General features: G+C 33.3%; 5 protein-coding genes and 1 long non-coding RNA gene across 10 annotated transcripts; 5 read left to right on the top strand and 1 right to left on the bottom strand.

The window, feature by feature from the left end:
* The first annotated feature begins 25,776 nt into the window (after positions 1 to 25,776).
* Positions 25,777 to 30,956, top strand: LOC112290469 (uncharacterized). Of its 2 annotated transcripts, none has more exons than XM_024536734.3 (6): positions 25,777 to 26,237; positions 26,637 to 28,132; positions 28,255 to 28,483; positions 28,727 to 28,915; positions 29,084 to 30,030; positions 30,194 to 30,956. In XM_024536734.3, the coding sequence occupies exons 2-5, from the start codon at positions 26,721 to 26,723 to the stop codon at positions 29,162 to 29,164; spliced, it is 1,911 nt and encodes a 636-aa protein (XP_024392502.1). In that variant the 5' UTR covers positions 25,777 to 26,237; positions 26,637 to 26,720; the 3' UTR covers positions 29,165 to 30,030; positions 30,194 to 30,956. The 2 variants fall into 2 exon arrangements, with proteins under 2 accessions (XP_024392502.1, XP_090111298.1); XM_090255172.1 differs by having other exon boundaries at positions 25,937 to 26,237; positions 26,707 to 28,132.
* Positions 30,957 to 32,899: 1,943 nt separating this feature from the next.
* On the bottom strand, positions 32,900 to 38,862 carry LOC112290717 (uncharacterized). Of its 2 annotated transcripts, none has more exons than XM_090255170.1 (8): positions 38,298 to 38,862; positions 37,467 to 37,533; positions 37,054 to 37,337; positions 36,538 to 36,758; positions 36,087 to 36,357; positions 34,165 to 35,950; positions 33,614 to 33,999; positions 32,900 to 33,457 (listed from the first exon to the last, which is right to left on the bottom strand). In XM_090255170.1, the coding sequence occupies exons 1-8, from the start codon at positions 38,388 to 38,390 to the stop codon at positions 33,404 to 33,406; spliced, it is 3,162 nt and encodes a 1,053-aa protein (XP_090111296.1). In that variant the 5' UTR covers positions 38,391 to 38,862; the 3' UTR covers positions 32,900 to 33,403. The 2 variants fall into 2 exon arrangements, with proteins under 2 accessions (XP_090111296.1, XP_090111297.1); XM_090255171.1 differs by having other exon boundaries at positions 38,270 to 38,411.
* Positions 38,863 to 44,872: 6,010 nt separating this feature from the next.
* Positions 44,873 to 50,061, top strand: LOC112290323 (glycerophosphodiester phosphodiesterase GDPD1, chloroplastic). 3 transcript variants are annotated; one of them, XM_090255169.1, is made up of 10 exons: positions 44,873 to 45,829; positions 46,860 to 46,997; positions 47,322 to 47,503; positions 47,628 to 47,774; positions 47,933 to 48,004; positions 48,296 to 48,496; positions 48,658 to 48,753; positions 48,898 to 48,985; positions 49,188 to 49,296; positions 49,486 to 50,061. In XM_090255169.1, exons 2-10 carry the CDS (start codon positions 46,865 to 46,867, stop codon positions 49,658 to 49,660), a joined length of 1,203 nt encoding a protein of 400 aa, XP_090111295.1. In that variant the 5' UTR covers positions 44,873 to 45,829; positions 46,860 to 46,864; the 3' UTR covers positions 49,661 to 50,061. The 3 variants fall into 3 exon arrangements, with proteins under 3 accessions (XP_090111295.1, XP_073394157.1, XP_073394153.1); XM_073538056.2 differs by lacking the exon at positions 44,873 to 45,829 and adding an exon at positions 46,177 to 46,318; XM_073538052.2 differs by lacking the exon at positions 44,873 to 45,829 and adding an exon at positions 46,353 to 46,493.
* LOC149987898 (uncharacterized) lies at positions 45,057 to 45,685 on the top strand. The gene is made up of 2 exons (XR_016505957.1): positions 45,057 to 45,283; positions 45,453 to 45,685. It is a non-coding gene; the product is annotated as an uncharacterized LOC149987898 (long non-coding RNA).
* Positions 50,062 to 51,525: 1,464 nt separating the features above from the next.
* Positions 51,526 to 53,386, top strand: LOC112290230 (uncharacterized). Its single transcript, XM_024536312.3, has 3 exons — positions 51,526 to 51,884; positions 52,234 to 52,560; positions 52,935 to 53,386. Exons 1-3 carry the CDS (start codon positions 51,695 to 51,697, stop codon positions 53,258 to 53,260), a joined length of 843 nt encoding a protein of 280 aa, XP_024392080.1. The 5' UTR covers positions 51,526 to 51,694; the 3' UTR covers positions 53,261 to 53,386.
* Positions 53,387 to 57,159: 3,773 nt separating this feature from the next.
* Positions 57,160 to 58,332, top strand: LOC112290624 (co-chaperone protein p23-2). The gene has a single exon (XM_024537102.2). The coding sequence runs from the start codon at positions 57,485 to 57,487 to the stop codon at positions 58,100 to 58,102; it is 618 nt and encodes a 205-aa protein (XP_024392870.1). The 5' UTR covers positions 57,160 to 57,484; the 3' UTR covers positions 58,103 to 58,332.
* The last annotated feature ends 13,757 nt before the right edge of the window (positions 58,333 to 72,089 follow it).

The raw sequence follows: 72,089 nt of genomic DNA, 5'->3' as shown, positions 1-72,089 counted from the left end.
CTTGATCTTTTTAATCTTTCTAATGCTATTTGCACATCTTCCGATCTTTGCTCTAATTGTTGAATTCTAATAGCTAGAAGTTCTTTTCTTATCAATCCATCTTTCCATGGTAGCACACTCCAAGTAGGTATTTTTTTTTTAATTGGCATAATTGGTTTTTGACCTGTCATAAGCTCAATAGGCATATATCCCGTTATTGAGCTATGAGTTGTTTGATCAGCCCATAATGCAAATAACAAAAGTTGTGGCCATTCTCTAACCCTCCCATTACAAGCTTTAACTAATGCTTTCACAATCGATGGGTGACCACACTCACTTTTTGCATTTCCTTTAGGATTATAAGCACTAATCAGTGATAGTTTAATTCCACATCTTTCAAAGAATTCACGAGCTTCTTGTGTATTTAATTCTCCACGATCTGCATTGATTTTTCCTACACATTTGTAGCATCAAATAACATCTTTTAGCAAAAATCTACAAATTTCTTCCATAGATTTTGTTCTCAATGCCCTTCCTTCTACTTGATTTGATAAATCTTCACGAGCTAAGACCAAATATCTCATTTTCCATAATCCAATTGGCATAATAACCAAATCAACAACCCAGTTAAAATGAATTGCTAGAAGATATGTAAGATGAAGACCATCTCGATGTCGTATATTAGAATACGTTTGACAAATTTCACATGACTCTACAAATAAGAGCACATCTCGATACATATTTTTCTACCAATATCATTCCTTAAGCTTAGCAAAAGTAGTCCAAATTCCTCTTTGTCATGCCCATAAACTATCATGAAACCTCTTTAATAATTTTTATTTTTCTTCCATATTACTTATGACCATTTGTGGCATTCCAATTCCTTTCTTTCGTCTCTTCCATAAGAATCCTTCTTGAAGCAAAAATCTATATGTCTTTTTTCTTATTTATTTAAATTTTTCTGTAGACCAATTTTCTTACTTAGTCAAGGTATTCAAGTAATGACCGATATTCAATAATTCTCCTTCATAATATTCTTGAAGAAATAGCTTGTCTTCTTTGTGAAGATTTGATACTAAATAAAATTTTGATCCAACATCATCAATGTCTTCAACTATTTTGTCTTCTCTTTCATATCTTATTTTAGATAGCATGTCTGCTACTAAATTATCTTTTCCAGTAACATGCTTAAATTCTGGATTTAATGACTTAATATAAGTAATCCATCTTAATATTGTAATATCCGGCATTGAACAATTAGTAATCATTCCAAGTAATGGCAAGCAATCCGTTTCAATTACTACTGGTGCACCAATCAAATAATGCCTTTCAGCTTTCATAGCCGAAACAACTCTTCAAAATTCTCTTTTGACTTACGAATATGTATGTTGACGAGTACTTAAAACTTTAGCTCCAAATTGAACTGCAAATCTATTTCCACTTAAATCATCTTGACCCACAGCCCATCCAATAGCAATAGGACTGGTATTCACAGTAAGAATTACTTATCTATTATAGTCATAATCAGTTTTTCTTAAAATTGGAGGTGTCACCAATAACACCTTTAGCTTTTGTATTGCTTCAATATGCTTTCTTTCCTATTTAAATTGATAAACTTTATGTAATAATTCATACAATGGATCCGATACATGAGCATAATGAGGAATCCATATTCGATAAAATACACAAGCTCCTAAAAACCTACATACTTCTGTTAAAGAGTCACATGAATCCTTCATCCTTCCAATTGCATCAACTTTGCTTGAATCTAGCTTTCTTCTATAAAACCCACACAAATGCCCAACAATAAGAACTTTCTGCACTCCAAATGTAGATTTTGCTCCTGAAAGTATAAGATGAACCTCTTCAAGTCAAGTTAAAATCTTTTCACAATCTTGTATATGATCAACATATTTGCGACACCCCTTCTCATCTAAAGTTTCATCTTTTTTCCCTTCTTTACATCCTTTGATAGGAACATCATCTAAAAAAGGCATAGTTTTTTTAAGAATGAAGTCTCTTAGTACCTTGTTCATCTCATTCATCATATGTGCAACTGAGTTAGTAGTACCTTGTGGGAGAGTACACATTTTAAGTAATCCAAGTGGTGTTCTCATTGTTGTTAGATCTCTAATCCCATGCGCAAGTTGAAATTGATCATAACCCAAATATAAATCACCCATTGAATAAATTTCCCTTCCCGCTGTCGTATTACGTGCTTTCTTGCTCGAGAACGTGCCGGGCGTCTGGCTGTAGAAGGTAGTATGGAGATTCGCCAATATTCAAGCAGTCTATCGGTTTTTGACTGTTGGAATATAAACGACTGCAAGAATACACTGTAAATCTATACGGATGTCCTTCGACTGCTCGCCGAACTCCTTTTTGCCCCAGCCGGTAGGTCTCTAGACGTTACAGAGAACCCCGAACAACCCAAACTGCTAATCTTCGATACCGCTTTATACTCACGATCTTGTATCCACTGACTGTCTTGTTAGATTAACCCGATAAATTTTATTCACTCCGCATACTCAATCTTATAGATACCCTTTTAATTTTTCATCACAGATGTAACTCGATTTCACAAAACAGTCAAGAGTAATCAAACTCACTTCATTAAAAATCCCGATTCACCATTACAACACTGACTTCAGCAACGATTGCCTCTGTCTTCCCAAAACCCTATGAAGAAAAAAAATCTAATTCTCTGTCTTTTCTTCCCCGACCCGAGGCATGAAGCTCGCTCTCTTGATCCTTCAAAAACCCCCCCAAAAAACTCTTCTCTCCCAAACCTTTCTTAACCTTAATTCTGAATTTCTTCAATCTTCCGTCTTAGATCCAAAATTGGCTCCCGCCGTCAGAGCTTGGATCTGAAATTGGCTCTCGCTGTCAAAGCTTTCTCCTCCGTTTTTACCTTTAAGAGATCCTTTTACCGAAAGGACGTTCCCGGAATGGCACAAAGGACAGAACAGCCTGATACGGAATCGGAGCCGCGTAATCGGGACCACATTGAGTTGCTTGACCAATTCAGGTCTCATGTTGGGTAAGAGTCCAGTAGTAAGACTCGAATGTTCCCGTAATTGGATCAAATTGGTCCTTCACGTCAGATTGGCTGAGGCCCGTAGTAAGACCTGGATTTTCCCGTAATTAGATTGCATTGGGTTGCCCGACCAATTCAGGTCTCATATTGGGTAAGAGGACCTGGATTGGATGTCTTGAAACTGGATCCAATTGGCTCTTTGAACTAGGCTCATCCATCGTTGAATTGGTCCCTTCCCTTTCTGCTGACTCCCGTTATTGGAATCGACCGGAGCATTTCAGTATGCTCCAGCTGACTGTAACGGGGTGACTGAACCTGGCCACTCAGTATTTGTACTGGAGTTGGTCGTTGCTCCCAATATTCGAGGTAACTGAACATTAATAAAAGTCCCTTTTCTTTATATTTTCACAGTATACTCGTGTTACAACACGACACCGCAAATGCTTCTGTAAACTTGTCTACTAAAGGTCCTATACCTGCATTTCTTATAGTTACTACATTCATTGGCTGCATATCTTGAATAAAACGTAACAATCCATTTTTCTTAGGCACCTTAAATCAACAACTAGAATATGGAGCAAAAGAAGCCTCCAAAATTTTCATTTGCATCTTTTCTTTCAATAATTCCACCAATTTAGATAAATGTGTCCTCGATACAAGAATTGGCCTTAAGTTCCAAGGACCATGAGGTACTGTAAAGATAACCATAGGAGCAACAATATTAGGATCTACACATTTTATTTCACGAGACCCAAAGGTAAATGATTTACCTCGTTTTGTAAGCATTTTTTTAAAATATTCAATTTTTGTTGGAAATAAAGAACCATCACATCCAAACTTCAATTCTTCAAGAGTCTCTTTTATAAACTGATGTCTAATCTTCTTTGGATCTCTTAAACTCTCTTCTTTTGATGCTTCTTCTATTTGTTTCTTAGAAACTTTTGGTAAAGGTCCGGCAACAGGTTTTACCTTTTTATCTATTGTTTTATATTTTGTCTCTACAATAACTTCTAGTACTCAAAAAGATTTAAGTATACTATAAACCTCCCTCAAATGAATTTCCACAATCTTATCATTATTTTCTAATCGAAGAGACGCTATTAATTCCAAAGAATCTTCCAATCCATTTTCTTCATAAACACCTAAAATCCTCTCATCATCTTCTAATGTCCCTAACTTGCATAATTCCCTTTCAAAACTATATAATCTTTTTCTTTCTTTTCTTTTAAAACCATCAATTTTTTAATACATAATATTTCCATTCTCAAAAATATCAATAAAACTCGCATCAAAGGCACCTTCATCTCATGAGAGTACATCTTCTTTTGTACCTCCATAATCCCACTTTATAGTGGTACTTCTCCAAAATCCTTAAATCCTTCAACAACCCTTGACAATGGTTTCTCCCTCAACCTATCTTGATTCCGTTCATGATTAGGAGGTACTGTTAGAAATTATACAACTTTCCTTCCATCTTCACTACGTATCCTTGCATAAGCACAACCATCGTCAAGTACTTTTATTTCCATCCGTGTTGCCGTAATATAAGATTATCCTAAAATCAATAGATAAGACATTGTATCTTATACAAAGAAATGTTGTTTTGTTACAACATCTCCAATCCGAAATTTGACATCTTGACAAGCTCCATATAATTCACCTCGTGTGTTATTAGCTGCTCATATTGCCCATCCATATTCCATATCAATTGGCCATTTTTGCTTCTTATAAAGATTCTTAGACATAAGATTTATTTCAGAACCATGGTCAATTAAAGCAACAATTGGTTCTTCTATATCTCCTATTTTCACTCATACTTCAATAGTTGCCCTTGCCCAATGTTTTCAAGTATAATGGCTTAAAGCTTCCATTTCCTTATCACTCTAATCTTTGAAACGTATTCATTGATTATATCCATTCTTTTCATTTGTTGATTGCTTATAACCATTATCAACCTCTTCTTCATCTTTATATAATCCTGCATCAATAGCATGATTCATTCCAGCTTCGCCCATTAATTGCCTCTTTTGCTTAATGTTGTCAATGATAACATCATGAAACTCCTTCTTTGCCATTCTCAAAATTTCTTTCAATGTGAATTCCACCTTAGCATTTAATATACGTTCTTCTAATACTTCTTTTAAATTTGTTGTCACTTCAATATCAGAAAGTAGCTTATAAGCAATTGATTTACCCTTATTTTTTGTCTTTTTTTTTTTTTTTTTTTTCTAATGATGCCAAAGTATCCTTTATAATCAATTCTTGTGAAGCCGCCTCACAAGCCTTCTCTCCTCGAGTTTACCTCTTAGAAGAATTTCCTTCTCTTGTATCATCAAAATTTCCTCGTCTCTTTTCTTCCATCAAAGCTTCATGTTGGCTCTTAGCAATATATGCATGAACTGAAAGAAACTCAACAGGATCTTCCCAACCTATTGCACCTCGTATTGTAGCTACAATCCTCAATAACGCTTCCTGTGGCATTTTTTCTTTTTGCATTGTGGAAATAGCAGAAGCCCAAAAATCACTACTTTCTATACTTCCACCAAAGTCATCATCTACTCTAGTGCCATACCTTGCACTTTCACATGTTTCTATTCCATGTTCTATTAAATAATCTTGAATCAATGCTCTCATACCTCCTTTGCCAAAATTGGTTTGAAGGAGAACCTTTGTATCCTTTAATGTAATCTTTCCATCTTTCTAATAAATAACTCTTTATTATACCATATTATTAAATTCACTACAATCCTTCCTAATATGTGAAACGTCATCACATCAGATACATCTTTGTACATACCCTTGTTTTGAAACATTCTTCAAATTATTTATCGAAGTATTTTCTTGAAGTCTTGCCAATTTGATTTGAAGATCTCGCAGTCCGCATATAATTTCTTCAATTTCCATCTCTCCTTTGTTCAATAAAGTTATTGAAGGTTGAACAGTAGACATTGTTGGTTGTGTTGTATGTACTAAAATTTTAGATGCTTGTACTGCTTTTGGAATATTACTCCTATCCTTCCTCCTTTCTCTTTTTGCAAGCAAACCCACGACATTTTCAATATTTTTCCACTTTGTTGTCAATCCTTCATCTTCTTATTTGTCTTCAAGAAGCAACTCAAATTTCTCTTGCAATTCTCTATCAGTAGCTTGAAGAAATAATTGAACCTTATTTGGCTCTAATGTCAATTTTTCTACCTTCGATAATTAAGAATACTGCCTCTCAAATTCCCTTAGTAGCTTTGTTGCTTGTAAATTCTTATTAGGCCGCTCAATGCATTCTAGAAATAGTTTCTTAATAACACAATCAGTGTCTTCCAAGAAATATTCATCTTTTAATGTATGTGAAAAAATTTCTAATGAATTTCCATAATGCTCCATAATTGATGTAATATGCTCTCTTATTTTCGGTATCGTGGCAAGTCCAAATAATTCAACCATCTTCTTCTCAAAAACCCAATTTAATTCCATTTTCCAAACAAAACATCTTAAATACCTTGAAATATCCCTTCCATCAAATTGATCAATTTTATTGACCATTGCTTGCAATGCTTTGGTTGCTAAAGCTTCTTTGCAATCATTGCTTTGATGTTACTGCATAGATAATGATAAGGCTTGAAACATACCAGCAATGGACGAATCCATGTACATACCTTCTCCTTTAGAAGAAGCTCTACTTGAAGCTCCTTCAAATTTTTTATTCTCATTCTCAATAAAATAAAAATAAAAATAAACGAATCTCAGTACCTCCCACCTCAAGCGTTTTATGCTCGATTCACCACTTATGTCATATTACATACTATCTAGATTGAGAATGCACCAGGTGTCTGGATGTAGAAGATAAAATGATGTTTTACAAGTATCCAAGTAGTCTACTGGATTTCAACTATCTAAACACAAACTATTTCGGATTTCAATATAAAAGCTTAATCCCAATACAAAGTACTTAGAACACTATTTTTAATAGCTTCTGGATATTATAAGTACAAATTCTTTTGTTATTCTTTATTTTTTATTTTTATTTTTATTTTATTTATTTATTTTATTTTTATTTTTATTTTTATTTATTATTATTATTATTATTTTTAAAATCCTAATCCTAGGCAATGAACCTCGACAAGCTGTAATTTTCAATTTGATCGTCTGATTGTTGTGAGACTTCTACCACTACTGTCTTTATAAGTCTTCTAAATGCTCAAGAAGTTCAATCCAATCCAACTTACAGATTGCAAGAACACCGTAAATCCACGCTGAAATCCCTTGACTACCACCTAGAATGTTGATGACGAACTTTAATTTGCAATTTCTCCTTCTCTGACTGTTAATTCTCATTCAAACTTTGTATGCAGCTCTGCCTTTAAGTCCTCGACTTACCGTGTCAAAATTCACCTTATTTCGGCCAATAGATCTCAGATATTACAAAAATCCTAAATAACTCTAAAATGCCAATTTCTGATACCTCTTTATACTAATGATCAAATATCTTCTATCCATACCATAAGATTAACACAAATTTTTGCATGCACTTAATATACTCAACCATCTAGACACCTCTAAAATTTCAACCACAGATGTCTCTCCAATTTTGCAAAATAGTCAAGAGTACTAGCCTTTACTTTATTGCAAAAATCCAATTCACCAATACAAACACTGACTTTGAGCAATGATTACAAAGTCCTCCCAAACCCTATGAAATCCAATTCTATACCTTTCGAAGGAACTTGAAGCAACTCTCTGACCTCAAAACCCCGATCTCCGAATGTCCCTTTCTTTTTTGTCTCCTCTCTTTTAACTCCATGAGGTCTCCTATTCTTCTGCCTTGGACTCCGAATTGGAACAACAGACCCGCTTCCATGGAATTCCCGTCTCTAAGAGGATCTTTTCATGGAAAGGACGTTTCTTCAAAACGGCATACAGAACGGAACAGCTTGAAATGGAACCAAAGCCTCCGTATTTGGGACCTCATTGGGTTGTCCAAACGAGTCAAGTCTCATATTGAGTAAGAGGCCTATACCAGGACCTGGATTGGATGTCCCCGTAATTGAGTTAAATTGGCTCTTTATATCAGACTCACCCAAATATTGAATTGGTCCTTTCTCTTTTTGTCAACTCCTGGTAAGAACGGCTCGGATTCATTCCATCCGATTTATTGGAGAATCTTGAAAATCTCGATTTATCTCCTCAATTTTTCCTTGGCTTTGGATCTGTTGATCTCAATTATTGAAATTGGATAAAGCATTATATTGCTGATAAGTATGCCTCGACTGCTTGCTATTTCCACACACTGGTGCGTAATTATCATTGGCTCTGGGATTGGGACATTCACTAGCATAATGACCAATCTGTCTGCAACAAAAACAGCAAAGTAGTCTTCTTGCACCTCCATTAGGCATATTAGGTGTCTCCATCGGTATATACATACTAGGCTAATTCCATGTAGGGTTAAAAAATGATCCTGGTTGTCCCATTGGTACGGATGGTACTTGGTTTGATGATGCCGGTGGAGCATACGTTGTTGTCACGTTCGGTGGTAAAGCTTGCAATGGAGTGACATTAATTGGTCCCTGAATATTGGCACTGGAATTGACCACTGTTTCTAACATCGAAGATGACTAAATATTAATAAATCTTTTCCGTTTATATTTTCACCATATAGTCGTGTTGCAACATGACAGCATATTGATTGCATATTTGTATTTGATTTAGATTTCATATTTTATGATTGATTTGTAGTTCTCAATTTGTTTAATAAGATTTTTCTACTTATCTTTTTAATTAATTAAATTAATTAATTCCAATTAGACTTTAAAGTTATAAGTAAAATAAAAATCCTTTAACTTAACATTCTTATCAAATCCAATCTTGATAATGATTTTAAAAGAAAATAAAAACCTTTATTGTAAGATTTTTCTTGACTAAAATGACTAATCTTTTAGTGAATTTTTTAGGAATTTTCCATATATAATTGCATTCTTTGATTCTCTCTTTATGGTATGAAAAACAACTTGACTTAATAGTATTAATATTTTACATGTTTTTTTTAAGAGTGTATTGATCATGTACTTATATTTGATTTAAATTATATATTTTATTATTGATATATGGCACTTAATATGTTACATATAAATTTCATAAACATACGTATTTTTTTAGATTAAAAAGACTAGATAAAAATTTTAAAAAAAAGTAATTAAATTTACTAATATCTTATAGAAAAACTTCTTAAAAGCTCATTAGATAGTAATTTAATTTTTTATGTGTTTATAAGTAATTGATAGGTAAAAACTTGGCCAATAAATTGGCCACATGTTGTTTACATTAATAACTTGTGGAATAAATTAACCATGTGGTCTACATATAAGAAACTTGACTTACAAGTTATATAAGTTTCTACAAATTGGACACATGTCAAAAGTCTTATAAAACATTACCATGTAGCTTCTAGTTAAATATTACATATGGATATAAGAGTGAAGACTTTTTCTTTCTTGTTATTATTTTTTTTTATTCTTAATCTTGTTTCAAGAGTTTTTATTCTTCTTGTCTTTGATAATAGTCATTCTAGTTTTAATATTATACTAACTTTAAATGAATATCCACTCTTATGAAGTGACATAAGAGTATATTAAAGTTTTATTTTTTTGTAATTCATATCTTTGATAATTTGATAAGAGTGCTAATGTACTATTGTTTTTAGAAGTAAGTGAATTATCTTACTTCTCTTATTTTATTTTCAAGGTTGCAAATTATCTATCATTAAACTAGTATTTTTTATTTTTTAATATTAATTTTTTTTGTAGAAATTTTTATTTGATATTAGAGGTTGTGATTTACCTTCTTCTAATTTTACTTATAGATTGATCAAAGTCATATGTCATAGAAATAGGAGAAAAAATTGAAGATGCTACACTTAATAAAAATAATAATAGAATTTTAACTATTGTAGATCTTCATGAGCTTGTCAACATTATCAAAATAGAAATTTCATGTATAATCAATAGCAACTATAGAAGCACTATTTCCATGCCTATGGAAGAAGTCAACAATGATGTCCAAAGTTTATGCCAAAAAGTTTCATATTTAAGAAAAGCATGTAGATCAATCTCACAATTTAATTCCTAAAGTCTTGCTACTAAAAGTAGAAAAGATGTAACAATTAGTATGCTTAAGAATTTTGATGAAAGAAGATTAAAATTTTGAGAATTTCTATAATAAGTTAATTTAAATCAAATATTATAACTTTCCTAATATCTTGATGGATTTACAAAAAATTGGATATATAAATACTCTCCTATCTAAGAGTGTTTTTATGTAGTTTGCATCTTTGATGAAAAATAATTCAAAACTATTTTATAATTTAAATTCGTTCTTGAGATTATTTACAATCATATTAGTGAAAAATTATCAAATAAAGGTAGCAAAGACAAAACTCCTATCTTCACAAGAAAGATCACAATCAACTACTATATTTGCTACTATAATCTAAAGCCTTACTAGCAATATTGATTGCAATGATAAAATATTTATTGGTCAATTTTGATATGGATTAAAAGATAATTTCAAAAATTTATTATTGATAAAGCCAAAAGTAGACTTATGAAAAGAATTTATTTGCTCAAACCATTGCATGCAATAATTAATTTTTTGAAAGACATCATTGTATTATAATATAGCTTTTAGGTGAAAGAAAAAAAGAATGATTAAATTATAGAAGAGCCAAAATCAAAATATTATAGCAAATTATTTTAAAAACATATATAATAAATAATGAAGTAATAAAAATTAATATGTACTAATATTACTTTTATGTAAAAAAAAATACTTTTATTTACTCTCTAGAACCATAAATAAGAAAAATTAAAATGAGTAAGCAAAATTATTAATATAGGCATGTTTAGAAAGTAATTAAAAATTTTTTTTAGCAAAAACTACCTTAAAAAATCAAGAATTGGTAATTCAAGAGGATCAAATATGAATCAAGGTCGAAATCAGATCTCAAGGTATAAAATTAGACATCTATGAGAATTTTGGAATTTTTTTGTTGATTGAAGAAAACAAATTGAGAAGAAAATATAGAAAGATTTTTTGGACATTAAATTTGAGTAATTTGAATTTGTATTGACTTTATAAAGGTTTCATAAAGTCAAAATTATTTTGTGGTGGCTTTGAGATTTAAAAAAATATATAGAGCTTATATTTTAGAAAATTTTATGAATTTGATAAATGATCTATAGATTAATAAAAAAAAAAAAAAAAAAAAAAAAAATATATGATTAGAGTTGTATTAAATTTTCATTGTAAGTTTGAACTTGATCTAATAGTTTATTTAAAGATTATTAAAATTCAAAGATATTAATATTTTAAAAATTAGAGTTTAAAAGATCAACATGGATTTATATTTATAGCAATCCACTAATTAGATTGAATTAAAAAAATTCACAATAGTAATTGACTTGATTTTGAATAAGAGCAAAAAACTTTGAAAGCTATTGAATGATGAAAGTAAGAGATATATATATTAGGAAATTAGCATCAAGGTTCGAAAGAGGTTGGCCAATGCCTAAGAGGACTTTAGGGTTTATTTTATATTTGATAATTTTGATCTTCTTTAAAAAAAAATACTTGTTATTAACTTAGTAATTTAAATGTGTACAAATTTTGAGTTAAAATATATAATTAGATTATTATTTATTGAGATTTTAATTTTCTATAGAATTGATAAAGAGTTTGTTTAAGGTTTAAGATTTGATTAGGATTTCATTAAAATTTGGTTTGGGATTTAGAATTTGATTAAGATTTTATTAAGGTTTAATTTAGGATTTGATATAAAATCTAAGATTTCATTAAGATTTGATTTAAGATTTAGAATTTAATTAGAATTTAATTTAAAATTTATTATTTTTGATTTTATTAGGATTTATATAAGATTTGCTTTAAAAAATTATTTAAAAGATTTTTTAAGCTTTGTATTTTAATATTTCTTTATAATTTATTTTTAATTTTTTAAATTTTTTTATTAAATTCTACATAATTTCTTTATGTTTCTTTTACAATTTTTTTAAGACTTATTTTAAATTTAATAAAATTTTGATTAGGATTATTAAGCTTTAATTGGAATTTATTTGAAATTCTATTAGAGTTACTAGGACCTTGTTGTTGCAATTAAATTTTTATTTTTTTGGTTGCAGATAAAGGTTAATTGGAATTTATTTAGGATTCTATTAAAGTTATTAGGACCTTGTTGTTACAACCAAGTACCAAATACATTCTCAAGGAAGAATTTATATAATATGACAATGCCAAGAATAAAGTTTTAAGTAGAAAGGAACAAGTCAAGTCATAATAATGATTCTTAAGTTTTCAAAAACTTATTCATTAAGATCAAAACCTATATAAATTAATATGATATATATTTAAATCTCTCATTAAGCAAAAAAAAGAATCAACATTATCAAAAAAGACTATGCTTTAATTGTAGATAACACAAGCATACTACTTAATATTTTTCAAAAAAGCAACACAATCAAAAAATGAAGAGTAAGGTTTCCAAAGAGTATAATGTCTTTAAAAAAAATTGTTCAATTACAATAGGAACTATGTTTCCAAAATCTTATACAACATCTAATAAAATATAAATTCTTTCTTCAAATTTCTTAACTTGCTTAATAATAGATGTTTGTTTCAAATCAAAAAATTACAAAGTTTGTGCCTTATTAGACTTAGGAGCCTCACTTTTTTTTATAGACAAAGACTTAATTGAAAAACAAGAAATATCTTAAGTGAAGAAAAATAAGCCTATATGTGAAGAAGTTATAGATGGTCATTCATGATCTTTACGAGATATCCATCAAACTACTCTCTTACATATCAATTAATGGTAATAATAACTTAATAATATTTAATAAAATTAGATCTTCCTCTAATTCAATTATTTTAGGTTTATTGTGGATAGAGAAGTATAACTCTTAAGTAGATTAGATTTCTTATAACCTTATTTTTATCATAGCATAATCTAGAATTTTTCTATTCAAGTAAAAAATCAAAAGTCAAATACAACTAATCTCTTATATATAAGTGCAAAAGCTTTTATACATGTTGCAAAAAAAAATCACCTTTTGTCACTTTAACTAAATTTATTTTTGATAATAAAAAGATTTAAAGTAGCATTCAAATGCAATGGTAAGATTATCAAGATATATATATTTTTTTAAATGAAGATATTCTTCTAAAGCATTATCTTTATGATTGCTCAGTTGATCTTCAAAAAGAAGCTCAATTACTATTTGAACCAATCTAGAGCTTATCACATTCAAGATAGACATTGACAAGAATTTGATTAAAAACTTCAAATGCCATTGAAAATCTCCTAGAAGAGCTTCTATCTTATTTGTGAAGAAAATCAATAAATCACTACAAATATATGTGGATTATTAAAAATTCAATAAGTTCACGATCAAAAATAGATATCTTTTATTTTTTATATTAAAATTTCTTCATCAATTAGATCAAGCAAAAACCTATACAAAATAGATCTACAAAAATTATATGATTTGCTACATATATAAAAAAATTAAAATTAAATAAATAAATAAATAATTATATTTTATATTAGATGTGGCCATTTTAAATATAATTTTATATTTTTTAGACTCACAATTTTATCAACTATTTATTAACATCTAGTTCATAATATTTATTAAGAATTTCAGATGAATTTATTATTTGTTATCTAGAAAATATTCTAAACTACTCTAAGAACACAAAATAGCATGAATTTTAAATTTATTGTATTTTTAAAAAAATTAAAGATGCAAGTCTATTTGCCTTCATAGAAAAGTAAGTATTTCACATAATTTAAGATGACTACTTAAAATATATTATTTCAAATGATGATCTTTTGATAGATGCTTAGAAACTTAGGACTATTATAGATTAAAAGTTTTATGAATAATAAGAGATTTCTAATTTTTTTTGAGATTTTCCATTTATTATTAAATCTTTATTAAGAATTTTTTTCAAGTTAAAGCTTCACTTGTGTATTTGACTTGTAAATAAAAATTTGAGTAGAATAAAAATATTAAAATAACATTTGAATATCTAAAAATAGATTTTATTTTTTTACCAATCTAATATTATATTAATTTTTTTAAGGCGTTTTTTTTTATAAAAATAAATACATTGAACTTTACCTTTGATGTAATATTGTTATAAATGAGGGAGAATGACAAACTTTATTCAATAATTTTTTTATCAAGATAATAAAAAATAATCAAGTCTAATTATAAGATTCAAAATAAAGAGTTGCTTGAAATTTTAGATTTATTTCAAGAATGGCGCTATTAATTAGAAATTACTTCTACTCAAATGACTGTTAATATAGATTACAAGAATCTTAAGTATTTTATACCAACTTATCCTTTGCATCTATGTTAGGCTTATCAAAGCATATCTTTGACAAGATTTAAATGTAAGATTATTTATTGACCAAGAAAATAATAGGATTTATCATACACCTTTTTAGATATTTTTATCTTGTACCAAAAGAAAAAATTGCAGCTTTTGATCAACAACAAATGATTCTTTTGAAGTTAAAGCTATTTCATCTTTGAGCAATAAAATCAACATTGACTATCAATTCAATATTTTTTAAGGAAGTTCAATCAAGTATGTCTTCAAATTTTCTAAATTATAATATTAAAAAAAATCCTTCAAAATATCATGATATTTCTAAGTTTGAAGTTAAAAAATAATCTCTTCTATTTTGCGAGGCACTTATACTTTTCAAAAGGTAAAGCATGACTCTGTATTCTTCAAACTCGTCATGGTTTTTCAATGCATAATATTTTGGATATAATAAGATCTTAGGATTAATATCCAAAGATTTTTAGTGGCATCAAATATGGAAAGAAATTAAAAACTTTATACAATCATGTAATGTTTGTTCTAAAATAAAAATTCCTTGACAATGACTTCATATACTTTTTCAACTACTACCTATATTAAAACAACCATGGTCTTTTATTTTTATAGATTTTATTATTAACCTTCCAATTTCAAGTTCATATGACTTTATATTTGTGATAATAAATTATTTTACAAAGATGATATATTTTTTATTATGTACAAAAACTATTATACAAAAATAAACAAGTATACTTTTTTTTAATAATACTTATTGCTATTATAAATTACCAAAGGATATTATATTGGATAGAAGAATTCAAATTTTATGAAAGTTTATAAATATATATATATTGAAGGTAAACGTGATTTTTTTGACTTTTCATCCTAAAATTAATTGACAAAAAAAAAAATGAATTAAGTTTTGAAATAGTATTTGAGATGTATCATCAATTGCCATCAAGATGATTGAAAAAAAAATTATCTTTGGTAGATTTTGCTTTTATTAATGTAATATATTCTTCTATTCAACAAATATCTTTTTATGCTAATTATGGTTATCATCCACAATTTGATACTTTTTACTTCTTATAAACTAATAATCTTATGGCAAAAGATTTGGAAAATTATTTAATAGAACTATATGTGGCAATAAAGACTTATTTTTTAAAAATTCAACAACAATAAAAAAATCAACGTAAATGCATGTAGCAAAGAACAATCTCAATTTTATATTGGTCATAAGATATGGTTACTATATTATAATATCAAGACCTAGTTACTTTTGTAACAAGTTGAATTAACATGAATTTAGACTATTTCCTATTTGTAAATAGATAAATCTAATTGCTAATCCATTACATCTATCAGAGTTTTTGAAGATGCAGCTTATATTCCACATGTTTCTTTTTGAGCTATACAAGACAATCAATATACCTTAATAAAGACAAATGTCACTTCTTTCTATAAAAGTGAATAATAATCAAAATTTTGAAGTTGAAGAAGTTATAAACTAAAGGTAGTATCAAAATAGCTTGGACTATCTTGTACATTGACATGGATATGATATTAATAAAATACACATCAGAGGGATCCAAAAATCTTGCAAACACTACAAAGAAGGTTAATACTTACATTTATGACATCCATTAAAACCAAAATGAAAATTCAAACAATTTATTACTATAAAAGAAACATCATTCAATAAAGATTGCATTTCATTTTCTATCTTAATTTATATTTTTTGTATATTTATAGTACTAAAAAGATGAAGTATTAACAACTTGCAAATTTAAGTCAAGAATTATTGTTTTTTGAATTACAAAACAAGTCATTAAAATTACTACAACCTTCAAGATATCATAATAGAAATTAAGACCTTGAAGATCAATAAGTTTTTCTTCAAATAAATAATAAGATACTACATGTTTTATATCACCACCTTAAAAGATATCTTTAATGGTTGGTGATATTATTAAAAAGAAAAAACATACTATTTTTAATATTTTTAATATTTTATTTAAAGGAAGTTACAAATCCCTCAACAATAATCAAATAATAAGGTGGTCTTTTTTGCTTATATGGAATACTATCAATTGCTGAGAAGACCTATCAAGTACCTTCAAAGGAAACAAAGATTAGAATGTATGTAACAAATTAATTTCTTGCATCTTGGACTTTTTCAACATGTGATCACCACTCTACATAAAACTTGTTTATAAAAAAAAAAAAATAATATGACAAATATATATATATATATATATATATATATATATATTTACCTAGATTAAAAGGGCTAAATAGAAGTAAATAGAAGTAAGTAAATTTAATAATATCTTATAGAAAAACTCTTTAGAAGCTCATTAGACATTAATTTGATTTTTTATGTGTTTGTAAGTGATTAGTAGATTAAAAACTTAGCCAATAAGTTGGCCACATGTTGTTTACATTAATAACTTGTATAACAAATTAGCCATGTGATCCACATGTAAGAAACTTGTCTTGCAAGTTAGACAAGTTTCTACAAATTAGACACATGTTAAAAGTCTTATAAAACAATGTTAAAGCTACACATGTTAAATATTACATATGGATGTAAGAATAAAGACTTCTTCATTCTTGTCAATTCTTTTTTTAATCTTAATCTTGTTCCAAGAGTTTTTAGTCTTCTTTGGCAATAGTCATTATAGTTTTAATATTATACTATCTTTAAATGAATATCTACTCTTATGAAGTAACATAAGAGTATATTGAAGTTTTGGTTTTTTATGAAAAAAAATAAAAAAAATTGTTGGAATTTAGAAATGAATATAATTTATTATTTATTATTTATTAATTTATCAAAAAAATTGACAAATATTTAATAAAAATCTCTTCTTCTTTTATTTATTTTTTTAAAATAAATTGTTTTAAAATGTCCAAACTTGATATGATGTACTATCTTCTTTTTTTTGTTTGATTTTTTTGTAATTTTTACATTATGTTAGTTAGAATCTTGCTTTCATGTCATGTATTGGGATCTTCCAATAACATTTCCACTTGCAAATTTTATTTACCTTATTATTATCATCTCAAAGTACTTACACAATTCATTTTTCTAATTATTCATGATTTTATGAGTGTAATTGACTTTGAAATTCGTCTAAATTAATTTCCAATGTTATTTAACTTCTTTACACACATACAGATTCGTTTTAAACCTTACTATTTCAACGAGCTAAGTACGAGGGTTATGAATCTTCTATTCTTGTGAACATGCTCACAGGACTAATTACCAGGTTTTAAACTAGTGAAAATGCAATTAGGGTTAGGGTTAGGGTTAGGGTATCAACGTAGCGACACTCAGCTCGAGCTCAACGTCGCGTTTGCAACCTGAGGCGAGACTTGACTGCGAGAGAGCGTGGAACGGAATAGAATTCTCGCCCCCGTACCACCCATCTGAGCTGCGTGTATGAATGTCAATGGAGCAGCCACGGCTACAATCGATCGTGCGCAACCAACGACAGTTAGTCGTTACATAGTGCACGTATCGTGGCTGCTTCCTCCTCCTGCAACTGCCAGACGAGCTCTTAATTACCATATTTTGTCCGACCGCAGCATCCACGGATGTCAAGGCCTGAGTGCCACAGGAGCGGCATGACCGGTTCCGAGGGCGGTGGGATTTAACCCCAACCCGTGCGCAATGAGAGGAAAATCAAACTGAAAGGTCCTCGTGCTCTTCTCTAAGGTTTGAATACTCAGGTGTGATAATTCCCTGGCGGCGCTCTCTGACGTTTTGCTGCGAACGCACACCTTCCTCGCGGAGGTTGATGGTTTCGGGCCTCCGCGACATGATTTCTAGAAGACATTTAACAATTGCTCTAGCAGCATCTGCGCTGCGCCTTCGTGATCGCCTCTTACGCATATCTTCATCCCCTTTCTAACATGTACTCTGCCGAGAAGCAACACCTGGACGTCGTCAGACGTGACCTCGACGCCTGGTAGTTGTTCTGCGAGTGGCAACTCGACGACTTCTTCCTTAGAAGCCTACATGCGAAGCCTAAGACCGATAATTGCGAACAAACTGATTTGTCGCTGCATAGTGCAACTTCATAGTTTAACACTCGCAGGAGGCTTACAAACGAGTCCGCCGAGGTTTTCTGGGGTCCTCAAGGCCGGCGGGGTTTGCATCGCGCGCTTCAGCGTCCGCACGCCGTGTGAGAAAGCCATAAGCGAGTTGAGTGGTCATGACTTTCGTTACATGGATTGAACCCGAGGTGGTGAAATTAAACCCCGCAGTCCGAAACCTCCCCCGGACTATTTTTCTTCCAGCTGTTTTTTTCCTCTTCAATGACGGATCTGCTGGGAGTCGGTCGGCGAACATGCGTTCCTCGCCGCGGCTGCTTAAGGAGCTTCGTGCCTATTCACTATTAGGGTTTGCAGCCCTAATGCAGTGCAAGCTTGGCTCTTGATATGTCAACGATATATGAAATCACAATCTAAATTCAATACCAAATGTTTACCACAGTGTTTACTATATTCCATAAATCATACAAGACACTTAGCAATGTGCTTACAAAAAAGAAATAGAGTACATTACTTCATAGAGTTGAGTATTTGGTTGGTTTCAACCCCTTACAACCAAATCACAGAACAAATCTTGATCTAAAATTAGCTTGATACAAATAATTTGGTTAAAAGACTAAAAGGATTCAGAACACTCAAGCTTGAACTTTGGTACTTCACAAAGAATATATATATATATATATATATATGAAGACAATCATGTCCCTTTTAATCAATTATGCCACAACTAAAATCTTAAAAGATCTCATAGAAAATAAGGAAGCAATGAACAAATCTCATACATACATACATGATTAAAACAAAGTTCACAAATTATGATTTTATACATTCATATATATATATATATATATATATATAATTCAGATTCTAATATGAAATAATCAGAACTATGTGTTTTTTACAAATTTTCAATATTCATTTTTTATTGCATGACATTGATATACTATTTGAAGTAACATGACTATTAAAATCTGCTGAAAACATCAAAAACACAAGTGTTTAGAACATGTAGAAGAATATTCACATTCAGTTCATTTATTTGTGGTTTTTGTACAGCATTCTCCAAACTATTACAAATAATTAAAAAATACCTCAATTCTTTAAAAATTTAACTTAGAATTTCAGAGTTTCAGGATATAAAAGGCAAATAAATTTACAAATGAATTTGCAAATGAGTTTAAAAATGAATATTGAGTCAACAGTGACCCCAGACCCTGACTTGAGTAGGTTCAACGAACCAACTAAGCCCCTTCCCAAAAGGCCATGGCTCCCTTTCCTTCAGTGGTGTAATTAGGGCTTTGGGGGCAAGTGGGTTTAGGGTTCCGAGAAGGGGTACCTACACTTGAATAAGTCCTGGTCCAAAATTCTAGAAGGTCTAATGTTATTTGATGTGTTTGGATCCTACATACAACTCCAAAGTCCACAAAATAGAGGGAGGGTGTGGTTGTAGGGTCCACTTGGTATTGGGGCCACTTGGTATTGGGGCATGTGCTTTTGCCATGCATCCCTCCTCCACCACATCAAATAAAGGACTTTTATTGGTGCAGACATCAAAAAGTAGGCCCCCCCTTAGTAACCTAATATAAAAATAAAAATTATCCGCACATTAAATGATTCCCCTGTCATTTACTTTGCACATGAGTTGCCAATTTAGCAAGAGTGGTGTGCAGACATTGTTGGGATGAAAAAATGTACATGAATGATCATAAGTTGCCAACTTTGTTGTAGCCCTAAATGTGGGAGTTTGTTATTGGTTTTGTTGGCATGCTTTTTCATGTAGCTCCAACTCCATTGGACTCCTTTGTCTCTTTTTCTTTTCTTTTTTATTTTTATTTTTATGGACACGGTGGCATCCAGTTTTGAGGTGCATGGCTCATTCAAATTTCTAGGCCACAACAAACATTTGAAAAATTGGGCAGTTTTACAACTTCTGAAGCAAGTGATTTTTTATTCTTATTTTTTGGGGGTAGAATGTGCAGATAGTTTGGGGTTTCATTTTGTAGACTTGACTTTTATGAATCTTGTCCATTTACAGGTTGAAATGTGGCACTTGAATGCATCCAAAGAAAGAGAAAAAAAAGTTTAAAAAAAAGTCTTTCAAAGGATCAATGTTGGAAGCCAATATAGTTGTATTTTTTATTTATTATCAAGCCAGGTGTTCATCAATAGCCTTTTGAAATATAGCTATTCTGTATGAGTCATGTGGGGCTGTATGGATGAGCATTCTCAACCTTTTACAAACAAAAATCTTTGTGCAAGACATTCCACAAAAAGACTCTCCACAAATGTGAACACCTCCACTCCGATTTAAAAATTTTAAATAAATAAATAAATAAATAATTATTGCAGCGCATTTCTCAAATGGCTCCCATCCAACAAATCACACAACTACTTCCCCTCAATCCTAAGGTCCCAAATTATTAAACCATATTAGAAACATTAAACAGTATAACAATCCCACAACCCAATAATTAGTATAAAGAAAGAAAGTAAAATTGAAATTAAAATTAAAGAGGAAGAAGCAAAGGAACCAGCCAAAGCAAATCCAAGAGGAGGGCGGTGGTGGTGAGTTCCACAACGCAGAGGTCCCCACGTTGGATCCGCCAGCTGGCACAGAAAAAGCGCGAACCGAACATTTGGAGCGGGAACGTAGAGAGTGGGCAGACCGACCACATTCTCGTTTCCAAAATATCAGCACGGGTGCCCGGCCAGCGCGTTCCCACGTGGCACTGCCGCCACTACGACGCAGCTCCTCCTCTCTTTTTTCTTTTCGCTTTTTCCTTTCTTTATTTCATTTCGTGAATTTTTTGTTTCGGGCGGTGGGGCTGCTGCCCTACCACCACAGCCCGTAAGGGTCCCTAGTCTACTTTCACCACCCACTCATATTCTGTGCTGCCCGCCTCTCCTCGGGCTGGCCTCATGATACAGACGGTCAGGCCCTGCATGCATATTCTTCGGTGGTCGGCCATGGGGCGGCCGTCTTGTTCTTTCTTCATGCAATATCCCGGCATATGTTGAAAATCGACCCGCCCTGGGGGGTCCAGCAGGGTTCCACCTCAGCAGGCCAACGTGGATTCTGAGGGCGGCCGCGTACCTGCGTGGATGAGCACCATTCGGGATATTTATGCGGAGCTGATCAATACCACCGTGGATTCCGTGCCAACTCAGCTTCGGCGTTGCCCTAATATCTTCCACGGGGTTTGAAGCTTATAGACTTTGAGGGGGGTGGGGGGGGCGCACCCCCTCTTGAATATTGGTTTGGGGTGGTTGTGAGTACACTGACTCAAAAGGTGTGCTGAACAATTCCCTGGTTTATTATTTTGCAGTTGCAATGTTAGTCAAGTCTAGTGTCTGCTCTTCATAACAGTAAAAGGGTCTAAAGTTGTACTAATGTTTGAGTTAATTGGGAAGTGCAGTATTTTGGACTTGTTGAGCTTTACACTTTGTGACAATTCTTTTCATGATTGCCCATCATTTAAAATATATGTTTTAATTTAACAAATTGTAATGGATTAGAGCAATTGTAGCTTAAAATCCTATGCACATGTATGTATGCATGTATGCATATCTATCTATAAAAACAAAAGGAAGTTTTTCATAACATCATGTCCAAACAAAAACAAATAAATCAACATTTCAGGTATGTATGTATCTATCTATGTATGTAATATTGATGTTCTAAAATATGTGTGGTAATTTTTTTTTTTGTGTGATTAGATGAAAGGTGATGTACATTATTATAGAATCTACTATATCAAATGTAAAAAATTTAAAAATCAAATGAAAATGCTCCAGAAGTAAGTTTACTTAAGTAGAAGCTAAGGTTGTTTCCCACAGATAGTGATTTTAACAGTTTCTGCCATAATTTTTTTTTTTTTTTTCATTAAAAATATATACGTTGTATTTAGAAACTATGTTTTAAATCTATAGACATATTTTGTTAATTTTAATTTATTTTTTTATGTTTCTGCAATAAGTACCTTTGTTTGTATATTGCATTTAAAACTTTTGTGTTTATTAATATTTACATATATGGTGAAGACAATGGCAAAACCAATATATATTTGAATAAGCAATAATAACCTTGAATAGAGATTTTTTTTTATGAAATTTTTTTTTGATTTAAAATCATTGTTGGTGTTGCATTGCAATATTCTAATTGCACTTAAAATATAACACATCTTGTTGTAATTAAAGCATTGTTGGATTTCTTGATTTTGTTTTGTATACTTGTAGGACCTAAAATTTTCCAACTAAAATTTAATATGTATAAATCTTTTGAAATAGACATCATGTGTAAAATCCATGGCAGAAGGCTTTGGAGTTCAGAGTTGGTTTCTTCAGTAACATAATTTGCTTTGAAAGTTGAATATCATTTTCTATAAAATGGCAATGGAGAATAAGGATGAGGGGTGTAACAATGGTTTTGATAGATGAGTTGGTTTAGTAAAGATTTAACATTCTTCATCATGACCAAAACACAAAAGTTCATAGTCAATTTAACATTCTTCTATGTATATATATATATATATATATATGTATATATACACACACACACTTCAGTTTTTGGATAAAAAACCACAATGTTTTTATAAGTGTTTTATAATTATTTTTGTAGCTCTAAATTGCATGTTGAAGATAAGAGAATACATTCTATTCAGTTATTAACATTAAAAAAAATACAAATCATGAATTTATTTATTTATTTATTGTATATTCCGGACTTATTTTGGAGAGGTTGATGACATGAATGAGGAACACCAAGTTGACGTGGGGTAGTTGTAGCAGAATCTACAACTCACTCTATTTTTTTTTAAAGATAAACTAACACTCGGAAGGACCTGGAACAGACTCACACAAATCTCGAATGCCCAGCTGCAATCATTCATCCCCATCCCATGGAACCATCGACTTTTCATCCTCTTCCCCTAACGTCATCCATCTTTTATTCTGAAAGGAAAAGGGAAGGAAGGCAGAAGCAGCAGCAGGGCAGAGGCAGCAGCACCGTCCAACCAATACCAGCTCGCCATTGCACTCTATTGAGGATGAGGTCCTTTTGGGAAACCCACCCCACCCTCGAAAAAAGTTTTAAAATAGGGGAAAGAAAAGTACAAAAATAAAAAAAGAAAAAGAAATGGGGGGAAGTGACACAAGCTGTATGCAACCAACAGTTTTTTGCTTCTGCCCAGCACCACCCACCTTTTCCTTCCTTCCTTCCTATATACATATATATATATATATATATTTTTTTTTTCTACTTTTACTTTTATTTTTTATAATAATATTTTTGCTCTTCCTTTTCCAGAGATAGCATTAGGGGGTGGGGACAATGTACAAATTCTCCAGGCTCTCTCTGTCTGCATGTATGTCTGGCTGCCACCTTTGGCTGATGAATCCCACAGCCCCCCCTCCCCATTTACACTCCTCTGCTTTCTATACTTTCAAGTAGAGGAAGAGCATAGGTAAATAGACAATTATATATATATATATATATACACACACACACACACACCAAGTGTTTTATTATAACCATTACCACTACTAATACTACCACTTTTCTATGGGGGGAGTGTCTGCCAGAGAATATTGCAGGCAGGCATAGCCTCCATCCTGTCCATCATGGCCCAGCTTTTTTCTGTGCTACTATAGACATGAGACTGTACCTCAATGCACCCCCTTGATGATGATGATCACACAACCACCACCACCCCATTTGAGCTTGCTTCACTGCTTTGGATGGGGCACCATCCCATGTTTATAAAATTGATGGACACACAATGTATGCATTTGTGGGGGATCAGGCAAACCCTATTTGGATTCTCCTGATCACAACTTAAGCCCCTGATTACATTAACTTCTTACTATTCCTTATTCTTTCATCTTATTCTGCTTCCTTCCTTCTTCTCCTGATGAGTGAAAGACAAAGTGGAGAGGGGGAGAGTGAGAAGGGCTTGTGAGTCACTTTCCCACTCAGAACATGCGGGGCCACCTGCTTTGAGGCCATAGTTGTACTACTCCCCACCCTGCGGGGCCTTGCTTTTGTGGGCACCGGCCATGTCAGAGCTTCACCCAATGAGCTTTAAACAAGGACAACTCCCCACACTCCTTTGTATTATTTCCTTTCCCTCATTGGCTCGGCTTGGCCAGGCAGGGCAGGGACACACACCTCCACCCCCTCTCCAAGCTTGCGGGATTCCCCCCTTCCCTTATAAAAACCCTAGGGCCAGTAACTGCCACATCAGCACAAGTGGTAACAATCTTCTTCACCGTTTATGGTGTTTTCATTTAGTTCCCAAGGTCAATTCATCCACGTCACCATGGTTTGATAATAAGCAGGGTGTTTGTTTTAACCTAAAGAAACCAACTTATTTTTGGGTGAGTACATGGCTACAAAAAACCCATCGTGGAGGCTTTTTTTTTTTCTCATCTTTTTAACAATTAATGCATAAGTTGGAATGAGCCCATAGCCAACTCAATTTCCAAGGAGCTACTACTTTTGAGAAAGCTGATGATGCTCCCCACTCAAGAAGTTTGAAAAGAATAAGATTAGGGTGAGGGAAAATGAAAAATAACGGGTTGGTTTCACCCCCCTCGGTTCCCCGGCAACCCGGGCCCCAATGATGAGCTGGCAAGGTGGAGAGAGAACCGAGGCGACGGAAAACACGAAGTCTCATCCATTTGATGAACGTGTTTCATTCATCGGAGAGGAGGAGAACTGGGGAAACGGTCAGGGCTCGAGCCCAGTCATACGGATAGCCCCTACATCGAACTTAGTAACTTAGCAGCGGGGTGGTCGAACTAACTAACGAACTGCAACAATGGAGGGTGTCCGTGCCTTCGGACCCCGCCGGAACGGGTCCGCTGCATAACCGAACCTGGTCAACCGCCCCAGCCCAGCAGATCCACCAATTCAGCCCCGCATGGCATATCTACGCCTATTGTGGATCCACAAGGGGCCCGCCCCGGTCATTGGGGGGGGGGGGGGGGCGCGCAGGGGGGGAGAAGACATAGCCCCCCTCTCGCTCACGCAGCTTCCTCGCGACGTGAAATTGGCTTCGCGCGGATCGGTCGATTGCGTTACCTCGCAGCAGCAGCAGCGTGAGAGAGAGAGAGAGAGACCGTGATTCGAAGATGCGGGGATCGGATTAGTACGTCAGAAGCGAAGGTTGTTGGTTTGCGGTTGTGGAGGGAGGGAATTGGGTCGTAGTAAAAAGGGCTGTTTTCTCCGGTGATGATGTTGTCGTTGCCGCCTTATTATTACACGATGACCGAGTCCGGATTGCTGGTTGCGAGAGAGTCCTGAGCCTTTATTCTTCTCCCCCCCCCCTATTGATGTTCTTTGTTCCTCTTCATGTATTCGGGTAGCAGTGTTTTTTGTCCTCCATTTTCCAATTTTTTTTCGTGTCGTGGTTCCGTGCCCGCTGGGTTGATGAGAGACGAGTGTGTGGTGCTCTTGGTTTGCTAGGAGTGGCGAGGTGGAGGGTGGTGTTTCCGGAGGAAGGGCAGGATTGGTGAGCTGTGAAGGGGAGTGAACGAGGGTAAGAGCGAGAGCGAGAGAGAGAGAGAGAGAGATTTGAAGCTGTGAAGGATCGAGGGGGTATGGTGTGAAGTGCGTGTGGAATGGCGCATGTGGCTTGGGAAGCGCTGATGGAAGTGCCGGGTCTGTTTTTGTGGTGAGCGTGGGAGGCCGGATTCGGTCGTTTAAGCTTGATTCTGGAATCAGGCGCTACTCTCCCGCGAACCTGTACCTGTTTACAAGGTAAGTGATCGATTGAACTTCGAGCTTGGACTTGGGTTGATTCATGTTGTGTGATTAGCACGTTAGGGATTAGCAGAGGTCCTTCTTAGAGAGGTTTTGGGATCATGGACTGTGCTATCGACCTCGGACAAGCTTCAGCCCCTTTAGATCGGAAGTGCGCTTCTTTGCGACATGGAAGGATCGGCTTTACGTATGGATCCGGAATCCACCAAGTAGAGCGCCGTTTATTGCAGTTCCTATGTGAAAAATCCGTGTCGTTTTGCGTTTCTGGGCAGTAGAACTAGTAGGTCTTGATCGTCCTGTTTCTCGTTCTCTTCCTTCTTGTTGACGTTGTCAGTTTGGTCCGGCAAGCTTGTAGTGTACGTCAAACTCACAGAAATTGGTTGATTTTGAATCCAGAACGAGACAATACATTGGTTCATTTCAAGATTACGCATATTTTCTGCTGTGTCCGTATCCCTTGCTGCAGTGATCGTCAAAACAATGGCCACACCTTTGAGGTCTCTCACCCCAGGGCGGCGAAATCCAGGGTTGGAGGCTGCTGCCCGATCGCAAAACTATCACCGAGCCAACATTCAGCAGCAGCAGCAGCAGCAGGTTATGCCTGCACGACCGTCAGGTCCAGTGGCCATTCTATGGGACATAGAAAACTGCCCAGTGCCAGGGGAGGTGAACGCCGAGGATGTGGCTGGTAACATCAGGATTGCATTGCGAGACCAACCTCATATTGGGGCAGTCACTATGTTTTCAGCGTACGGCGACTTCAACCACTTCCCTAAAAAAGTTCGCGAGGGATGCCAGCGGACGGGCGTCAACCTGATCGACGTGCCCAACGGCAAGAAGGACGCGGCGGACAAGGCCATACTGGTGGACATGTTTCTCTTTGCACTCGACAACCCTTGCTCCACGATTGTCCTCGTGACTGGCGATGTAGATTTCGCACCTGCTTTGCACAAGCTTGGTCAACGCGGATACGTGGTGGTTCTCGTTATTCCTGACGGCGTCGGCGTTTCGCCCGCTCTCAAGGGTGCCGGGCACTACGTGTGGGATTGGCCATCTCTTTGCCGTGGCGAGGGGCTTGTCAAAGCGAGGTCGAACTCTATGCAGAGATCTCCAAATGTCTTACACAACCATAACTCCTTCACTGCTGAGATGCCCCCTGGTCATTACTCAGATTTTCATCCGGAGAGCCGTCGTATCCCTTCCAACAACGACGTCGACGACGATCACGTGTTAGGTGAAGAAATCTTGGTTCAGAGACGACCTATCTACAACGGGGCGCACCCCGGGCATCTTAACATGTATTCTCAGGCACATACGACATCTATCGATTACGGGCATCAAACGTATGCGCTGCCAGGGCACATCAACTCTCAAGGACTTAGGGTGAATCCGGCAGTACACATGGTCACAAACCGCACCGCGCCATCTGCGCCTGCCTCGTTGAGAAGCAATCGATCTGTATTCTCTACTCCAGAAGTCGTTCCTGCTGTACAGCCTGGATACCAAGCTGTTCAAGCCGGTGAATTGGGGTTCTCTTCGGATACAGTGGAGCCAACGAGTCCTGGAGGAAACTCGTGGGTACAACCTGGCGATGTTACAGGGCTGAAGAAGCAGCTTGTGTGGCTTCTGAAGCAGAACGGGGGCAAAATGACCTTGGTGAAAGTGCCAGCGGAGTACAACAAACATTATGGTCGACCTTTGTATAAATCTGAGTACAACGTCTTGAAGCTCGTGCACCTCTTAGAGAAGATGAAGGATACTTTGGTGGTCAAGGGTGATGGCACAAACAAGACCTTGCATCTAATCGAGAAGGTTGAGAAAAAATCTCGCGTCGGGAATAAATACAAGCCTTCTACACCCCGAGTCTCTACTCCTAGATGCGACAAAGACAGGTACTATAGTCTCTTTTTGTTGTACCTTGTAGAAGTGCGTCGTTGCATCTGTGGTGAAGGCAGTGTCCGTCTGATCTAGTGGAACGGAATATGACGATGTGTGTTTCTGATGGTTATTGCAGCGGTGAAACCAGCGAGGACTCCGACCCTGAGATTGTCACGGTGAAAGAAGTGAAAGAGACGATTAAAGCTGATTTTTCTGCTCCCGATATTTCCAGCCAGAAGCACTTGCTGGATATGGATATGGACGATGCGAAACCTGCTTTTTCGTTTCCTACCGACTGGGATACTGTCAATGACCTCAAGGCGAAACCTGATGTAGCTAAACCTGAAGTTTGTGACGGTGGGGAGGTAAGATACTGTCTATCTTTTTCGTTTGTACCGCCGGATTGACATTTGCTTAAGTTTCGAAAACGTGGCAACGCTTGTTACGTGTTCGTATGTAGGTCAGAGCTGTTCAGGAAGGTTTCATCTCTCCCCTAGCCGCTGAAATGCATCGATATTCTCATTGGATATGCAATCACCACTGAAGCTGAAACCGAGCTTTTGAAACTAGAACTGATGAAGTTATATTCTCATGAACATATTCTACAGGTTAAAGCTGAAGACTACGAGGGTGATATGAAGTTGGCATATTTTAAGTGTGAACTTCAGGAGCTATTAGTCGTTTATGCTCTTGAAATCCCGCTGAAGCAGTTCGTGAAGATTTACCAACAACGGTACACCAGGGTCCTCGACCTACAAAACCTTGGAGTGGACAGCTTGGAGACTTTATTCCAGAAGGTATGTTGTGGCTTTGGTACCTGATCATGGTCCTCGAAACATTTTGTTCCATGTTGCGAGGTCTTGTAGTATTCATGTGGGCTAGTACATAAGTTTGAATTGCTCTGGTTGGCACGTGCATGACTACTTTTTACTAAAATCTCTCAAACACACTCTCAAACTTGACAGTTCAAGGATGTTGCTGTATTGAAAGAGAAGCCTGTTGGGGGAGAATCAGGTGGTAAAGAACTCGTTGTGTCAGCCGTGTGAAGCTGCGAACAGTGGATGCTGTGAAGTGATATCTTTAGGATTGATACGAATCTGCTTCAATTCTTGGAATAATCATTTCTTTGCCTCCGCGTATGGATCAATTTCTGCCTTCTCCAATTTGGACGACATCGAATCCACTGCTGAACGAGCAGAGCGTTACTTTCCAGTTTGTCTTTTGCGTGTATATATACATGGTGTAGAGCAATTCGACTGGAGATCAGAGCCATCTACACAGAAATGTTTCTGGAGATATCTTTGGAGTTTCTTGTCGCACCAGCTCTATATCAATCATTCGGCGAGAACCAAATCCGCCAATGGCTTATTTGTGTTGGTTTGTTTAACTTGAACTGAAGGAATATGGCTGGCCTACGTCATAGCCGAGGCTATTCTCTCATGCGACCTTTCAAAACAGGTGTTAAGCGCTTCGCCTGCTTAAGCAACGAGTTGGATTTATGTAAATCCTCTATTTGAATCAAAGGGTATTTTTTTCTACCCCTTTGACTGATGAATTAACCAATTCTGAGCACTGAAGATCGTGGCGCTAACTGAAGTACGTAGTGGAAGATTCTTTGCACCAGAGCAGTTATGCATTAGTTATACCACCATGGAGTTCCAGTCCTTTAGAATGAAACAATCTGCAACCATCGTGCCAACTTTTTGAGGCTCATGGTTAGCTCTCTTCATCTACTTCGTTTAGTTCTAGACGGGATTGCAGCCTCACAATGTCGCAAGAAACTGCTGGTTTGAGCTGTTTTTTTTAAGCTTATCAAACCCAGTGCCTCATACAATGACGAGAAATTTTCCTTCCGACCTGTCCATCGGCCGAATGCAACTGGCGAGGAGGTGAAGTGACCTCCCTTCACAAGGTAGGATGTTAATACTTACAACCTCAACTATTAATTGTTGTGTTGACCATGTTTTACCATTGGAACTCTTGCAATACAGATGCACAGAATTGCTTGCCACTGTTTGGTATGTGTAGGGATGTGCTCTAACTGGGTAGAGTGGCTCTGGTTTTTGCTTGTGTAGGAACCAAGATTTGGCCGTTCAAGTGTAGAATTGCCGTCTCCTACGTGCGGTGGCTTCACAAGCTCACCCTATGGAGTTGGTCAACAAACACGAGAGAAAAATCTGGGGGTTCTATAGGTGGTTCAGTCCTCACCTGCCCAAGCTACTGGATAACTTTCTGAAGTTCCTGAAGATCTTCTCGCTGGAGGTCGAGCAGTCATCGTTTCCGGAGCTGCTTCGATGAAATAAACAACTTCGCGCGTCCCTTGCAATGGAAAAAGTTCTATAAGCGAAAGTGGGCATCCATTTGTTTTTGACATGGCTCTGCTATACAATTTGATATTAATACGCTTGATGTCATGCTGGCTAGTTTTTTGGGGCCACATGGCAACTATCAGTCAATAGGTTTCAATAGCTTCAGTGCAGGAATCTGTGTCGATCAGTCCAACTTCACCGATATCTGCATTTCTAAATACTTTCTGTTTAGTTGTAGAATTTGGCCATCTCTATTAGTAACAGGGGGTGTGTACATTTTCAGTCCGTAGAGGTCTGCCATGGTTTTAGCTTCAGAGGAAAGAACTTCGCTCACTACTGCTTCAGCCCCAGGGTCAATTTCCCATTTCTTATTTCCCTGCTAGTGACTTAAAACTGTTTTGATGATTGAGAGATATTAGTCGATATCCTTTATTGTATTGACATATAGCTACTGTTTTTGGTGTGCTTTGGCATTGTAGCCTATACTGTGTCTTTCTTTAATAAAGCGAGTTTCTTTTTAAGAAAAGAACTATACAATTCTGTTGGGTTTGCTACTGTCTTTGATTATTATTATTATTATTATTATTATGATGAGATGTTGATAATGGAATCTGTGTACTATATTTACTTGCAACATCAAAACCTTTTCATCGTTTTCACAACAAGATTTATCTCGTATTTATTAATTAATTATTTCTTGTAAAAATCAAACATTTACTAATTTCTCATTTATCACAAATCATGTATATATTTATTAGTAAATACTAGTACAATTGGTAATTTATAAGAAAACATACCAACAGTTCACAAAAGGTTGCAACAATTTTTATGCAAATTCATTACTTAAAGTTTTGTATTTCAAGATGAACACAAATAATATTTGGTTAGAAAAAAAATTCTTTTGTATACTTGTATGATTTTTTTGCTAATACAAAACTTGTTATTCTTTATAAAAACATTGATAGTTATTATTTATGGTAGTGTATTGTGTAATACATTCAAATGAACAAGGTTTAAGAGCTTTCTATTTAAGGATATGATAAAAAATTGTGATTTTTTTATAAATGAAATATTTTTATTTCATTTTAAAATGTAAAACTTTGTGTAACAAAATCTTTGTTCGTTTCTTTTGAGATTGATTTTAATAGATTAAATTACCTTTTATTATTGTTATTATTGAAAAGAATTTATACAAAATAATTGATTTGATATAAAAGTACAAGCATAAAAAATTGAAAATAATATGAAATTCTATAATATAAATAGATAAGGATACATCAATTTTTTGGTATAAATATACCAAAATTTATGATTTCAATCAAAATTAGTTATCTTATGTGGGGGTGTCTACCTAGCAGTTCTTAATATGGTAGGTAAAAACTACATGATTACTATTGATTAAAGTAATTTTATTCCCATTATATTTTGCATATGCCATAAGTGAAGCAAATTGAAGCTTCCCTTGAGTAATGGATCAATCAAAAATACTTCTTTATTCTTTAAGTTGATTTTAGAAAATAAATATTATGACAATTATTACTATTAAAATTAAATAATTAATATTTACATAATATTTACATATAAGTAGAAATATATTTACAACCATTATATTTTAAATATATTTCTATCTCATTTTATTTTCGACATGTGATTGCAAATTTATTGCTTTTTATTATCTGAACACGAGTATTTATATCAGAATTTTTTTATTCTGTTTAATAATGGTTTAATGCTTGTTATAACTTTCTTGAGCAGTATAAATTACACTTAGTTCCTTTTAATTTCTGTCTAATGCTACCTTTTTAGCTATTTAATTCATTAATTCATTTTGTTTTTTTACATCACTTTGAGTAAAGTTTTGGTTGCGACCAAGAATTTCCTTGCCTTGGATTGGTTTCGTATGTAGCAATTGGCATTTATTATTATTATTATTATTATTAATATTATCATGTTAACAACTCAAATTTTATAATAACATTTAGGTTATTATTTAATTATCCCACTATAACAGAAAGCCAAATTGTTTTGTACTAGTTTCAGTGTGCTAATGACGAGTTTACAGATCAATGTCCTTCGCCTTACTAGCCTGTCAATGAGTGGTAGTTGTAATAATCAGTGCTAACTTTTTGCTTGCATTGTTACATAAGGAAGTTTCAACGAACGTTGTAATTGACATTCGAACGGATCATATATGCAATAAATTATAATCCAACATTCGAGTAGTTAATTGATGATTCAAATCATTTTTAGCCAAGCGAGTGCAGGTAGTCGTTACTAGAATACAACAGTCAGTAGTTGTCATTAATCGTGAACTTGAACAAATTACAATGTTGCCGGTTCCTTGTGTAGAACGACGGACTGAGTAACTTAGATTTTCACACCTTTATTTTAGACAACGAAATAGCCCCAAAGAGCTCACACCATATAACATCACCAAGCTTTCCACATTCAAAATATCAATTTCATATCATCTTCAGGTAACTTAGTTTATTGATAACCATGGCACTTGGTACACTCTGTACATTACTCTCTTTGTATGTACTATCTCATTGCAATCGCATGTGGAAAATGACAAGGTCAACTAGGGCAGAAGCCCGAATCACCTGAATCTTTGACACTTAACCTGATAAATATGCCTCTCAAGTAGTAATTGTATATTAACAAGGTTGGTCCTTGATGATAAAACTTTTGTTTTGCCAATTCAGGTAAGTACAACCAGAGAATTATGTACATTAATCTAGGAAAACATTCACATTTCTCCTGCTAAGGGGCATGTACTTCTTACTATCCGCATCAGACTGACATACCAATGTCTGCGTTTATCTCATGGAGCTGCACATTCCCAGCCTCAGGCGACACAGTGAAGAAGGATTTCACCTGGAGCGTGATTTGAAGGGACCTGGATCTATAATACTGATCCAAAACGTGGCAGTCCCAAATTATTTCTCTAGTATGCTATGTGGACCACACCGTCATTCAGTAGTACCTATATGAGGGTTTAGCCGCTGCTTGCCATTCAACTCTTGATTCCTGTTGTGCACCCGAAATAACCTCCTTCGTTAGCACATAGCATCTCGAATAGTTCAGATCAACCATTAGCTACTATCTCTTTCCTGCAATGCAGGATGTTGCATTAAACTTCAATTCATTAACATCCTAGCCCTCTCAAGTGGGTTACTAGTTTACCTCAGTACGCGGACCTGTCGGAGTTTTGTCCCAGTGGTTGAATGGCACCGACCCTAGAATAGGTCTGCTCTCACATATTGTCGCATTGTCTTGCGAACACCTTGGATACTTGTTAGTTGAGTCACTTGATGATAGCGATTGATCTGAAGTTCGCAAGATACTATTCTTGCTAGGAACCAGGCCAACCCTGGCTGCTACATTCTCCTTATCTACTCTCTCTCGCAAGAACGAAGCACCTGTGTTGATGCTCCCCCTAACATCACCTGCGCCACATTCGCCCTCATTCTGACTGGAGCTATCACCTTGAGTCAGGTCTATGGAGAACGTAGCCGACCCCGAGCCACCACTGTCTGAGTCTGAGAATCTCCTGATATGCAACACACCACCTAGGACACCCCAAATTCTGATGTTAGCGACATTGATGTGTGCAGATATTGGGAACCAAATACAGTCTTGCACATGCAAGGAGCGAAACATCCCCATATATAATCAAACTGGACGTCTGAACAAATCAAGAGATAGGAAGTACGTAGTGCAGAGGAAACATTCACCTCTTTTGATGCCTGGGTCTGTTTGTTGCCTACCGCATGTCTCAACCCTCTGCAAAGTGTCTCTGTTTCGCACATCATGAGGCAACCTCGATGTAGTGCCTCCAATGTCGTTCCCCTTCTCAGTTCCTACGCTTCCAATCTGCGGTGGCCTCTCCAGCGTTCCGATCGTTTTCACGCGCTCGTCATGCTCAGAGGCGAACCACGAAAAAGCTCGTCTCAGGGCTTTTTTCTCCGCTGAAAAAGCATGAGGAGGGCGTGGACAGTCAGCTTGGCGCTGAGTCTTCTCCTTCGAGACGGGAGAACTCCCCAAAGAAACCGACTCAGTGAGTAAGCGCCGCTCCTTGAAGCTTCGTATGTCATTGATGCTTTGAATAGCTTCTATTGCGTCACAATACCAGCTTCGTTCATTGTTGTGCTTTTGCGGGCTCGGGGTACATTCATTCATAGTACTACTGGAGCACTGCTTAAGGGGGCTAGGGGAACACTGCTTCAAGGGACTAGGGCTGTACTGTTTCAAGGGACTCGGGGTCTTAACGAGCCTTTCCTGGCTAGGCGACTTGAAGGTAACACTTGGTGAGTTAGCCTTTAAGAAGCTTGCTTCTAGGAACTCGGTTGAAGAAGGCACTCGGGGCGAGGAGTCTTTAGGATCCAAGATAATTGACTGCGAGACGGGACCTCTCGAAGTCCTTCTCCGAGGCGAGAAAGATGGCGAGGCACATTCAACGGGTTTGATGTGCTCGGTACCATCGTCATCTTCTTCATCCCAGTCACAAGCTCGGTGGATCCAGTCTGCTTCAGGTTGGAGTCCATCCGCACTGTCTTCCACGTTGTACCTACCCTCGGCTCCAGTCTTTGCTGTCCCCGTCACCGTAACCAACGCATCTAGCGCGGCTGATGCTGGCCTTTTCCGCGGTGAGAGGGAAGGCGACGCGCACTGGATTGGCACCATGGCAATATGCTCCGCGATAGCGACGGGTCTATCATCTAATGTATTACTTTGTTCTGTGGCATGTGGCGGAACTGATGAGGGTTCTGCTACGGGGATATCCTCAATAGTTAATCTGCGCTGCAGGTCCCGGTTACTCTTGTCCACAGAGTTACAGAATCTACTGGACCCGATGACTTCCGCGCCTGCTGAGTCGTCTGGTTTGGAAGCAGACTCAGATTCCTTCTTGCTGCTGGTACTCTGCCTACTCCAGGCAATCTCTTCAATGGACTGGGCCTCCTCTACGGGTGAGAGGGACCTATGGTGAAACCCACGGTTTCTGAGAGCGTGTGGTTTCCTCCGTGTACTGCGGAAAAAGCCGACCATGGGGCCTGCATTAGAAGGTACGGCACCCTTTGACGTTGCCATGGATGAAGACATTGAACCTCGGCTAAATGATTGGTGCTTGGCTTCCAACTCTCGCCTCTGCTCCTTGAATGCGGCAAGAGCTTGGGCGAGTTGCACCTCCACTTGGTCAGAGGTTGGTGCTGGGGGTTGATTTCTAAGGGCTAGCGTCAAATCTTTGGATCGCTTCTCGAAAGGTTGGAAGTCGAGCCCAGAGCGAGATTTTTGGCGCCGCTTACCTCCAGACTTTTGAGAATTTCTTATCGAATTTTCCATCCCGGTCGACGCAGCTCGCAATGATCTTCGAGGAGATTCGGCACAATCTCTAGGATCGTTAACGTCACCTTTAACATTAGTGGAGAAGCCGCTTGAGCAAGGTGCATTTGCAACCTCAATCCAATGCATGTCCATGGAATCTAATATCACTAAATCTCTAGCCTTTCCTTCGCAATGGTCCTGAAATCATAGATAATAAGGCAGTATTTAAAGATAGTCTCAAGAGAGCTCAGTAGGACAAAGTACTTAAGAGACACATATCGTTGTTCCTGAACTGTGCTAAGCAACCAGAACAAGAACTCCCATGAAATCTGACCTGATCTGCAGAAGCGTCCAAACTCGTCCAAGCCGTAACTTTCCTACTCGGATACTGCTGTAGGTTACTCGCAAGGCTTACTTTTGATGACTTCGAGATGGACCTCGCTCCAGAAACTTCCTCTTCCGCCTGGCGATTAATCTGGTGTGTTACTTCAGACTGAATGTTCTGTGATCCCTGAGAGAAGGGAAGTGGTTTCGGAGAAAGTCCTACTCGATGGGAAGATATGCGAGCTTGGGAAGAATGCAGTACCATGGCACCAGACTCCAAACTGCATAGATAAGAAGCTACGCATTGAAGGGCCAGTTGACGAAAAAAAAATTCACAATGCAGTGTTGACAACATGTAACGTTACATAGACAACCCTATCCCTCGGTCAGTTCCCGTCGAATGCTAGTTACAAGCAACAAGATTTGGTCACAGTATACTACTCTGAGAGGATGATTCCTACCCGTCTTTGGAAATATTCGACTGTACGTCAAAGAGCATAGGTCCAGAGAAACATTTCCGTAGCTGTTTCGTGGGCGCCAGGTCACTTGGATATGGCTTCTCATCTTCATCAGCATAGTCTAGTGCATAACGACTATCTTTGCCATGGACTTTCTGATCAGTTCGTTCATCTGGAGCACCCTCTGATTTTTGCAACACACCACACGACCGCAAATGGCTTACCTGCATCACACAAGCGTCCCGGTTTCGTTATAGAGACATGGTAGGCTGCGTTAGAGGTAATATACTGGTCAGGTTCAGGTGCTGTGGTTGGTGAAGCACGAAATTCACATGTACAAAGACAGTTATTTAAGATAAACTTCCCATACGAGAATCAAATTAATTCTCTCTCTCGTAGAGGTAGGAAGGGTTGGGGGACCGAGACTTCACATGACAGCTTCCTGTTGAAGGTACGATACCGCTACTACAATCAGACAGCAGCAATGTTGTCCATGCATAACGTGTGCTTAGGATTTACCTCCTCCCTAAGTTTCTTGGCTTCAGCCTCCTCAATAGCAAGTCTCCGTCGAAGTTCAGCAAGCTCTTCCTTCAATTCATCCACGTCCGAGCGCCTCGCAATTCCGAATTCCTTTCTGAAGCTTGATTCTAAGCTTCTCTCAGAAGCCTTCTTGAGAGTGTTAATGCTGATACAAGTGTTCACGGAGGTGATAGGTATTTTAAATTGCTCCATGTTTTCAGGATCACCGCACCTACCCGTACGTGACGCTACCTGCAAATGGGGGTGCTCGTAATCCCCATACCCTGGACCCAAGAACAAGGGGACCCATGACGTAAAACTCAGATGTGTACATTAATGACGAAACTCCTTGGATTTGGGGAGACCTCAATCAACGAAGAGCACAAAAGGGCAGCAAGAAGGAGAAGCCAAACCATGTCTGGGAAGTTGAGCAGGCAGCGGATGAAGTCTGAGGTTGTGCGGCTGGTTAGTAATTCTCGCCTGCACAAATGCGGCAATTCTCAGAACAAGCAGTATACCTGAGGCGCTTCGAGTGATCTTCCGTTTTACAGGACGAGTGAAAATGCAATAGGAAAAGTTCACAATCCCCTGTTGAAGTTTACTAAATGACATAGGGCATAGAGCAGCGCGTTACATTTCGCTGCTGAGAACGAAAATTTTCTTAAGCAAGGCCAGACAGGTAGAAAACTAATATTTTTTCTTATTTTCAGACCCTCACTAGAAAATCACAGTACTCGATCTTGTCCGCTGGTCTATGGTTTCCTTCTCATTTAAATGAATGAAATAGATCTTTAACAGACGGGAGAAGCTCCTTTTCTACTTCCGAGTAGCGTGTTCATCAATCCAGTTCTCTTTGAGCCCTCCAAGCTGATCATAACTACAGAACAGAAATCAAGAAGATCCCTCAATCCTCGAGCCCCTACTAACCATCCCGGAACATCCTGAATAAATTAATAGTAACCTGCGATAGCAGATATGATTTCCGTTGTCTGATACTATTTGCAATTGACGAGCACCTGATAGCTAAGAAGATTGATCACATAGTAACTACCGAAAACGAAATTTTTTTATACCAAGGAAATCGTAAGAGAGATTTGCACGAAATTCAGGTACGCAGATTCCACATTCATTGCCAACTTCCACACATTCCAACGTTCGCAGTATGCCACTTTCTGGTCTCAATTTTCATATCTCACGTCACTAAATTCGAACGCACCAGGCATTAAGGGAGTGGTGGCACTCACGCGGTGAGATTTCGAGCTTCTGGAAGACTTGTCAGAGCACAATTTCGGCTGGAATTCAGGTCCACCTCCAAGACACGCCCACAGCCACCCCATCGCCCTGTTGCTTCGTCCCGCCACCGGGGACCAGAAAACTACTCTCTTCGCAACAGGGCGCTCACACTCTCTGGCACCGTTCAGCAAACCTGGTACAGCTCCTTGCCACGAAGGCAGCCCTACCTCGACAACAAAGCACTGGACGTTGCACCAACACAACCTGGAATACCGAAATCCAGACAGCTAACCATCACATCACAAGCACCGAAAAGAACTCACGCTCGATTCACCTGCATCCTAAACCCCCGAACAATCCCCCATTCACGAATCCTAAACAAATCCACAGCCCTCTCCTCTCCTCAACTCGCCCAATCACACCTAACGAAGTTTTGAAGGCACGAGATAACAGGAAAGCAAATAACGAAACGGCTACAATCCACAACAAAAACAAGCCGACAGTTACCACACAAACACAAACAGAGCAGTGAGGAGGTTTGAGGCCCAGGGTGAAAGCTACAATGCTGGCGGGTGATAAGAGGAATTCAAAGGCACAGCCATAACCACAATTCAAAGCTCCCCTGGACGACGACATCGGGGGACGAGGCGGACGCGCGCCTGGAAGACCGTTGGGACATGATGCGGGGCACGGCCGAAACGGAAGGCACAAGCCCCTCCCGCTACCTGGGTTATACCCCCTTTCCCGGTTATAGTTCCCTCCGGTTCTCAATCGCGTTCCCCTCTAGTCCTCATAAAAAAGCTGAAGTTGTCCGTTTGTTATTTTCTTAGAGTAGCCCTAAAATGGCCCAGCAGTGAGGTGCTGGTGACGTCAGCGTAACTAACTCGGGAAATGACTCGGCTAACTTTAGCGGTGCTGTGACTCGCTATCGGACCCTTGCGTGCCAACTCATCATTGTAATTGTGTGATCTGGCGCTAACTAGGATTTTCCCGGCGCCGTAGGCGGACCCGTCAGCATATGGCAGGGTCGTGTTCACACTGCGTGTTCTGCCCATGACCCTTGTCTATACTCAAAGGTCCAATGAGTTAATATATCCAGAACATTGGAATTCACACAATGTTCTGTAAAATAGAATGCCTTTAAAAATCTATTAATATCCAACACATTCAGAATTCCACAACTTGTTTGATAGCTTTATTTATTAAGGTATCACACATTGTTCTGTAAAATATAAACTTAATTGATATAAAATAGAATAACTTCAAAAATACATCATGAATATGTATGAATATATATATATATATATATATATATCACTTGGTATGATTCTTTAGTTTTTTTTTTTTTTTTTTTTTTTTTAATTATATTTAAGTGTGAATTAATGTATTCATAAATAAATAAAAAACTGGAGTTATCTTTAGCTTTTAAAATAATATTGAAAAAATAACCTAAGCTAAAGCACCATAAAGAGATGGTATCTGAAAAAATGATGTTCATTACTATTGTACATATTGCAATATAAATATACATCAATGTCATATTTTATATTTGATGATATTCAAATGCAAAAAATTCTAATTTATATTGATAAATTTAATGTGTGTGTGTGTTTTTTTAAATAATTTAAAACCACTATTTTAGTTTAAATAACATAAAATTAAAATTAAGCACACTTAAACTCTGAGCAAACCATCAGGACACTTTCAATTAAAATTTGAAGATATCCATTAACAATATTTGAAATGAAATAAAACATGAAAATTCAAAAACGTTATGTAAGCAATGAAATTTGTAGAATATATACTGAGAAAATAAATAATATCAGTAAAAGAAAATAAAGAAATAAAAGTCATTGCATAGAAAATATTTTTTATTGTATTATTGTATTTTTTCCAAATTTACTAATGTATGTATGTATGTATGTATGTATGTATATATATATATATATATATATATAGATGAATATCTATTGGATTAAATCTAGAGTATGATGAACTACAAACAACAAAGCCTTCCACAAATTAGTTGAAACTAGACTTCTTTGAGGGTTGAATTGATATCAATAAGTCTAATTCAATAATTGTAACATAAGAAAAAATAATATTCAATCATAACAAAGAGGTTCTTTTGAAAGGTTGCAAGTCGAGGATGTCAATATCTAAAATAAGACAACACTAATAAGACTTGGAACCACTTTTGAAACATTCACATACACTTGGTTTGATTTGAATGATTCACTATTAGGAGGTGGAATAGAAACTTTACTACATTGCAATGGGATATAATGGACTTCACTAATATTACCTATTTTATTTAAAAATAAGAATAATTGGCTTAAATTTTAAATGACAAAGAAATGAAGTTCACCTAAAAGACAATTAATGACAACTTAAAGATTTATTTTATTTTTTCAATTATTTAGATATAACTATTTTAAAAAAAAAATGATATTAGAAGTTTAAATGACACTTCAAAATTTTACAACTATTAAATCTATCTAAATAGTCTATAACCTAGATATAACATTTTAATACTTCGAGAATATAAGCTCTACAATAAGAAAACACATATGCTAAATATTGTGTTGTAGCATGGTATAAGATTTTATATATTAAATGTAGTCCTTGGATATATCAAAAATTCAAGATGGAACAAGGAATAGAAGTGAATTCATCATAATTTTCTTTTATGTTAAAAATTTAATAGATAATGTAAAAAATCTTAGAGATAATGATTTATTAGGAGTTATATTACAATATCTCTTTAGAAAACATATGAAAAAACCAATATGTTTCAAATAAATTCCAAGAACATTGTTTATTATGAAAAGATTTGTTTTTTACTTTGTTAAATTTTATAAATTAATTTGCAAAGACCAGACATATCAAAGAATAAAGAAAGAGATGAAAATTCAAAGTAGAATAGAAATAGATTACTCTAAGCTTTAATACGACTTTGAAGATAAAGAAATCTAAAAATTGTTTAAAAATTCTATGAACTAACTACAATATTTAAAAATTAGAAATAAGGATGTAAAATCTAATTGAAAGTAGGATTTAAGCATAGAGAGATTTGAGCACAAAATTTCTAATGAAATTAAAGAAAGAAATTTTGAATCATTTATATTCGGAATATTTTAAAAAAAAAAAACAAGAAAAACAAAACAAACAAACAAACAAACAAAAAACATATAGCCAAGTCTACTTAGAAAATGTATGTAAAGTTTTTTTTAAAAAAACTATACAAAGCCTGATTTTTTTCAAATTTTAGTAAAATTAATTATAAACATACCAGAATTAGTACTTTAAAATTTATTAAATAAATAAAAATTATTTGATCAAAAATTTACTTTTAAAAGAATGTTAATAAGTAATTAAAAACATAGCAAAGAAAAAAAATTCCAACTCTAGATGGATTTGGTGTATAGTTCATTTAATAATATTGAGAGGTAATTAGAAAGAATTATTTAAACATGGTTAACTAAGAATTATTTAAAACTAAATTTTCATCCAATATAATTAAAGGAAAAATTATATTTTTGCACAAGAAAATATGAAAAAGAAGATTAAATATTTATATGTTTTTAATCAAGCTTAAAACTTTACATAAAATATTTTTAAAAATATATATATTTTTTATAAGTAGTATTCATAGATGTCCTAAATCTATCTATCTATCTATCTATCTATCTATCTATCTATCTATCTATCTATCTATCTATCTATCTATCTATCTATCTATATATATATATATATATATATATATATATCACCTTGATTAATTTTTAAAAATATATTAAAAACATAAATGACCATATATTAGACCAAGCAATGGTACTAACTATAACATCTTGTAAACTAAATGTTACCAAAAGCTTACAAAAGAGTTTTTTAGATTTTTTACTTTAATACCATTATGAGATTTAGATTCAATGATCATTTTTTAGAAATGATTCAAGTATCATATAAAAGAATAAAAACAATAATTTTTATAAATGGTAATTCAATATATAGATTTTAATTAAAAAAAAGAGATGCAATAAGGATACTTATTAAAAAAAATTAAAATTTTTGGTAATCAATTATATTATAAAATTCACACAAAAAAATTTAACTAATTTTTATTAAAAAAAAATATATATATTAATTATCAAGGATCCATAAAAATTACTGTAACATGAAAGATAATTATAAAAAATATGTTATATATATATATATATATATATATATATATATATATATATATATATATATATATATGTATATATTTACTTTTTATCTTTTATACATTCAGATTAGATTTTAAAAATAAAATAAATAAAATAAAAAGATAAATTAAAAAATATTTTTATAAAGCAACAGCTAATACCTAACTAAATCTAAAGTTATATTACACATAAGTTAAAATTCTTTTAAAGAAAGAAGCCTTGGTTTTACAAGTTGACTTTATATATAGAAAATTTAGTAAATACTCTATAAATATTTTTTAAATATTATTTAGTCTATTTTTTAAAACTATTATAAAAATAGAGATTCAAAGAACTAATTTACAATTAGAAAAACTTAAACCAACTCAGTTGATTATCTTAAAAAAAAAAATTCAATTATATTTTGAAAATTTAAAATTATTTTTTTGTGATAGTATCTATATTACAAAATATTTTAAAATCTCATTAGTAATAAAGAGCAACAATATTATTGTCAAAGACATTAATCACAATGTATTAAATGATCAATATACTCATGTGTCATTTAAAAAGAGTAGATAATTACTTAAAGATAGTATTATATTAAACTGTAATGGTTATTGCCAAAGACAAGGCTAAAGGCTCTTAAAGCAAGACTAAGAAAAACATTGACAAGAGTAAAAAAGACTTTACTCTTATCTCTATATATACTATCTGAATAGAAGTTATGTGGCAATGTTTTATAAGTCCTTCAACTCTTGTCTAACTTACAAGACATGTGTCTAATTTGTAAGATAAGTTTCTTATATGTGTTCCATGTGACCAACTTGTAGCACAAGTCACTAACATGTGTGAGAAGTGGCCAATTTATGGACATAATTTTCAACCTAAAAATCACCTACAAACATGTATAAAGTCAAATTTCTATCCAAGAAGCTTATAAGTAGCTACCCTATAAGATATTATCAAACCTACTTACTTCTATGTACTTTTATCTACTTCTTTAATCTAGGTAAATATGTATGTTAGTAAAAATTATATTAAAAGAGAATAAAAAAAACTTTTAAAATTTTATTATATAAAAATAAAATATTTCATAAGATATAAAGGAATATAAATATTTTATATTACAATTTTTTTAACACATCTAACTACATCTTATTTATAGAGGTAGTAATATTAATTATGAAAGAATTTAAAACCTTTAAATTTAAAAGATTGAATTCCATTATACAAATTCGTACAAGATTGTTTGTTGAAATATATTTTCTAATTAAAAGATCTAAATTCACAAGTATAAAAAAAATATGTATGTAAAATTTATAGGCTAATGAAAACCATTTTCACATAATAAGTAGAAAATTTCAAATTCTAAATTATGATGAATATCTCTTAAATCAATATGCAACCATATTATAAATAGGTAAATATCATCTTCAAAATTTAACAATCTTTTAGTATCTAAACACTATAAAATATAAAGAGCTATTAGATGTTATATTTTTGTATTAACCAACACAATTTTTGATTTATATTAAAAAAATAAAAAAGAAATATAACTCTTTTGATAATATAGAATAATAATTAATGCTTAAAAATATAAATTAGTAATAATATATCTTTATTATGTAAGTTTTAGAATCAAGAAATAAAAAATAAAATTTGCATGGATTTAGGAAAAATCTCCATAAAAATAGAATTTGATATTAGACTATATTTATAATTGATAAATTCATCACTAGTCCAAGATGTTTAGAACTTTGGTAAGTTCTTTTATGTAAGCAAATCCTATTTGTTAAAGATATTTTTATTAAATTTAAAATATTTAAAATATTTTAATCTATACTTATATATATATATATATATATATATATAATCTCAAGATAATAAAAAGGTATGAAAAAATGAAGTATAATTGAACTAAATTCACTTAAAAAATAATTTAGACCAATATATAATTCTACAAGAGATTGAAGTAGAAATTTATAAGAGATAAATTATATAATTAATTAGATAATGATGTTTTTTATTTTAAAAATATAATATATTTTAGATTAAATATCAATCCATTGAAGGCATGATAGAGATAAAAATAAAAAAATAAAGCTTGCTTGATAGTTATAATATATTTTAGATTAACTATCAAATGCTTGCTTGCGTGCTTCTTCATGGAGCCATGGTTTGGTTTCGGGGACGAGGACGACGACGCGGTGCGACGTCGCAATGGTATTTCGAGCCATTGCGAGAGGAGAATGAGGTAAACACAACAACCGTTTCACTTTGTGAGGATTTGCTCTGATTGCGGTGAAATCACGAAACGCTTTTGGCAGCTACTCAGCACAATCCACGTTGTTGTGTGCACAAAATTCGTCATTTCGCAGAGCTCTTGACAGGAGGGAGTCAAGGGAGGCGGCGTCGGTGTAGAGTTGATTTCGGCATGAGGAGGGAAGAAGGGGAGAGAGTTGCGCTTTCTCTAAGGTTTTTTGATGTTTCTAAGTACTTCGATAAGTGTGCCGATGGACCCAAATGTGAGCTACGTCATGGATTTTCATGACGGGTGGCTGATTTGAGCACTGTGGAGCAATGCATCCGATATCACGCCTGGAAGATGAATGTGCGAATCTCGTGTTATGGCCATTCGGGTGTTCTGTTTGGGCAGCTTGTAACGGAGGAGGTTTCTTCGGGTCATTGAGGAGTCGCTGGATCGAATCGCTGTGGAAAAGTGAGAAGAGTTCCCTGGAAGCTCCGCGATGGCCTCAGAGTCTCTCGGAATGGGATTTTGCTGATTATTTTGCAGGAAGGCATGCAGAGTAGGTAGTATCCGGTAACTGCCCAGTTTTTTTTTGTGAATAGACCTCATGCAACCTATTCATTAAGTGACTCTGTCAGGGAGAATCTACCTCGGTTCCATGCTTACAGACATGGCAGAGAGCTTCGCCTTTATGATGAACTAGACTGCCAATCATTTTGCTTTTGTAGGTTTAGGATCCATGGCCACAATTCGGTCTCAGTTGGGTGCACCTGATTTGAGGGGGATGCGAACCGCAAAAGATGAATCGTATCGATGCACTTTCGTGACACATTCACAACTCGCAAGTGTAAATTGAGTTATTCCTCGATGAGAGCAGATGCGTATCCTCGGTCATGAGATCAAGATGTTGGAAAGGAAAGGAAAGGACAGGCGTGAGAATTGCAAGGGCTTTGACGAGTAAGGGAAGTCAAGAACGAGGAAGTGGCTGCGCTGATATTGGACTGTGCGGCATACCAGATCATGATCAGAGGGGCCAGGAGAAAGGGGGAAAGACTGGGAAGGAGAAGCATGGATGTTACAGTGATGACATGAATCCTGCAACAGGGTACGCGATTACTTTCGATGATATTGCTCACCTCCTTCCGGACAGCATCCCGAAGCATGTTTATCATTCTGCTTGGAAAAGTGCCGTGTTGGTGCTGGCTCCACCGGCATATTCCCTTGGGGATCTCTTCGCATATGCTGTAAGGTGCTGAGGATGATTCCGTTGGTGTCCGAACGGTGTAACAATATGGTGCACTGCGCTCTGGATCACGAAAGTCATGAAATTTAGTAAAACGGCCTCGCATCGAAGCGCTTCAATAACAAACTCCTCTTGTGTCTCTTCCCCTTGTCACCGCCAATGTGCCGCTGTTGAGGGAGGGTAATGCGGCTTCTTATGAACTGAGAGTAAATTGAGTGTGATCGTGATGAATGGTCTTGTGACGCCTCCGGGGTTGATGTTTTGGTCTGGATTGTGAAGTTACTGTAGTGAGAGAGAATTTGGATCGAAACAAGTTTGCCACTGAAAAAAGGATTGCAACTTTGATCGGGGGTACGAAATTGTTTTGAATGTTCTCTCTTTCGCTCTCGTGTACATGACTATGACTTGATGCCTATTTGGCCAGAGTTATTGTTGCTGCCTAGCATCACTTATTCTTGCTACCGATCTAAGGCATCGTGGGGATTGATTAGGCAGTGAATTTGGGTGCGGCCATTAGTTGAAATCGGTAAAGATATCTTCCCAGGCTTTTCAAGGATCCCAGAATAATTTCATTCTGATAGCAATTGTTTTCTTAGGATGTTGACACTTGATCAGGAGTTCAGTGAGTGGGTCTGATGAAAACATTTCTTTCCGTTTAACTTTGCAGGAGGTCAGATGAGATTAGATGCGTTACGACATTTTGTGTTGCACTGCTTTGTGAACGCAGCCTTTGTATGCCCCAAAAGTGATAACCATAGCGATCTATTTTCCTGGAAAGAGTTCTGGGATTATTTTATTTGACTGGCCCAGATGGCTCAGGTGGTAGTGTGGTCATTCTGTACACCGAATTTTGGTTAGCAATAATGAAGATGCCAATGACTTCTTTTCGCAGTTGCAATGGAAGAGAAGGTTACAATTTCATCAGGGCCACAATCGGCTTCTGGGCATGTTGCTCCATCTACTTCTGATTCTACAACCTTCGTGAAGAATAAAAGTGATGGTAGCTCTTCCTTCAAAGATATCTTTGCAGGTATCTCGCCATTCAAAGGACTCTCTTCGGGGTAGAATTATTGCTATTTTGTGACATATAGGAAGAAAACATTGTATGCTTTTCTTTAATTGGCTTGTGGGAGAGAGCTGTTGGGATGTACGTTACCCTGTTCATTCCCTTCGCTTTATAGCTTGGACTCTGTCGTGTGTCTTCTGAATGGCAAGTCATTGAAAATGTTTTCATTCACGATAGATTGTGACTTATTTACGCGTTTTGATGAACCTTACTTAGAGATTCGCCGTTTGCAATTTAAGTCATTCAGTTTCATTTGATCTTCTGAGACGTTACATGGTGCCTCCACAGGCATGATCCCAGGACATCATAACAGCAGGATGATTGTCATTGGCCATCGCGGAAATGGAAAGAACAGAACTCTTCTGCAAGGAGAGATTCCTGACGAACGACCCTCCTTTCGGGAAAACACTATCAACTCTTTTAACACAGCTTCCAAGTTTGGAGCTAGTTTTGTCGAATTCGATGTTCAGGTTTCTGAGTGCAACACAACCATGCATAATCTCTTAAAAAATTTCGTCTCATACTGCAAGATGTCCAGCTTGCCTGGACTAAACGATATATCCTAGCTCACCCCCACTACTATTCTGGCAATAGAGAAGCTGTCGTTACAGCGAATACGGTGTTCGATTCGATCGGTTCAAATTTTTACTGCTGAAACAAAAATGTGGGAGCTTTGATCAGGTGACTAGAGATGGACATCCCATCATTTTCCACGATGACTACATTATTCTTGAAGATAAGGTATTGCCAACTACGTGGAGCCTGTGTTGCAGAAAAAAAGCATTGTCGAGCACTGACGTTTATAGAAAGATTACTGAGATGCGTCAAGATGTGACTTCCTTCATCACTATACATTCAAAACGACTAGCGATTTCTTATGCCGCAGCGGTTCAATGCAGGTGTCGAGGAAGATTGGGGAGCTTTCATTAGAGGAGTTTCTTGCTTGCGGACCTCAGAAAGACAAATCTACGGTAAGGAATGAACTTTATCTCCTTCAACATTCAAGCTCAACGAGGTCGGTATCTGTTGCTACGAACCCAACTAGTCACTGGCCATTAGATTAGTATCAGAAGCTTCCGAGAATTCGAGGGTCATCCAAGAGTTTTGTGATTGTCCAATCGCTTTTAGAAATTGGACACGAACAATGTGGTGTTTCAGTGCTTCACTGGGCTAGCTCAGCATTTAACGCATTTTGGCATTTGAACTGTAGTGTCACTAATTATTGAGTAAGACCATCAATCAAAATGCGGACTTGTGGACAGGATGGGAGGACCCTGTATAGGAAGGCGAAAGATAACTATGTGAGCATCTGGACAGCAACCGTGGAGGATTCATTGTGCACTCTGCAAGAGGTATTTGAAGAAGTAGATCAGAATGTGGGTTTCAACGTCGAAGTTAAATTTGATGACGTCTTGAAGACCAGCGATGATGAGTTGCGACGAGTTCTTTACCCCATTTTGGAAGTGAGTTCGACCTTTAACACCGATACGTCATTTTGTTCTTAACGTCCCAAGTTAATATGCCTAGTCACCTATGAAAAGGAAACTTGGTGACCTTAGAAGGTTGCCGCCCTTGCGAAGATCACGTATATTCCCACCCATGATGTGAAGCTGTGATTCTGCAGGTTGTAAAGCAACATGCGAAAGGGCGAAAAGTCTACTACTCTAGCTTCAACCCAGACGCCGTTTATCTGCTAAGGAAGGAGCAGTCAAGCTACCCGGTTAGTTCTACCGGCCTCTATCAATTCTAGTGCGTATAATTCTTCTATTTTCACATATACCCTCAATGCTAGGAGCATGTGTTGGTGCTGAGGAGCCTGAAGGCGTTATGTTCTTACTTTTGATGTAACTGAGTACATTTTTAGGTGTTCTTCCTCACTGATGGAGGAGTCAACTTATTCAATGATCCACGAAGAAACTCTATCCAAGCGGCAGTTCAAGTTTGTGAAGAGGGTGGGTGGACATTGCATTAAAATTGACCTCTGCAACTTCTCTTTTCTGATCTACTATATTGCACACATTCAGCACTGTTTAATGAACGACGATACCTAGTGATTTCGGTGCTCATATATTTTTTGAGGTGACTAGAGCATGCTCTTGAACTTAGGCACTTCAGTCATCCAGCATTGTAACTGTAAACTTGATCCTTCTACAGGTAACTTGCAAGGTATAGTTACGGAAGTGGGAGCGATCCTGCGTGAACCCACTCTTGTTTCCTTAGTCAAACAAGTGGGCCTTTGGCTCTTCAGTTACGGTGTTCTCAAGTAAGTTCAATCAGAAAATGAGAGGGACATTGCGGTCACTTGAAATTCACTTCTAATATTCCTCAATCAGATAAATCCGAACAGAAATTGCTCTACTTTTGTTCTTCAGCAACCGTTAAGATAGATCTACCAAGTTCTAATCGCTGAAGTTAGAAGCTGACGATATTTTCTATCCTGGTCAATTTCCAGCAACATAGCAGAAGTGGTGGAAAAGCAGAAGATTCTTGGCGTGGACGGAGTGATAGTAGATCATGTGCTGGAGGTGGTCACTGTGGTACGTGATTTAGAAAAACTTCCATTAGAGAAAATGTTGAATTTTGTCCCAACCCCGCTGCGTACGTTGAGTGAAGAAAAGTTACCGTGAACTCGTCGTTCTTTGTGCCGAACAACCCCGGATCACATACCATGCCAAGTCCGCTCATAACTAATTGTGGTTGTATTTTCAATCTTCCTCGACATCAATCTAGGCATTCCCTGACAATCATGTAAGGTACTAGGCACAGAAACTAACTGCCCATCTCTGCTAGAGCAATAGTCAATTGAACTGTTGTTGACAATCACATTATTTTCTAAATTGTGCAATCTCGATTACCACTAATTCATGCTGATTCACTGCTATGTCTCACTCCTGAACGATGTAAGGAATGATGTAGTGAATTCTACAGTGGTTCTGTTGTTGTTTCTATGTTGAAACTTCCAAACTTTTAAAAAAACAAATGTGACCCACAAGTCTGAAGTGAGCTTTTGTAGTTAAGGAAGCTGCTATCCCTTCTAGAAATGTGTTTATATAACAAGGATGAGGTATTTTTCAGACCTAGAGACTGTTGTAAAGGATTGCTTTGTATTGATCTACCAAGTGTGTGAGTCGCCAGGTTTTACTGATGAATGGCTTTGCATTGATCATGAGCTGAATTGTGCCTCACATTGAGGGAGCTCGTACATCAATTTTGCATCTGAGACAAACTGTTTCTATTATCTACTATTAAGTCAATATTTTTGTTCAAATTATGTATGATAGCTTTTTTCCCAAAAATATTACCATGGTTGGTACAATAGAAACAGAAATTGTTGTGGTACAAACTCAAAAGAAATATATAGAGTCTCGTAATAATTTGACAATATTTTAAGTCTATGCTACTGATAACAGTACCCTAATTTAGTTTAAAGATATGAAATTGTAGAATTTCTTTAAAAAAATATACTAATTTTCATATATTCTCTGTTTTTTAAAAGTATCAAAAGGTGATGTTGATATTATTTGAAAACTAAAACTATAGCAAGACTTAACAAAATTGATTTAGAAATGTTGATTCTTTTGGCAAAGACATTGCTTAAAAAAATATAAAAAATAACTCTTCTATTTCTTTGGAAGGTGGATTGTGGATGGTTATGTAGCTTTTTTATATTTTGTTAGAAAATATTCTAGGTTTAAAATTATATCTTTGACCTATTTATACAAGATATTGAACAATGGTTTAGTAACTTTTTATTTGTAAAGAAAATACACAATAGGATTAGTATTTCTTTTCATAATTAATATAATTGATTTTAGTTTCTACCAATATTTAGGAGTAAAATGCTATTAGACGTTTTTTTTTTTTTTTTTTTTTTTTTTGTTCTATCTATTTTTTGCAAAATAAATAAATGTTAGTAAATTAAAATAAATCTATCTCGAGAAACCAAAAATATTCTTTGGTTCTATCATGTTTGATATTTACATTAAATTTTTATTCTATCTTATTTTAAAATATAAGTCATGTAAGGATAATAATAATATGAAGACATTATCTAAAGACATTATTTATATTCTCTGTTTTTTTAATAATGTCTTTAAATAATGTAAGGATAATAATAATATTAGTGCCAAGACAAAGTAAAAGACTAAAAAAGACCCACATTATTTTTAAACCTCAAATTTTAGTATTGAAGAGAAATAAAGCTTTAAATTATCTAACTAAACTGACTAAAGACTATGAATTGTATTAATATTTCCAATTGATGGACAAGATTTGACAAATAGTTTTCCCGCTCTTCGTCATTAAACCCGCGCAACGGATTCCATCTTCGGAGCCTACCAATTCGGATGTAATCAATCCACCATCCCCCTGTAAATGACGTGGCATTAGGACGAAAGATCACGGAATCGCTGGATGAAAATTGAAACAGATGATATATTTATGGATGAAAACACCGACGTAGTTCTGTGTCGGTAGCTGCCTGAAAGGTGCAATTAAGATTCAAGCTCCGGCGCTAAACTTATCTCACCAATCGCCGCAAATCTCACTCACTTCGTACATGAGCATGAAACTATAAATTGTGATCGGGGCATGGTGATGTAGAGAAAACTTGGATTTGGTCTTTCTATGTAGTGCGATTGGGGCCGAGAAGTTCTGTGGCCATGGCGTCGATCGTGGCTCGTAGATCAATTCGCATGCACCTGTTGCCATGTTTTATCGATGCCATTCCATGCAGAGCGCAGCAAGAGCGAGCACTAATTCCTTTCGGGATTGACACAATTGTACCTACTTCGATCAGACATCGTCGAATTGTCCCTATCTCCACTGTGTCCTGTTCGGCTGCGATGCGAGGTATTAGTATTGTGTATTCCACCTCTATCGTTTCGTGTCAGGTCTTGAACTAGGTCCTGGGATCACTTGGAGTTGATTAGTTTCCATGAGTTTCTTTCTTTCTTTATTTATTTCTTCGTGTCATTCTCAGAAGCGCCTCAATGAGACGTGTTTGAGTTCATTGGCCAGTGAGATATTTATCATCCTTGTGGTTATTTGGGGCTAGGGTTTAGAGTTTATGATCATTCTTCGGAGTCGCTTTCTATGTCGCACCTCTTGAAGATTTGGTCTCTTTCAGTTTCTCCTAATGCACTTGTAGATTTTGGTATGTCATGGGTAATTCAAGAACTGATGATAAGTTTCTGTGCAGAGGATCAAGCGGCTTTTCACAGTGAGAAGATGGAGCAAAAGGGAAAACTTGATGATGGAAAGCAGGAGATAGGGAGTCGGAGTGGAGAGCGGTTCCGTTTAACTGGATCATGCGCACTGGTTCTTCAACGTGGTGACATAACGAAGTGGCATATAGATGGGAAGACCGATGCAATTGTAAATGCTGCCAATGAGAGGATGGTTGGTGGGGGAGGGGTTGATGGAGCGATTCACGCAGCTGCTGGGAAACAGTTGTTGGAGGCTACCAAAAAAATTCCAATTTCAGAAGGAGTCCGCTGTCCAGTTGGAAGTGCTGTTCTCACTCCAGGTATAACACATCTCAAAGCTTCCTCTCTGAAAACCACTTTTCTATCTTAAACATTCTAACTAGAAACTCCATCAAAAAGGTAGTATATTATAGAATATACTTGTTTCAATTTCAACAACATTCTCTCAAAATTGCACGTAGAAAAATTGTTGTCTGAGAGGGAATCCTTTCCATCAAACTTGGTACTATCATCGGAAGTAAATTGTATCTTAATTTTCTACTTGCAACTGTAGTCTCGAAGTTGAAAGTGATAAATCTTCACTAAACGATGTGTAATAGATATCTTCATTTCCAAGTCTTATTCTCCAAATCTTGCTTTAGTTTACCTGTTATGGTTTTACTGTTCTCATCGCAAAGTTCTGATGCTCTTACAGGGTTCAAATTGCCAGTGTCGAAGATCATCCATACCGTGGGACCAATTTATTATATTGAAGGGAATCCAGCCAGCTTATTAGCGAAAGCTCACAAAGAATCAGTTCGTCTTGCTACAGAGAATGGATTGAAGTATATTGCTTTTCCAGCCATATCTTGCGGTGTGTATGGATATCCCATTGAAGAGGCAGCAGAGATTTCCATACAGTCACTTCGGGAGAGTGCCGGGGAATTGTTGGAGGTACATTTTGTTCATTTTCAGGCAGCTACATATCGTGCATGGCTTGCTGAAGCCAAGGTGAAGCTAGAGAAGCTTACTGACTCTTAATCTCTTGGTTTTAGTCGTAATTTTTGTTAGATAACTACTGGCTCTGCTATGGAGAACGCCACGCCATTCAGATATTAGTCCCTGGGAAAAACAAATCCTGAAATATAATTAGTCATTTTCTACCAACGAATTTTAATCTTGAATTTGAGTTCTTTAACTCATCGAAGGCTGCAAGGATATGACTAACTTGATCAATGAATTGGGTGACTCTAATTACACCAGTTGATATTTAACTAAAGCATTAAACGGAATTAACAGGGCCTGGGGTCTATGTGATAACAGGCCGGGATCTATGCATAATGGTATTAGATGAAGTTTTTGTTGTATTTTCTTCGTCTAGAATTAGTTTATTTAGGTGTACAATCTGCACTCTGTTATGCACAACGTTTTCACATCTTGGTTGCTATTGGTTGAGAATGAAGTGCATGTGATATTTGGTTTCTATTATTTTTATATTATATATATATATATATATATATATATACACACACACAGATAGAACAAGGATAAATCTCCAAAGTAAATAGTGTAGATTATGTGTATTCTTAAAATTATATTCTTAAAAATGTACAATATTAATTTGAACAATTAACTTTGCATGTGAAGTGGAAATGTTAAAAATCAATTCTTAAAAGTGTTTTCCTTTTGAAGCAAAAACTTGATGAAACCATGTTTCAATCATCAATATTTTTAATTTTTAATTTTAATTTAATTTGATTTTGTTCCTTATACAACATATTAGAAGGTTTTATTTTTAAGAATTTCTTAAACAGAAGGTGTAAGATTTTATTTATGTTTATTTGTTAAAAAATAATAATTTATTGTGAAATAATTTATCATATGCACCACTAAAACTATGTTATTATTTTTTCTTCTTATTATGTGGGAATTCAAAAGTAAACAACATATTGTAAGTTAAGGCCTAATTGCTTTTTATATAAAATTTTAAAGAATTGTAGAATGTTTTAAAAGAATATACAAAAAATTATACAAGTTTGTAGAAACTTACTATGAAAAGTATATGTATTCTTTAAATAATTGAAGATAAATTGAAACAAGTAGAAAAAATTGAATAATTAATTTCTTCTTAATAAACATGACAAATATTCTTTGTATGCAAATTAGATCTATAGTTGGGCCTTGTGGGCTCTTAAAACTTCTCAAAGAAGTTTTGTATGTTCAAGAAAATATAATAAGAATGTCTTGCAATTTAGACATGTAATCTATAAGTCTTATGGTTCTTAGAAACTATATATATATAATATAAGTAGTATATGTAAAAGTAAGATTAATGGCATTTTTAATCTTATAAACATCTTTCTTTAATTATTTTCTTGATTTTAGTCTATCTAATATTTTGTACTTAGCAATAATTATTTTAATACCTTCTCACATTTGTTATTACATTTCTTCTTGATTTTAAATTATTTTCTATTAGATTGCACATGTATTATTTTAAGATTGTTTAAATTTGTATCTTTAATAATAATATTATACGTATATATATATATATATATATATATATATGTGTATAACAATAATTCTTTAAATATTAAAAAATATTTTAAAATATTCCAATTTCAAGTGATGTGGCATTTGGTGCCAAATTATGTCAAATGAATATAGTCTATTTTATTTTAGAGAATTTACATTTATTTGGTGTTTTATATTAGTTGGCCTTTAGAGTAAAAATTAGGGTTTGAGGGTTTTAGGTGGAAAAGTCCTTTTGATTTATCATTCTTATCACGTCAAATCTTGTGAGTCTTTTTAAGAAAGAAAGTGCCTTATTGTAGGATTTTGCCTAAATATGGAGATTTAGCCATTGAGTAAAGTTTAGGATTTTCTCTACACACTTGTATTCTTGGATTCTCTCTATGTGGCATGAGAGATAGTCCAACTAGTGATGTTTAGATACTTCGTCTTTAACTTGACAAGAATCCTATCTTCTTTACTTTTTTGTGGTGTCAAGAATAAAAATAGAATAGATGAAAAAGAATTCACTCTTCTTTAATTTTTGTGGATTGTTGTATAAGAATTATTATTTTTATTGCTAAAGTATTGCACTAGAAGGTAGATTTGGTGCTAGAAGCAATGTGGTACTAGAAAGCATGTTGTGTTTGTCAATCTTTATTTACACATCACTTAATTCATTTGAAGTTTTGTAACAATTTATATGGATTTTAGAAATATCTAAAACTTTTATAAAGTTTTAAAGGATTTCTTGGTGTTATATTATATTTGAATGCATTTGTTTTACCTAAAATTATAAGTACTTCAATATATGATTTCTTTATAAATAGAAATAATAATTAGAAGTAAATGATTATATTTTAAATTAAAAAAATACTTTCAAAACTATATAATTTTTAAAAATTCTTATAATATCATATATTAAGTTTTTGGTTGTTTTATCTATATATATATATATATATATATATATATATATATTCAAAAAAATACACAAGGTTGCTATAAATATTTATAGATATATTAGTATTTTTATTATTAATTTTACTATTATTATTAAATTTTTATATTATTACTAAAAAAACCATATTATAAAATAGATTTTTTGTTTTATGTTTATTAAATAAAAAATATTTATTAATTTCAAATCATAAATAAAATACTTTTAAAACTTAAACACACATGTTGAAACAAAATTTGAAAAAAAGTTTCATGTCTTTAAATTTTTATAAAAGAAGATTAAAATATTTTTAAACATGCATATCTGAGTAGAATATATATATATATATATATATATATATATATATAGTAAAATAGAACCTTATATCTATACATTTTTTGAATATTATGAATATTATTAATTTAAAAAATACCAACTTTTAAGAGCTTCAGTTTTTTATTCTAAAATTTAACAATATTTCAATAACATCTAAATATATTCATTCTTTTAAAATTTCCACTTATAATTTTCTTTAGTAAAATTATTTTAAAATATACACCTGTTGGATTTTTTTTATTGTGTTTTATGCAGTGGTCTTAAATTATTCAATACACACACACACACATATATATATATATATATATATATATATAATGAATGTTTACATCAGTTGCAACTTCTAATGTGTGGTGACTTTTAGACAGTTTAAAGTCACAACAAAATAAGACTATTATCTTGGTATTTATTCGTGATTACCAATTGTATTATATTAATTAGTGGTTAAAATTCATATTCGACCTCAATAAGACTCTAAAAAAGCCATTCATGTCCATATCCGAGGAAAGATGTGGTGAAATGCTATTCCTCACGTCTCTTCTCATTGATTAAAAAACACTGTAATTCATTCATCTTTCAAAAACACAAATTACATGACAAAAAAAAGAAAAAGAGAAAAAAAAGGAATTTTTAAAATTCAATCACATGAAAACCAGATCTTTATTGTTTTCCACTTATTTGAACTAAAAAACCCCCCAAAAAAGCCAAAAAAATCCCAACCCTAATATCCCAACCCACAATCCTCAACACAGCGACCAGTAACGAAATCTATGCAATCCCATAAACCCTAACAAAGGCACAAAGGTAAACCCCCAGAAAGGTAAAAGTAAGAAGCAGAGGGCAGGACTTCAACGTGAGAGAAGAGTTGGCTTGGGTGGGGATCTAATTTTAGACATAGATGAACGATAAAAGTATACGTTGCAACAACATCCATCCAAGTCAATGCACGGAGGGACGGGGACGGGGCGGAGGCTGTGGCAATGTGAACCCCGACGCTCGAAGCATCCGGTTCAAATATAGGCTGTCTGACGACACAACGTCTCCAGGATCATTCCAGAACTTCCAAGGGCCTGGAAGTTTCCAGGTAGCCACGTAGGCAGCAAGGCAGGCATCGTTGAGGGGTGATGTGGGGGGCAAGGGCGAGGGTACCCTTCTTAGCTGAGTCTAGATTGTTCCATGGCCTTCGTTATTCATCCATCAGCAGCACCACTCTCCATAACCCCCCTTTGCTTCTCCTTCTTCCGCCTCCATCTTCGCCACCATTAGGGTTCGCCTCTATTCGCTCCAATTTGCTCCTATTCCCGGGAGGATTTGTTGGGCGCAGTGTATTTCTGTTTCGTTACAGCTTCGAAGTTTTGAGTGATCGCTATCGGTTTTGGACTTTTTTTTCTATCGGTCGTGGGTTTTGTTTTTATTCTTATTTTTATTTATCTCGTTGTTTTTTTCTTTTCGGGGGTGGAGGTTGAGAAAAGGGCGTAGAGATGTCTCGTCACCCCGAAATTTTGTGGGCGCAACGCTCTGATAAGGTGTTCCTTACTGTGGAGTTGCTGGATGCTAAGCATCCGGAGGTGAAGTTGGAGCCGGAGGGCCGGTTTACGTTTTCTGCGACGGTTGGTGCCAATGATCTGAAGTTTGAGACGGATCTGCAACTCTTCGGGGCGATTGATGTAGAGAAGAGCGTGGTCAACAAAGGGCAGCGGCATACGACGCTTGTGTTGGTGAAGAAGGAGGCGGGATGGTGGTCCCGGTTGCTCAAGGCGGAAGGGAAGGCCCCTCAATTTGTGAAGGTGGATTGGAATAAGTGGGTGGACGAGGACGAGGAGGATGAGGCCCCGGAGAGCAGCTTCGATATGGGTGGCATGGGCGGAATGGGTGGCATGGGTGGCATGGGTGGAATGGATTTCTCCAACATGAAGGGTTTGGGAGGCATGGGAGGCATGGATGATGAAGAAGATATGGAAGATGAGGACGACATGCCGGAGCTTGAGTCCCAGGAATCGAAGCCCGCTGTTGCCAGCGAGCCCACCAAGGTTGCCGAGGACGTGAAGTCTGAAGACGGAGCTCAGGAATCTACGGGAGCAGACGCTGCCAAGATATAGGTCATTTTGCAAATGTAGCTGCATGTTCATTTCATGACGATAGATTGGAAACAGCGATGTAGAAGAGTGAGAACAAGGATGTAGATCTTGACTGAATGCTTTGATGGAGTCGTCTTTGTCATATAATCAGTCATGTCTTCCTAGAATGGCCGGCGAGCTCTTACATCCTGTATTGTCTCCATTTTGTAACTGACTTTTGACTTAATGTGCTTTTCCGCTTGTTGCCATTACGATTTCGTGAACTGCTCAGCACTATTTGTCGCGGAGAATAATATACCATTGAGTATGTTCCCTTGCTATACAATGCAGCAATCTTGGAGGACTTCGCTCCAGCATGGAGGGCTGTGTTGGTGACAAGAATATCTGCAGCATCTCCGCATCCAGAGTTGTTTTTTTTCTTTTCTGTATGCCTACTGTCCAGGCATTTATATTATTCACTGCAACGGCGGCCTTTGACGCCATTCAAGTTACCCTATTCATACTTAGCACTCCATCCTGTAGGCTTCTAATTTGTGACATTTATTTTTTGTAAATCAACTAACAAACACTTTTGCATGTTTCAACCAGAACGTAGCACCTTATAATATATCATCAGTAAGACAAGATGTAGTATTATTGCCTCAAATACTGGTACTATATTTGTGTGCAAACGGATTGTGCAAGTGATAAGAGAAGGGATAACTGTTGTGGGGACTGGGCAAGTACCGTTACAAATAACTGTTAGTTGTAGCAACTGATGCTGAAATAATGCTTCTGAATTAATTTCACATTCTTCACTCTTGTTGCCAATGTTAAAATCTCGATATGATTAGCATGCGTTCCAAAAATAGCATATCTCAATATTAGTTTCTTAACGTCTGTGAATTGTATAAACTAAAGCAGCGACATGTTTTTGATGGATTTGTTCACTTGGATATTAGCAAACTTACAATATTTTGTAGAAAGCTAGTAAAGACAAACGTTAATTTACCCATTTCTTGAATACATGTTTTTAATAAATATGGTAAACGAAATATTTTCTTTAATATCCAAATGGGTGTAATACAATTTCTTTTGCTTTTTTCTTTTTTCTATAATGAATAATTTTAGAAAATTGAATTCTACTCATATGCACCTAGGTTTTGCCTAGCATTAAATTTTAGCAAAGGATAAAAAATAGAGGTTCTGATGACAAATCCTGTTTTTTTATTTTTTTATTTTTATTTTTAGAAAATTAATTACCATATTCGTAAATTACAAAAAAAGTCTATTAATTATAGATTTACTGGAAAACTGCACACAACATTAAAGATTGCAATATTCATGTACGTTTAAAAAACAAACAATGTCCACAAAAGAAAAAAAGAAATGTAGGTAAGATATCTGCTATTTAGATTAAGTTTCAAACAAATTGGTCTTGGAGGACAAGTAAGAGCAAACACACATGGTACTACATTAATTGATGAGCTAGAAAATTAGAACAAATTTTTGAATGTAAAGAAATTTATTTTAGAAAAATAAATGATAAGATACAAGCAAAATAAAAATAGACAAAAAAAAGAAAAAAAGAAAAATGTTTCAATCATTTCAACACTTCTTCTAAAAATATGAGATTCAAACTAATTTTTGGCATTTAAAAAAAATATTAGATTACAATTATAACATAACAAGAAGATTACAATTCAATAACTACAATATACAATAAGAAATTTGGAAGATATTTATTTAATAAAGAAAATTATTAAAAAAATATTGATATAAGTGTAGTCTTATATAATAACAACAAGAAAAATGTAGTTGACAATGATAGTTTTAACAGATAGTTTAGTAAGCATATGTAAGCGTGAGGTTGGCAATCAAGAACAAACAAGGTGCATAAGACATACAAACACAATATTATTTATGGAATTTCTTATTGTATATAATTATGATCAAAGATTCCTACACAAAAGCTTAAAGATCTAACAAATTAATAGAGATTGGAGAAAATGTTTATGCAAATATATTTGATTATTTAAAAAAAAAAAAAAATGCATCCTATATTTTTACATTCATAAAAGAAGTTTAGTCTTAGGTGAAGTTTTTAATACAACTAAGAAAGATAAAGAAACAAACATTGATAAGAAACCAAAATTTTAAGGAAACAAAATTGATCTCAAGACTATAATCTATGTTTTAGTCTCTAGAATAATTGCACAAAATAAGAAGAAGAATAAATGAGTAATATAGTCAACACTTGATCAATTTTTTTTTTAGCTATTGTAATTTTACTTCACTTTGATCTTTTTTTGCTACAATTTTTTTGTATTTTTTTTAATTATATTTATCATTATTTAATTGCAATATTCTTCTATTTTTTATTTGCTTCTTTTGATTTGATCATACTTACTTTTAGATTTTGATTGTTTTATCCCAATCTCTTGTTTCTTTCTTCATTTTAATTTTTCACCTATTGTAATTATTTTTGTCATTGACACCTTTTTTTTTAGTTTATCTTTTTTTAATTTTATCATTCAAAAAATCTTTATTTTAGTTCTAAATTATAAAAGAATATATTATAATTTAAAATTACATAAAAATAATAGGATTTTAAGAGCAATTTATTTATTTGCTAAAAACAAATGACAAAGAATCAATAGCCACACATCTTGACTACCTTTATCAACACTGTTAAATTATATTTCTCTTATATTTCTCAATTCTTCTTGTTTCTAAATCACTCTTTGTTGTTTTGAAATTATTTATAACTTATTTATTTATTTATTATTTTTTAAAAAAATTATCTGAAATATTTATTATCTTTCAACTATACACTTTGACTTTTTTTCTTTTCTAAAATATTAATCTATTAATTTTCTTATGTATTGTTTTAAAATTATTTATTTTATTTATTATTTATTATTAAAAATTTATTTATTTATGACTTAATATAAATTCAATTTTTTATATTATTTTTTTTTGTATAAATTTTTTTTTTTATTCATTATTACTCAAAAGTTTGATAATATTTTACAGAGAAGCTTTCTAAAAGCTTCATAGACACAATTTCAATTTTATATGTATCTACAAGTAATTGATAGTTTAAACACTTGGCCAACAAGTTAGCCACATGTTCCACTTGTGGATAGCTTGTGGTAATGCTAACTATGTGGTGCACACATAGGAAACTTCTCTTGCAAGTTAGACACATGTCATAGAAGTTAGATGCATGTTGAAGGTTTCATAGAGCATTGTCAAATAGCTCCTAGTTAGATATTATAAATAGAAGCAAGAGTGAGACCTTCTTCACTCTTGTCAAATTTTTTTTTGCTTCTAGTTTAGTTTTAAGAGTCTCATGTTTTTTAGTCTTTGGCAATAGCTATTCCAATTTCTTCTTGAATATATATACTTTCTTATTTCTATTTTTCCATCTTTCTTTGATACATATTTCATTTCTTTATATATCTTCTTTAAGCTCTTATTCTTGAAAGATTTATAAGAGTATTGTAAGAAAAAGAATACTAACAATAATATAAAGCATGAAGTATATTAATAAAATAACTTGATTACATCATATTCATAAGAGTCTTTTATATTGTCTTGTAACTTCTCCATAACTATTTTGTAACTACCTAAAGGTAACTCTACATTTATTAACATATACTAATTAATCTAATATATATTAATAAATCTAATACTCCTTCTTAATCATCATAGAATAAAGTTCATTTGAATTATTGATGTTGATTAAATCTTTCAAGAAATGGTTGTGCTTGGATTTTGGAAGTGCTTTTGTCATTATATTTGTCTTTATTTCATTTTTAGGAAAAAATTTCTAAGACAACTTCATTTGCTTTTACTTTGTCTCTAATGTAATGGTACTTGATATCAATATATTTTGCACAATCATAGAAACATGGGTTTTGTGTCATTACAATACATGATTGATTATTACAATAAATTGTGCTTGATAAACTTACTTGATGTCCAATTTCTTTAATAAGAGTTTGAAATCATATCAATTCTTTTAAAGATGTTGCTACCACAATATAATCTATTTTTGTACTTGATTGTGCTACCATGGCTTGTTTTTTAAAATGGAGGTTGGATTTAATGTTGATCCATTGTTTATAAGAAGTTATATCTGGCAAGGAAGAATGATAAGATAGGTTTTTTAAATAACAAGCAATAAAAACTGCTTTGGCTCAATAACTAGTATTGAGATTCGTCGCATGTATCATGATGTGAGCCAAACTAATAAAAGATCAATTTTTATGCTAAACTACACCAATTTGAAAAGAAATATAAAGAGTTGTAAAATATCAATTAATACCATGAAGTTCAAAATAAGTTGAGAATATTTTATTTATAAATATTTTACCATTATCCATTTGAAGGATTAATAAGGATTGGCAAAATTGAGTAATAATTTGGCAATGATATTTTAAAAAAAGACCAAAAACTTCAGATTTCTTTTTGAGAAAAAATATTATTGTTAAATGTGAGTAATCATCCAAAAATAAGACAAAATAATAAGTTTTTTTAAGAGAAAGGATAGCTATAGGATTACAAAGGTTAGAATGAATCAATGCTAATAATGTTGTAGCATGTGTGGTAAGTATTTTGGAGGAAGGCATATTATTGTATTTTTCATAAACAAAATCTTTATAAAAAGGTAAATTATTTATTAATGAAGAAAATCCAAAAACAAGATGATGGCATGCCATACATTATAGGCTGCAATGATTAAGGTGGCCCAATTGATGATACCATAAGGTTAGAATATTGTATGAACTTAAAATATGTGAATTTAAAGTATATTGGCTACTATTTGATATTGAGCTTGATCAAGCAGTAATGCTCAAAGCAGTCGTACTATCAAAGATTGCCTTGGTTGAAGCTCTACAAATGTGGACACGTGAACTTGAATCTTACAGAATTGGATTCTATTGGATTGGGCCATGGCCATGTTAGCCTATGCCAAGTAGGCTTGGATCATACCAAAATAGGCTCCATTAATAGTAGCTACATCAAACTGAGTCCTATCATTAAGGACCTTGTCAAATAAAGCTCTATGCCAAACAATGTCCTACCAAAAGATGGTACTTTTGCCTAGGCCATTCCTATCTAGTGTCATGGACATACACATTTAAGGCAAAATTAACTATATAAATATGTAAAAATAAATATAAGTAGGTAAAAATAAGTTAATTATATAATATCTTCTATGGAAGCTTTTTAGAAGCTTCATAGATGCTGCTTTGACTGTATAGGTGTCTTTAATTAACTTTTTGGGTTAGAAATGTGATCAACAAGTTGGCTATGTGCCATTTATGTTGTTAGCTTGAAGACCAAGCTAACTATGTGGCCCACACTTAGAAAAACTTGCCTTGTAAGTCAAGGCATGTATCCTACAAAGTCAACACATATTGGAGGTCCTATAGAACATCGTCACATAGGCCTTACTTAGATAGTACATATAGAGATAAGAGTGAAGTCCTCTTCACTCTTATCAACTCTTTTCTTGCTTCTAGTCTAGTTTCAAGAGTTTAGTTTGAACTTTTCTTGTCTTTTGGCAATAAGCCATTCCAGTTTCTTTTTAATATACATACTTCTTTATTTCTATTTTTTCACTCTTTCTTTGACACTGATTTCATTGGTTTATGCATTATTTTTTAGTTCATGTCATTGTCACCTAGTCCTTATTAAGAAAGATAGTATGGATATTAGCCTTATCGAAAAGAGTTAGGAAGAAAATACAAGAGCGCAAGATTTTAGGAACAATAGAGAATTGGAAGACACTCCTTTCTATTTAAGATTTGATACAAAACATAAATAAGAGGAGAAAGATAGATTTTTTATTTGATAAAAAGGAGGCTATGTAGAGCCTTAGTGGTGTGTAAAGAATACATAATGCACTAGAGGAGGTTACATATTCAATGTTGGCTGCAATCGCTAAGAAAAGATAGGAAAATAAACTTTATCAATCTTGTCAAGGTAACTAATATATTGGCTAGAAGATTAGGATCATTAATCATGATGTGTAATAGTTTGGAATTAGTAACTGCAAGGGGGACTTGCAACCAATGAACAATTGCAAGTTGATAGTGGTGTCAATGATATGCAATAAATTCTTGATTAATTTTCATGATGCAAGAATGGAAGTGAGATTGTGGTAAGGAGGTTATTAGGCAGTGATGGTTATTACTATGCATGTGAGGTGAAGAAGATAATGATAAAATTCTTTTACTAAAAGAATATAGATTGTCTTGTTTAGAAATTGAAAAACAATGAACTTGACTTCTCCAAGGTGATTTAGTACTAATAATATGTGTATTACTGATAAACTTAATTTTTATGTACCTTATTTTAGTGAGTTGAACTACTAATAGAAGATTCTTTTTCAATCATGGAACATATAAGATATTTAAAATCTGTATATATTAACGAGATTTGAATTGTAAAATAACAGATCCAATGCCTTGAATAATATGATAACTATTATCTTCTAATAAAACAAGTTTTGGTATAATAAATGGAATATAGTTGTTGAAAAAATATAAAGTAATTATAAATTTTTGTGATTTTGAAAAAAATTAATTCCATTATTTACTTTAAATTTAATATTAAAAACTATTTATATTACAAAAATGATCAATTATAAAATTTATTAGCTATTATGGCAAATAGAATCAAATATTTTTACCTTTCATGTAATATTGATAAAATTACCTTAAAATATATAAGCTTAAAAGAATTTTATCTTAGCTTAGCAATAAAAACTTTTTGAACTTTTTTATTAAAATAAGTCTATTATAGATTATAAATAACTTACATAAAGATCAAAATTTAGCAAAGTACTCAGATACATGAATTTTAAATAATTGAATTAAATCTCTTTGTTTCAAGCATACTACAAAAATAATATTTTTTTACAAAAAATCTAGTAAAATATACTTTTAAAATTGGGACATTACAAGGTGGCATCTAAGATATTAAATGAAAATAAAAAAATAAGAAAGTAAAATATTAAAGAAATCTCAACTTTAACATGGTTCTTCTTCAATTATATATATATATATATATATATATATATACATTATTTAAAGCTACTAATTGTAAAAATGTATATATTTAGTCATCTCAAAAATAATTCTTAGTAATAAAAATAATTACTTTAAAGTAGAATAATTTTTAGCAATCAATCTAAATTAAAAAAATAATATAGAAAAGAATAAGTTATTATAGTAGAGATAAGATAAAATCTTTGGAAAGACTAGTTCTAATTGATCTTGGAGTCTTTTATATTTTATGTTTTAGCTTAAAAAATTTATTGTAATGTAGACGTAAATATAATATTACAATAAAAAAAAGAAAATGTTTCAAAAATATTTTTAAACATAAAAATTTATAAAAATATTATAGAGCCTAGATACAACATCTTAATAATGTAAGAATAAAAAATTTATAATAGAAAAGTTCAAAAATTAGATAGAAAAATGTGATCTAATGCAAGGTCTTTTAAATTTTAGAAGATGATTTAGGATACACAAACAATCTTAATGGTATTAGGGCTTACATAAGATATGTCTTTTTATAGCCCAATTAAAAAAATTTGGATAGAAAATATTGACCTATTAATAATTAATATAACATTATGGTGTATTCTCAAAGAGAATTTTAGAAAAAGATTTAATGTAGCTACACGGTCAAGAAGTTATTTAATCTCAAGAAGATTTTTAACAAGACTCAAATAATAATAGTATACAATAAACACTGAAAATCTTTTCAAGGCAACGTAACTCAAATTGACAAATTGACAAAAATTGCAGATAGCAACCTTCATATTAAAAAATCATATTATAGATACTATATCCAAAAGCAAAGTTGCCTCATATCTGCAAAGCTGAAATTCAATCATAATCGCTAAAAGTTTCAAGATTTCACATCAAGCAACTATCAAACAATTGAGAAGCTGAGCAAACTTGTCTACTACATTTGTTTTGTTTAGGCTCCAAAACACTCACAATCTCCAACAGGACATTAGGGGAACAAAAATAGTTATATGGACGAAGGAGTATTGAAGACTCACAGGAAAGAGCGCAAAGCAGACTTGCAGGTTCAGTGAGTGAATTCGGATGAAGTGGATTTGTAGCAGCTTTTTATCATGTAAAAAATATTAAAAAAAAATAAGCACAAGTCATGAGTATTTTAGCTGCTGTTTATAAGAAGCTCAGCCAGTGTGGAGTGAAGACTTCAGTGTTACGTTGCTGGAACTGTGTTGAGTTCATCGAGCTGAGGGATTCTAGCAATCAGGATTGTATGCAGGTCCTTGTCGATGTGGCGTGCACTCTCTTGTTTCGAAACACGCTGTGGGTTGAATCATAGATCCAGAGATGCGAATTTATCAAACAAATTGAAACCGATCGAAGTAAACATACATTGAAGCAGCAATTGTCTTCTATTGTACAAGTTGTTACAGAGACGATTCAATAGACAGGACTTAGTGATAAGCTTAGTGTTCCGCAACTTGGTGGGTCACTGAGAGGTGGAGAGAAAAAATTGCTACTTCGGTGCTTACAATCAGGTATGTTGGTTATGGATTGCCCACGCTGTTGTCGTCTTACCACATCCGCTTACCGTAGTCGTTCAATGCAAGCACACAAACTAATTTTCTTCCCTTGTGCAACATCCAAGTGTGGAAATCTACTGCGGTGATGGGTTCATCATACTGGACCTTGCAAACAACAGTGTCTAGATAGTGTTTCAGATTGAGGTTCTAGTAGTCCCGGACGTTCTGCACAAGCTTTTTTTTTTTTTTTTTTTTTTTTTTTTTCCTGCTGCTCACCATCATCATCAACTAACAACCTGTTGTTGGTGTTCGGAAGAAACCATCCACTGGTGCAACAGTTTCTTCGTGAGTTTGTGGTTTGATGTTAGAAAATGGGTTATGAAATGTGGGTACTGATGTTGTGGCTTGAGTGTGGACATTGCAGTGGTGCAATAGCCACGAGCTAACAACCGAGATGAAGACCCAGTTCATGGTTCTGCATATCAATCCATCCGCAAGGCTTGAGTGAGATGAGAGAAAAATCTAACTTTTCTTTGCAGAGTGCAACGAGGAGTCTCAATTTAGAGAGTTGGTTGATGAAGTAGGATTGGATCTGAGTTGCAGTATCCAACAATTGCCTCTTCCATTACCTCAAGTGGAGGAACATATTCTAGAGACTATGAATGCCAGTATTAGGTTGCCAATGTTGCTGAGTTCTAGTGCTTTGTTTTGTTTTGTTTTTTCCCTTCTTAAGAGATTCTTGTATGACCAAGAATGTGTAGAGCAACTATATTACTGATATTATATATTCATTAGCAGAATAGTGGATTTAGTTTTTAGAACTTATCTGATTGGAATGGTCAAATTGTTTTCTTTCGTAAGTAAATTGTTTGCTATAAGGTGTTACATCATTTTAGGAATCATCTGAAGTATTTAATATAGTTCATCTAGTACTATGTTTTATATAGTTTAAGTTTAGCATTTAGAGTTGGTTATTGTAGGAGGGTCATTTTTGCAAATAGGTTTTTTATTAATTTAAATTTTAATATTCAGATTTGTTAGAGTTTCAGGATTTGGTTTAAAAATTGGAATTGAGATCTAGTATATTTTATTTTTAGATATTCAATGATTACGATGTAGAAATAAGTTTTAGAATGTAAACCTGAAGATTTTATTTAGAACTTGGTAGAATTCACAATAGACCTTTTAAAGTTAAAATTAGGATTGCGAAGCTATTTGAGTTTTAAAATTTGATTAATGAGAGTTTTATAAAGTTTGCAATAAAATTTTAAAATCTAAAACTAGATATTTTTAAGATTTAACAAAACTAAAGAATACTTATTAATGTGTACTAAATATAAGAAAATTAATTTAGTTTCTAAAATCATATTTAATTTGCATTAATTGATATTCACCACAAGTGTATATTAACCAATAAATCATAATCAACCACAAGTGAATTAAAATTATTTTATTAAGATGGATTTTTTTTGGAAATAAATAATCATTGAGACTAGTTTGTGATCTAATTTATAAAAAATTATTTAATTTTTAAATTAAAGAAGTAAAATTTACCTCCTAATTTGGTATTTAGAAAAAATCTAATTTAATTCAATTAAAGTAAATATGTATTTTTTTAATAGAATTAGAATAATAACTTAAGATTAATAAAATAAAAGTCTTAGTTAGATTATAAGTGTCAATAAAAAAATTAAATATAAAAAATATTAAGATAATTAGAAGAAGCATAATATGAGATAAATTAATGTTGTAATTATGTAGTGAGTACCAAATCAAGAAATTAGATAAAAATCAAATATTATATTAAAAAAACACATGTATGTCATAAAATTTAATAGGAAAATTTTAAGATGTTAAAATAAAATTACATACTAAAAGACTTAATAAAAAGAAATATATTTACACAATATAACAATTTTTGGAATAAATTTGAAATAAAAATACAAACATGTTATTAAATTATAAACCATATGGTTATTCAATTAATTACAAAAAATAACATAAGTTCTATTTAGAATAATCTATAAAGTTTTGAGATTCTGTTTTTTTTTAGTTTTTTCTATAGGATCCAAAGAATAAACAAGGATTTTTTTTTATATTTAAATTATTTATTGACACTTACAACAGTTTTTAGGAGTACAACTTTTATACTGTGTATATATGTTTATAGTTAAAAATTAAACAATGTTATTTATTAAAAATTATCACCAAATAATATTAATTTGAAAAGATTAAAAAGTTTTTAAAAATTAATTTAAAAATTAAGAATGATTCAAGAGGTACTAATTCTTTTTTTAAAATTCTAAGAAAAGACCAATAAAAATTAGCATCACATATAAAATATCACATAGATAATGATGTTCAATTCAAAACATAGACATAAACATATGTATATGTATATTTATTTATTTTAAGGATTTAATATACATGCCTTCAATGCTTTTGAATGTTTTTTTTAGTTCAAGCCTATTAAAATTTTTTCTAAATAGGATACTTTGGTTTAAATATTGATACCTAAAGTCTTTGGATCTCTCACATATACAGTAATTCTAAATTTATTTATCAATTTTTTTTAATGAATCCATCAGTGATATTTAGGTATTAATTCTTATATCATATTTTAAACAAAAAAATATGTACAAGAATATACGGATTTTTTATTTTTAACATTAGAGACTTAATTTTAAAACTATAGATACCATTACCAATTTTTATTTTATCCTATGTAATTTTAATTTTATAGCATATAATCTACCAAGTTTTATTTTTTTAATATATACCACGTTTTTTTTTAATATTTTACAAATATTATATCAAATTAAAGTCCCAATTTTGTATCAAATTTTAGAAATCAATACAATAAGAATTTAAAAACAAAAATGAAAAAATTCAAAAAATTCATCTATAAAAGTGATGATCAATCAAGAAACGAACCAATGAATTATTTTAATAATATATTAGTTGCAACATAAAAGATTAATAAGGTAATTAAGGACATCTTGTCATTTGAGGAATTCTATAGAAATATGATACAAATTTTAAAAACAAGCATAGTGTATCTTTCAGAAAATTGGTTTATACTCTTTAGAAGTGTACTTATAAATCAAAGATCTTAGAAGTCTACATACTAAAAATATTAGATAACCATTTTTATATTAATTTTTTTCACTACATAAAGAAGGAATTAAATACTAATAAAAAATAAAAAATATCATAAATAAAAATCTCAACTAAAATTAAAATTAGAAGATTAAAAATTCTTATTAAAATAAATAAATCAATACAAAGTTAAACCACCAATTAATTAACTAAATTTTTTAATTTATACCTTAAGCTTCTATCTATTATATAAGTTCATCTATTTTTTTATTTTTTTTACTGAATACAACTATAAATTTTGTAATCTATAAAAATAAAATATAATATTGAAATTAATTTAAGTTTTAAATATAATGTAACATAACGTTTAAAAAAACTTAGTAAAATATAAAATGGTCAAAATATCCAATATATTAAGAAAGAATCATGAAATAATAAAAGTAAATAAAATAAAATTTAAAAGGCTATATTTAATCTTTAAAATATTTCTATAATTTTTCTAAAAATTATATTAATAACTACTAAAAATTTCAAATAATATTTTTTTTATATCAAAACACTTTATTTCATTGAAAATATTAATTTATCAATCAGGGTATGCATAAAAATCTTAATATAAAAAATTAAAAAAAAATATTTGCTTTTAGATTTTATAAAAATAATAAATAAATAACATTTTTATTATTGTTATTATTTTCTTAACTTCAATTGTTGAATTAAAAAATCTCTATTGGGTCTTTAATTTTTAAGTTTAGATATCTTTTTTCAATTGTTGGGAAACCCAAAAAATGCTACATGATTTAATATCATATAAATGTTCTTGAGATAAATTATGGTTTTTTTAACATCAAACATAGTATTATAATAAAAGCTTTGATTTAAGAAGATCCAAGAAGATGCTCTAAATATGATTGTAAAACTAAAAATTTGTGGTTTTAAATCACACATTTGAACAATGACTTTCTCAAAATGTTTTGAGCAATTGAACTCATAGCAAGTAATTGAAGTAAATCTAGTAAATTCAAATAATTATAGCCATAGTTATCAACTGAATATATTTTATTTTTTATTGAATAGAAATAAAAAAGATATCATACATCATAATACCTTTACTATAACTATCTAGTTTTAACAAATAAATAAAGAAATAAATTAAAGTCCATTGGTATGTTTTATGTTATAAGTAAGAGTGGTGTGATGAACATACAAAAAATTGCAACTTGAAGAACCTTTAGATACTTTTTAAAATCTCAAAAAAACTTTAAGATAATTGCATTCCTTTCTATAGATACTTAAAAGATCCTATAACCTTTTAGAATGTTTCTACATAATTCCAAGAGCTATTATATTCTTATAGAAGCTTTCATATTCTATCATAATCATCTAAGTTTTTTTTTTTTTTTTTTGTCTCCTAAAAGGTTCAACGAGGGATTTATTAGACTTTTAATGAATAAGATTATTCTTTCAAATTCCTCTAAAACATCTTTAAGAACATAATTTTTATTGCATAAATAAGAAATTAAGATAAAAGATACTTAAGTGCTAACATTAGAAGTTATTGACTAAATTAAGATTTCTTTTGTTTAAAATATTACAACTAATAATATTTTTCAACATCATATGTTTTATTACTTGTGCTACTATTTTATATAAATAGTATCTTTTTATTTTTTATAATTCATAATTAGAAAAAAAATTACGAAAATATAAAAAATAAAATTAAATTTAGATTAAAATTTAAAATTAGATATTATAAAAAAATTCCATAACAAACATCAATTTAATATCCAAGATAGACCATTTGAGAGATAGGATCAAAATTAGTTGTAAGAGACAATAATAGGCACGCTTGGCTAATAAGAGGGTTTTTTAGAGATTAAAGCATGAAGTTAGATAGAAGATTTAAAAGACTTTATAAAAGAGTGAAGTTAATAGGGTGCAATTGTAAAAAAGCACCTTCAATAAAAAATAAAAAATAAATATTTTTGTAAGAAATGCAATTTTAAAGATAATAAAAATTAATGAGATTTTTGGCTAGGTTAATAAAAATCTAAAATTGATATTTAATTAATTTTTCATAAATATATTAATATAAAAAATAATATATATATTATATAATATTTTATAGAATATATTTTATATATTAAATTATATTCTCATATATATTTTATATATATATATAAATTCTCATATATATATATATATATATATATATATATATATATTTTATAATTTTGGTGTGATTTTTAATTGCTCATATGTAAGATATAGCACCGAATTATTTGGTGTTAGAAAAAGAAAATAAATGAGATTAGTTATTCATTCTTAGATATTTAAGGAGTGAAATTTTAGATGAAG

The sequence above is a fragment of the Physcomitrium patens genome, chromosome 13, assembly GCF_059467195.1.
Source record: "Physcomitrium patens ecotype Gransden chromosome 13, ASM5946719v1, whole genome shotgun sequence".
In the NCBI taxonomy this organism is placed as follows: Eukaryota; Viridiplantae; Streptophyta; class Bryopsida; order Funariales; family Funariaceae; genus Physcomitrium; species Physcomitrium patens.
Note: the sequence above shows the minus strand (reverse complement) of the source record. Positions and strands in the feature narration are given on the sequence as shown.

Excerpts from the sequence above, each read along its gene's own strand:
- LOC112290624 (XM_024537102.2), top strand. The coding sequence starts at position 57,485 with ATGTCTCGTCACCCCGAAATTTTGTGGGCGCAACGCTCTGATAAGGTG.
- LOC112290323 (XM_090255169.1), top strand. The coding sequence starts at position 46,865 with ATGGAAGAGAAGGTTACAATTTCATCAGGGCCACAATCGGCTTCTGGG. Across the intron at positions 46,998-47,321 it reads CTTCAAAGATATCTTTGCAG|GCATGATCCCAGGACATCAT; the intron begins GTATCTCGCCAT and ends GTGCCTCCACAG. Across the intron at positions 47,775-47,932 it reads ACATTATTCTTGAAGATAAG|GTGTCGAGGAAGATTGGGGA; the intron begins GTATTGCCAACT and ends GGTTCAATGCAG.
- LOC112290230 (XM_024536312.3), top strand. The coding sequence starts at position 51,695 with ATGGCGTCGATCGTGGCTCGTAGATCAATTCGCATGCACCTGTTGCCA. Across the intron at positions 51,885-52,233 it reads CTGTTCGGCTGCGATGCGAG|AGGATCAAGCGGCTTTTCAC; the intron begins GTATTAGTATTG and ends GTTTCTGTGCAG. Across the intron at positions 52,561-52,934 it reads AAGTGCTGTTCTCACTCCAG|GGTTCAAATTGCCAGTGTCG; the intron begins GTATAACACATC and ends ATGCTCTTACAG.
- LOC112290717 (XM_090255170.1), bottom strand. The coding sequence starts at position 38,390 with ATGGGGTGGCTGTGGGCGTGTCTTGGAGGTGGACCTGAATTCCAGCCG. Across the intron at positions 36,759-37,053 it reads CCAAGAAACTTAGGGAGGAG|GTAAGCCATTTGCGGTCGTG; the intron begins GTAAATCCTAAG and ends TGTGTGATGCAG. Across the intron at positions 34,000-34,164 it reads AGACCCAGGCATCAAAAGAG|GTGGTGTGTTGCATATCAGG; the intron begins GTGAATGTTTCC and ends GGGGTGTCCTAG.
- LOC112290469 (XM_024536734.3), top strand. The coding sequence starts at position 26,721 with ATGGCCACACCTTTGAGGTCTCTCACCCCAGGGCGGCGAAATCCAGGG. Across the intron at positions 28,133-28,254 it reads CCTAGATGCGACAAAGACAG|CGGTGAAACCAGCGAGGACT; the intron begins GTACTATAGTCT and ends TGGTTATTGCAG. Across the intron at positions 28,916-29,083 it reads TGGAGACTTTATTCCAGAAG|TTCAAGGATGTTGCTGTATT; the intron begins GTATGTTGTGGC and ends CAAACTTGACAG.